Here is a 63007-nt window from a genome sequence, read left to right as displayed (position 1 = left end):
GCACTACCCTGTGCCGGTCCCTGGAGGCCTGGCCTTGCCTTATCCCTGAGAACATCGCACACCACCTCCACTTACAGGTGGGCCAGCCAGGAAGTCTCTGTGACCCTGACGGGTGACAGCATGGGTGACACGCCCAGCAGCGGGGCTGGCCTGTCTCCTCCATGCCCCGCCCCGGGGTGGGGGGCAGGCTCTGGGATCCCCCTCCTCGGCCCCCAGACCTACAAGTTGGGGTCTCACAGTTACACCCCAGGCTGAGAGGAGCCATCAGCTAATGGACCCCTGGCTCCAGGTGGGCAGGAACCGGTCACCAAGGCCTCCCGTGATGAGTGGGGAGGGCCGCCCGGGAGCTGGTGGGGGCAGCTGGTTTGTCCTGCAGGAACCCAGGCCGGGCGGTGACGGCTGGGGGCTGAGTGGGGCTGCAGGAGGAGCAGACCTCTGCTCACCTTCAGAGAACAGAAAGTCTGAGCGCTGACTCTATTCCATTCCACAGGGAAAGGCAGGACCCCTCCCCCACAGCTGAGGACAGATGGTACAAAAAGATAGCCATCCCACTTATGAATATAGATGGAGGTGGGAGGATTAGCATAAGCAATGAAAAAGAAGAGTGAAAAGCCACCTCTTATTGAGGATCATATGCTTGAACACCAGACAATCTAAAAGACTCTAGTAAAAACTACTGGAGTGAATAAAATAATCTGGTGAATAGTCAGGAAGAGAAGAATATAGAATAATCCATCATTTTTTCTACTCCGATAATGAGCCTCTAGAAATGAGCAATCTATTCCATTCCCTACAGTGACAAACAAACAAACAAACAAACAAACAACCTTAAGAAGCCCACTAAGGAGGGTACAGTATCTATATGAAGAAAGCTATAAAATCTTATAGAGCTATATAAAGCAAGACCTGAACAAAAGAAAGGAGCACCATGCAGAGCCCAAGAAGGTCTTTTCAATGGCTAAAATAATCTTAAAATTTATATGTAAGAATAAATGCCCAATAACAGGCAAGAAAAGACTGAAAAAGAGCAAGGGAGGATTTGCCATCCCAAACCTCTAAAGCTACTAATCTGATTAAATATGGTATTAATCTAGGAATAAATAAATAGGCCCATGCACCAGAATAGAAATGCTAGAAACAGTCACATTTTCCAGCAGAATTTCATTCATGACAGAAGAGGAAGGTAAATTCAGTGGGAAAGGATGGGTTATCTACTAACCATGTGCTGGCACAATAGATAACCATCTCTAAGAAAAACTTACATAGTGTGTCAACGTTAGAGCCAGATTGATTAAGTAATAAATGCAGAAACCAAAAGAACTGGAAAAAACACATATGTAATCAGCACACATGTAATCTAGGGTCAAGAAGAACATCGTACCTCAATCCAGGTACCCTAAAGCTATACGAGAAAGGTAGATATATTTGACTTTGTAGGAATATTAAATTTTGTGTGGAAAAAGAAGCCATAAACAAACTATAAAAATGATAAATTTGGAAAAATACATATTTGTAAAGCAGACGATAGACAAATGATGAATACCTATAATAGACTGAAGGCTGTTGGAAACTGACAAGAAAAAGATTTTTAGGAACCAGTAGAAAGATGGACAAAGGATATAAATAAGCAATTCACAGAAGAGCAATTCATTGACAATCTGTTGGGAAACAGGAGAAGACGTTCAAAGTCACGAGCCATCAGGGAAATGCCAATTAAAGCACCACTGACACAGGGCTCCACCCTCAGGCTGCCAGACACTGAAAATGGGCCTAGTGGTCCTGGGAGTATAAGGGATCAGGGACCCTTGTATGCTGATGGCAGAAATGAGAATCATTACAACACCTTGGAAAGCAGTCTGAAAACTTCAGATGCAGTTAAAAAGACAAGTGGACATAAATCCCCTGATGGAGAATTTCTGCCATAAAAATAAAAGCTCCATTGCAGGAAATATATGTTCACAGCTATCCAGTGCAGCATTCTTTGTCGTGGCACAAGAAAAAAGCTATGGTAAGTGAAGTGAATGCCGATATAGGTAAATGGTTGTCATTATTAATGCTCTCAACAGTTACGTACTGAACTATGTGCCTGACACTGTTAAGATACCATGGCAATAAACAAATTGAAACTCTAGCCCTTATGGAAGTTTATTCTTGTAAAGGAGACAGAAGATAAGCAAATATATATACTTAAAATGTTAGGTAGTGGAAAATACCTAAGACCACAAATAATTCAGGAGATAAAAGGAACTTAAGAAAGCAGTTCCATCTAAAATAACATCTAAAAGAATTAAATACTTAGGAATAAATCTAACCTACTTGGTGAAAGCCATGTATGCTGAAAATTACAAAACACTGCTGAAAGAAATTAAAGAAAAATGAAATAAATGGGAAGACACCCCGTGTTCATGGACAGGAAGACTCAACACTGTTAAGATGTCAACACTGCCCAAAGGGATCTACAGATTCAGCACAATCTCTGTGAAAAGTCCAACAGCCTTTTCCCACAGAAGTAGAAAAGCCAATTCTCAAATTCATATGGAATTGCAAGGGGCCCCAAATAGCCAAAACAGTCTTGAAAAAGAATAAAGTTGGAGGACCCACACTTCCTGATTTCAAAACTTACCACAAAGCTACAGTAATTAAAACAGTATAGTACTGGCATAGGACAGATATATACACCAATGGAAGAGCACAGAGAGCCGAGAAACAAACCCTCACATGTATGGTCAAGTGATTTTTCGCAAAGGTGTCCAGACCCTTTAACTGGGGAAAGGACAGTCTTTTCAACAAATGGTGCTGGGAGGTTTGGATATCTACATGCAAATGAATGAGGTAGGACCCTTACCATACACCGTACACAAAAATTAACTCAGAATGTATCAAAGACCTAAATGTAAGAGCTAGAGCTATAAATCTCTAAGAAGAAAACGTAGAGATAAATATCCATGACCTTAGATTAGCCAGAGTTTTCTTAAATAGGACACCAAAAGCACAAGCCACAAAAGAAAAAATAGATAAATTTAACTTTTCAAAAAATTTAAAACTTCTGTGCTTCAAAGGACGCTATCAAGAAAGTTAAAAGACAACCCAAAAATGAGAGAAAATATCTGTAAATCTTATATCTGGTAAGTTTAATAACCAGAATATATAAAGAACTCTTACAACTCGGCAATAATAAAATGACAAGAAACCTAATTAAAACATGAGCGAAGGATCTGAATAGACATTTTTCCAGTGAAGACACACAAATGGCCAATGAGCAATGCTTCACAGGTGCAGAGGAGAAATGTTCTGGAATTAGGTCTTGGTGATGGGTGATGCTTGCACAACTCTGAATATACTGAAAACCACTGAATTATATACACTTTAAATGGGTGAATTTTATGGTCTGTGAATTATGTCTCAGTTCAAAGTTCTTAAAAAGAAAGAGACTGAAGAGGCGTCACAGATATTGTGTTATAGCTAATATTCTACAGGCATTTTTCAACAGAGATCTGCGCCTGTCATTGTAAATTACACTGAATTAGATGTCAACAAAAAATAAAGGAATAAAACATAATAACAGCAAAAGGATGCTCCCAATGCAGGGGACCCAGGTTCGATCCCTGGTCAGGGAACTATATCCTGCATGCCGCAACTAAAGATCCCGCATGCTGCAAGGAAGATCCCGCGTGCCGAAACTAAGACCTGGTGCAGTCAAATAAATAAATAAATATTAAAAACAAATAGTAACCTATGAAAGGGAAAATTTTAAAACCAAACCTATGATCAACAGGAAATTAGAACTATTGGGTTGGCCAAAACGTTTGTTCGGTTTTTTCCATAACATGTAATGGAAAAACCCGAATGAACATTTTGGCCAACCCATACAACAAAATAAAGATGTGGTAAGAAAAAGAGTTAGGGTAGAGTTACCTTTTAAAACACAGAAAGCTTGGAAATTACTTTAGCACCTTATTGGAACCTGTATCCAGATAAAGATCAAGTCTCAAAGGGAAAACAGATGAAGACTAAGCAAAAAAGTGAGAGTCGACATTTGAGGAAAGATTACTCCATTTATGGGGAGCTCTTAAAATTGGGGGCTAGAGAAATATACCAACATGGCAGGTAAGGTAGAAGCATAAGGGACTCCAGGTGTGAGAATCGCAAGATCACGAAAGAATAAGTGACAAAATGGCTGTGGTTAAGAAGAAATGTGAAGGAAACATCCACTGTAAATGGCCTTTCAATGCAAACATAAAATCCTACATTGAACTGTGATCAAAGCACAGGAAAGTCTCCATCTAACTGACAAATCAGTTTTAAGCAAGCGAAAGGCCTGCAAGTTTTTTCCAAAACATGTGAGGAAGCTTGATAAGGAACTTATGGAGTTTAAGGTCAATAGATATAATTTGGTTTCAAATATGAGGAGCTCATCGAAATGACTCAGATGATCAGGAATACACTGTCTCGAGCTGTATGAGCCTTGCATTGCACACCTAGAAATTGGAGGGTCTGCTGTTTGAAAGTCTATTTCCCAAACCTTATGAAAACCAGATTGCTTTTTTTTTTTTTTTTTTTGCGGTACGCGGGCCTCTTCCCGTTGCAGAGCACAGCCTCCAGACGCGCAGGCTCAGCGGCCATGGCTCACGGGCCCAGCCGTCAGCCGCTCCGTGGCATGTAGGATCTTCCGGGGCACGAACCCGCGTCTCCTGCATCGGCAGGCGGACTCTCAACCACTGCGCCACCAGGGAAGCCCCAGGTTGCATTTTTAAGTGGAATACTGTTTGCATTTCCAATCCCTGGGAGGTCAGGACACTTGTTTCTCTCCAGTCTGTTTTGCCTATTAGGCTGTGAGCTTCTGGAGACCCAGGATTTTTTTTTTTTTTTAAAGGAAATGTCTTTTTTTTTTTTTTAAGATGTTGGGGGTAGGAGTTTATTCATTTTATTTATTTACTTTTGCTGTGTTGGGTCTTTGTTTCTGTGCGAGGGCTTTCTCTAGTTGTGGCAAGCGGGGGCCACTCTTCATCGCGGTGCGCGGGCCTCTCACTGTCACGGCCTCTCTTGTTGCGGAGCACAGGCTCCAGATGCGCAGGTTCAGTAGTTGTGGCTCACGGACCTAGTTGCTCCGCGGCATGTGGGATCCTCCCAGACCAGGGCTCGAACCCGTGTCCCCTGCATTGGCAGGCAGGCTCTCAACCACTGCGCCACCAGGGAAGCCCTAAACATTTTTAAAAACCAACATGAACACTTTATCCTGGGAGCGGCCGAGGCCGGGAGGGACTCCGGGAGGGGCCAAGGAAAGCGATGGAGGCGGCGGCGGCGTTGGGCACCCGGGGGCGCTGCCCTAGCCCTGTGGCCACTGAGGCCGGGTCACCCCCTCTGCAGCCCCTGACCTGGCCCCGCTCACCTACCCGCCATCCCTCTTTCTCTCCAAACTCACCGGGGCCCTGGGGCCCTGAACTCTCCTGCGGCCTCCCCGGGTCCCCAGCCCGCTCGCTCCTGCGCAGGTAGGGGGCGGAGATCCGCGCGGTCCCCGCCCCGCCGTCCAGGCCACCGCGCCACGCCCCCCTCCCCCCGCCCCCTCTCGGAGGACCCGACCCCGAGAGAAGCTGCGGGCAGTTTCCCCCCCACGAGGGATTCCCACCGCACCTGGGACCACCCGAGACAGGGCCTGGGGCACGCGGAGGCGCAGGCGGGTCCAGAGACCCCAGAGGGAGCGGCTTTGGTTATGGCTTCGGAGAGAATCGAGCAGATGGGGGAGCCCGGGGCGCCGGTGTGTCCCCACACCACCAGGCCTCAGCCCCGGGCTGCCCGGGCTCCCGGCGGGCAGAAGAGGAGGAAGGGGCACAGGGCAGGCTGGGTGTGGGCACCGGAGCTGCCTTGAGGACACCACCCCGCCCCCTCCCCAGGCACACGAGACCGTTGCCGGGTCCCCACCCGCACCTGGCCGGGGGCTAGCTCTCCGGGTGCCCCCTGGCGCTCCTCCAGCCCTGCCTCCACCCACCGGCGGGCTGGGGTGGGCGGCCGGCCCGAGGATTCACCACAGGCCCGTGCTGGCCGCTCCCAAACCCTGGTCACCACCCAGGCCTCTCTCTGCCCCTCGGGTTCCATCGAAGTGCCAGCGCTGAGGTGCCCCCGGTGTCCTCTATCCTTCTCCGTCCAGCTGCTACCCAGCCCCGGGCACCCTCCTTCCCTCCCTCCCTCCACCGACCGCCAAGGCCTTCAGCACTCGTGGGGGCGTCCAGGACAGCCCCCGCCTCAACTCGCCCAACCATTCTCCGCTGAGTGCACAGAGCAGCCCTCCCGCGCGCAAACCCGACCGGGTCGCGCCTGCTTAAATCCCCCGTGCTCCCCCATTTCTCCTAGGACCCCCCCACAGTTTAGCCCCCGTTCACCCCGCTCCTCTCTGGTCACCTGCAGCCCCAGGACTGCTGCTGCGCCCGGGTCAGGCGGGACCGAGTGTCCGGGCTGCCGGTGTCTTGTCAGGTGCGGCCCCCGCCCCCGCCGCCGCCCCCGCGACGCCCCGCCCCTTCCCGGAGAACTGGGCGCAGCCTTCCAGCTCGCCACCCTGTGAGCGCCCCCCGCCCCCGCGGACCCTCGCCGCCCTCTCCCACCCCTCTGGCCCAGCGCGGGTGGACCCCGGGCGCCTCGGGTCTCCACCCCCGGATCCTGCGACGCCCCCGTCCCCGCGGGGCGGTAACCCAGATTCCACCGGCGTCAGCTGTGTTCAAAGGGCTGCGTTTGCTCACGGTTCTGCGCTCCGAGGGCCGCGGGTTAGGGGTTTCCGCGGAGAAGCGCGTTAGCGGCAGGGAAAGAGGGGAGGCCCGCGAGGGGTGCTATGGCGGAGCGACGCCGCCAGGTGGCGCGCTGGTTGCGGGAACCAGGCGGGGCTGCCTCTAGAAGCGCCGCGGAATGCTAACAGCGCCCCCGGATGCTGAGAGCCCTCCCTCCGGGATGCTGAGGGCGCCTGATCGCCGCAGGAAAGGGGCCTCTCCATGCGGACACCTGGTTCCAGGCTGGCGCTCCTCTGCGCAGAGCAAGAGCGCAGGGCTGGCCACTCTGTGGCCTGAGGATGACTTGGGACGCACCGCCCAACTTTCTCAGTCCTCACAGCTTCCCCAATAGACCAAATCTTTCACTCAGGAGCCCTCATTCGGAAACTTTAAAGCCCTCAGTTTACCCTGCAGGGCTTGGCTGAGTGAGACCTCGGGGCGGCGCCCGCCTTGGCCTGAGCGTAAGAACCGAGATCCTCCAGCCTCGCCAACCCCCGCGCCCAGCCCTCCCTCCAGCATCCCCCCTGTACTGCTGTCCTGCTCTATCGCAGCGGCCCTCTCGCTGTCCCCTGCTCCTTCCGTCTTTGCCCTGTGTGCTGTCCACACGGCAGCTGATGCAGTCAGAATCCAAGTCCGATCCTGTCACTCAGCGGATTGAACCCTCCAGAGGCTCCCACTCAAAGTAAAAATCGAAATCCCTACGATGGCCGCGAGGCCTCTGTGCCCTTCCCTGACCCCCTCCTCTCCCCCCCTCAGCTCCAGACACACTGGCATCCTTGCTGCACCCGCAACACCCCAACAATCTCTGCCTGTATCTTTCCCGCCTCTGCTCAAACGTCCCCGGTCAGCCAGCCAGCCCTGCACCTCCCACCAATATGCTAATCTGGCATCCCAAATATTTACTTTTCTATCTGCTTATTGGACCACGGGATTCTGCCACCTGCCTTCATGACTCCCACCCAGAAGGGCTCTGGGGGCATTCTAGAATCACCTGGAGTCCCCAGGTGAGCTTCCCCAGGAAAGCCCAGACCATGCCCCAGAGTATACCTGCACCTCTGCCTTATCTGTGCCTCACCTCTGCCCCCAACCTGGCCCAGGCAAAAGCTGCCCCCCTCCTGCCTTCTCAGCCCATCAACAGGTCACTGAGTCAGGCATGAGCAGAGGGTAGGGGGGAGCAGACAGGGTAGCAAAGTAATCCACTGGAGGATGTGACCCAGGTTTCTGAACCTCCCAGAGCTCTCAGGCGGCATCCCCGCTGATCCTCCGTCCACCCAGTCCTCTTCCTGTCCATCCATCCATCCCAAACACCCATCCAGCCAATCTTCCACCTGTATCGGTTCTTCTGAGGCATCTCAGCTCGTTAGGGTGTGATGAGCTGTCTCTGTCAATCCCTGTGCGCTGTGCAATCCCCCCTTTCCCTCCCATAATTACATCTCAGGCTCAGGCAGGGTCCACAACATTCAGGCATCAAAACAGCCCAGTTAGTTTAACATACGCATCTCATACCCAATTTCAGCCCCGCTTCCCTCCCTAATCCCTCACTGCTGGCCACACCTGTGACTCACCGATCTGAATTAGGGTGGCGTGGGGCCAGCTCACTTGCTCTAGAACCTGGGCTGAGGAGGAGCGCAATGGATCTGCCTCTGGGACGGGCCTTTACCTCCCTCTCCTGGGCTTTGGTCCTTCTTGTTTGGGGGCGAGGAGGTGTGGTGGGGAGGCGAGGGCCATCGCAGCGGGGACACGTCCCTGCTCTTGCTCCCGCCCGGTCTTATTATCCCGACAACTTGATGTCTCCGCAGTAGTGGGGGGTCATTTGTGGTTGTCCTGGGGCAGTAGTCAGCTTCAGCCGGACCCCTCCGTTGCTGAGCCCCCAGAGGGCAGCTGTGTGTCCCATGGGCCCCAGCAGCAGTCCTTGGCTCCAGGCCCTTCTCCAAGGTGGCAGCCCCCAGCCAGCTGACCGCCTGGGTGTCTCATTTCCTGGCCTCCCTTTAACCCCTCACTGGAGCCTCTACCCTGCTCTGTGCCCTGGGAGGCTGGCCCCTGTGGACTGCACCAATGCGGGCTCCCACACCAGCCGGTTCTGGCTGGTTCAGCCCGAGGGGTACACGAGCAAGTGACCGGGGAGGGAATTCTCTGGTAGTTTAGGTAATCTCTCTGAGCTTCTGCCCAGCGTTAGTGCCAGGTCTCTGGCAGCAGCCACGCCCCTTCATGACAACAGCCCCTGGGCAGCCCTCCTCCATGGGCCCAGATCCTCGTGGGCTCTGGAAACATTAGCTGCTACCCTTATCCTTTCAGCTCGAAAGATGGTGATGGTTTCCTGACTTTGAGAGGCTCCAGTGCCTCACCACCTCCCCTTTGTTTCCCAAGGCACGCCCACACCTCCATAAATAGCACCTTTTGTAAGGTTTCTGCATTCAAACTGTCTGGGATGAAGACAGCTTCCTGACTGATCCTGTAACCAGTGCTGGTTACAGGAGTGTCCCCAGGAAAGAGGCCTTCCAAATGGATCTCGGGACTGGTGAAAGTGCGGGCTCCCATGAAGTGGCTGTGGGGCGCCGAGACTCCATGCCTGCAGTGACCTCAGTTATGCAGGTCATTGCCAGAGGTGGGTAAGATGCAGCTGCCTTTCTGGAGAAACGGGCCTGGCCTCCTGACCATCCCTCAATAACGTCCCTGGGGTGGACAGTCACCTACTTCCCTGCCTCACCACTGTCACTGCCGTCCCAGCACACCCCAGGGGATCACGGCAGATGTGGTCCAGGAGGAGCTAATGGGACACCAAGTGAGTTATCAGGGCTCCCTAATTCACATCGGCAGGCACTCCGGAATCATTCTGTCCATGAAAGGATGAGACCAAAGGGGTGAGGCCAGGGAGGGTGGAATGCGAGACTGGGTGGGGCCCCATGGGTGCTCATGTGGGTGCAGGCAGGCAGGACTGGGATTTGCCGTTGCAGCTGAGTTGCTGTGAGAAGCACTAAGGGTTTGCTTTGTTGTTGGTTGAAGCAGAACCAGGCTGGGGATTCAAGACCCTCACCCAGCTCCCCCACGTGCGTCAGGCCACAGACCCCAAGCTCCCTGATTGGAAGGGAGGCCGGGTCCCTCTGAGGAAGGATGCTGCTGTGAGGTCACATGTGTCTGCCTCAAACCTTTCTCCAGGCCTGTCCCAGAGGACCGTGGCCACCAACCACGTGAGCTGGGGAAGGAGAACAGCCACATCCTCTGGGAGTGGCCACATACTGGCTCTGAACTAGCCCCTTGGGCCTCCAAGTGCCACCATGTCAGAGGGGAGGCTTAGGGAGGTCAAGTGATAGAAAAAGTTTGACCCAAGTGAGGCCAGTGGTCCGTGGACTGTCCCGGTCATTTCCCCGCTCCCGGATGTATTGGACTTAGACAGACGTGGCACGGGAGTGATTTCCATGTTGGCTCACTGACCTATGGAATAAGAGCTAAGAAACTAGTGTAAGGGAGACTCATTTCTTCTCACAACACTCTGGACCCCAGGTGTGGGGGTTTTCCCACACCAAGCACCCTTTCAGTTCTCAGCGGACACCCACTGGGTGTCCTATAGTTCAACTCAATTCTGAAACTATCTGCCTGGAAATAGCACAGATCCCACAGGTTAAGGGCTCAGTCCCACAAGGCTGCCCCTTACCATGCCAGTCACAAGTCCACGTTGTCACCTGTGCTTCTGACTCAAAGGCTTTAAGTCGGGGGTCCCATGATGCCCTCCTCAGGTTCAATAATTTGTAGAATGGCTCACAAAGCTCAGGGAAATGCTTATGTATATTTACCAGTTTACTGTAAAGGATACAGGAGAAGAGCCAGATGAAGAGGTCCATAGGGTGAGGTCCAGAAGTGTCTTGGGCACAGGAGTTCCCATCCCCATGGAACTGGGGTGCGCCACCCTCCTGGCACCTGGATGTGTTCCCAACCCAGAAGTCCATCGCATCTTATTGTTGGAGAGTTTGCATAGAGCTTAATCTGAAGCACCCCTCCCCCTTCCCAGGAGGTCTGTGGGTGGGGCTGAGCGTTCCAACCCTCTGCCACTGGGCCTTTCTGGTGACCGGCCCCATCCTGAAGCCATCTAGGGGCCTCAACCCAAATCACCTCATTAGCATAAATCCAGCTGTTATCAAAAAAGGCTCCTAATGAAGAACAAAAGACACTTCTATCGCTCAGAAAACTCCAAGGGATTTAGGAGTTCTGGGCCGGGAACGGGGACAAAGACCAAATCCACTTTTTATTATCCCACGGGTAGAAAGGGCCAAGCAGAATGTCCGAGGCTGCACTCCAACCGCGCCAAAACTGTAATGCAAACCCACAGTATATCCCTGAGGGAAATGAAATTAATGTCACCGTGAAAGTCTTGAAAAACACAGGGGTGGTGATTCTTTGAATAATGGTCCCTCCAAAGAGGTCCATGTCCTAATCTCTGAAACCCTGGAACCTGAGGATATGGGACCTTACATGGTAAAAGGGACTTTGCAGCGGTGATTAAAGCAAGGATCTTAAAATGGGGAGACACTTCTGGGTTATCCAGGTGATCCATAGTAATCACAAGGGTCCTTACAAAAGGGAGGAAGGGGGCTTCCCTGGTGGCTCAGTGGTTGGGAGTCCGCCTGCTGATGCAGGGGACATGGGTTTGTGCCCCGGTCCGGGAAGATCCCACATGCCGCGGAGCAGCTGGGCCCGTGAGCCATGGCCGCTGGGCCTGCGCGTCCGGAGCCTGTGCTCCACAACAGGAGAGGCCACAACAGTGAGAGGCCCGCGTACCGCAAAAAAAAAAAAAAAAAAAAAAAAAAAAAAAAAAATGGGAGGAGGGGAGGTCAGAGTGAAAGGGACCAGAGGTTAGGTGGTGCCTTGAGGATGGAAAAAGGGCCTTGAGCCAGAGGATGCAGGTGCCTCGAAAAGTTGGGAAAGACAAGGGGCGGATCTTCCCCTCAGCGGCTGCGGAAGGAATACAGCCCTGCCGACACCTCGATGTTAGACTTCTGCCCACCAGAACCGTGAGAGAATAAACGTGGGTTACTTGAAGCCCTTGATCACCACAAACTAACACACATCCCATTCGGTGTGCTTATTCCCCCTCTGCATTTGCAGGTTGGGCGTGAAGAACCACGGGATATTGTGATAATTTTAATCAGCTGGCGATACCTGCAGCTTTTCCAGATGTTGTGTCTTCATGGAGCAACCACTGCGCCCTTTGCACCCAGCGAACGGCTAGTGACCTGTCTGGTGTTTTGTTTTTCTTTCCCCTCAATCCCGACTAGCCTAGAAAATCAGAAGCCGTCTGCTTTCACTTGGCAGGGGTATCAGTAAACCCTGCTGGTCTCCTCATGGCAACGTCGCCCCCCCCACCTGTCACGGCGTGGCTCCCGGGGAACTGGGTCACACTGACATCCCACAATTGATACATTGCCCTGCGCCCCTGCATTGACTGTATAACACTAACTGGATCCGGTATCAGGAGGTGGTAAGGACACCAGATGCCTTGGGAAGACGTGTGTCAGAGGCTGGGAGGTGAGCCTCGTGGAAGTACAGGTGGTGATATTTCCAGGGGCTGGTGATCTGGAGCGTGGTGGTCAGCCCTCCCTGCAAAGTGAAAGATGAGTCGCTATAATTTGTGTCGCTCACCTCGGAAAATGGGGCACCGTGCTTGGCCAGCCGCGCCTGGCGGCTTCAGGATCTTAGTTCCCAGACCAGGGATGGAACCCGTGCCCCCTGCAGTGGAAGCGTGGAGTCCTAACCACTGGACCGCCAGGGAAGTCCCATGGCGAGTCATTTTGGATTTTGGAGGCAGCACGTACCCTGTTTGGATGTGTTTCCCCAACGTATTTACTGAGTAACACACGTGGGCTTCCAGGTTTGGGTGGAGCTCAGAGCAGGAGAGAGAGCTCTTGCCTGGGGCCAGGCGTGGTCCAGGCTGTCCTGCCATCTGGGGCTTATGACTCCTTTGGGGTTAGCGCTGCTGAGGGGCCCGCAGAAGGTGGAGTTCTGTGGGGAACCTCTGGCGGCTCTAACAGGAGCATCACAGGGAAGACCCCGAGATGTCTGGAGCGAGGTCGTGCTCCCTTCGGCTCATAGTTCTCCGTGCGAGAGGCAGGTCCTGGTGAGCTGCTGGGCCCGGGAGATGAGACCGCGGGCCATGGGGTGACTGCCCGCGCTGCCCCCGCTGACCGTCCATCCCCACAAATGGAAAACTGAGCATGCCTCGCAGCAGGCCCATCCCTAACTGAAGACGGTGGACGTGAGCCCAGGCCCCCCAGATCCAGAAGGCAGAGTGTTTGCCTGACACAGCTGCACCTCCTGAGACACTGAGGCCGCTGCTCAGCCTCCTCCCTCAGAGTGTGTCTGTGGCCTCACGCGGCGCCCAGCTGACGGGTTAACAGAAGAGAGAAGAAGGGAACGAGCTGACGTGGGGTCTGAGCGGGCAGCCGTCCCCACAGCGCCGCAGCCCCCCAGGGAGGCCCCGGAGGACAGTGGTGAAGCCATTACCAGACAGGTCACAAGGACGGCCTGGGGCACGACTGCCCTGGTTCACGAGGTGGGGCTCACGGGTGGGGTGGCAGGCGGCACGGAGGGTCCGCGAGGGGTGTTCTAAGGAACCGCTTGAAATGGGCAGAGCCTGACGACACCTGTGTTCTGTGGAAACGCCCCCAGAAGCATCTCCTGCCCAGGAGACGCTCGAAGATCAGGTCAACAGAATGGCCCCTTCTGCGGTGTCGGTCACCTCCTCACCCGCGCACAGCGGGCTCAGGGCAGCAGGCATGGTGGCTGCAGCCTCCACGCCCGGCCGGCCCCCGCCACACCCCTCCAGCGGCCCTCACTGCCAGGTGCCTGTCTCATCAGCAGAGAGAGGGTCTGAGCCACTGATGGGGCTCCATCCCCAGGGGCCGCCTAGCTTCATGGAAGCAGGGAGAGTGCCGCGGGCCCTCCCGTCGGGGAGGGGTCAGGGCTGGTTGTGCCCAAGGATTGTGTGTTTCCTACCTGGACAGCTCCTGCCAGCGCTGCCATTGCGGATTTGCAGGGTGCCTCATTCGCTATCCTGGTGGGGAGGACTGAACATCTGTGTCCCCCACATCCAGATGTTGAACTCTCACCCCCAAGGTGATGCATTAGAGAGGTGATTAGGCCTGGAGGGCGGAGCCCCCAGGAGTGGGATTAGTGCCCTCAGAAAAGAGCTCCCGCAGGGCTCCCTGGCTCCCCCCACCACCTGAGGGCACAGCAAGAAGTCGTGGCCCAGGAGGCAGGTTCTGCCCTGCCAGCACCTTGATGTGGGACTTCCAGCCTTGAACTGCGAGACATCAGTTCCTGTTCTCTGTAAGCCCCGCAGTCTATGGCGTTTTGTTACAGCAGCCCAAATGGACTAAGACACTTGCATTCTACAAAGGGCCTTTCTCATCAAGGGATTCATTTCAGAGGAAGGACGTGTGGCAGTGGCCTTGTGTCCACGAACTTCTCTGGGCTCGTCCCACACCCCTCACCCTGACACAGGTGGCCTGGCCTCCTGGGGGCCCAGTGATGCTGCCCAGTGATGCTGAGATGTGTCCAGCAGGACGGGGTACAGTCTCACACCAGGGACCAATGCATGACGTGTCTGGGAACCACGGGGTAGAGGCAGCACGACCACTTACTGTGACGTCTAATAATCTAGCGGAGGATCTTTTCCTTCCGTCCTGGCCACGCGGGATCCACAGGACTGGAGGTCCTGGTCCCCAGTCGTCCAGGGAACGTGGACTGTTCCTGCACATGGCGCAGAGACTGCCCTGGGCCGCTGGCGTCCTCCTGCTACGGGACCAGCGGCTGGAGAAGGGGCTAGTGTGCCAGCCAGGGGGTCAGTCCTCTTCGCCAGGGAGACGTGGGGTGGGAGAGCGCCCCACGTCAGGGACCCAGGGCCTAGGGGGCCACATGACAGCCTCCCGGGTGGTGGTAAAGGGCCGTAGAAAACTGTGGCACCCAGAGAGAACCACTGAGGACTCGGAGCTTCACGAATGAGGGTTCGGGTCCCACCATCTGGTAAAAACCCCAGCCAGCTAAGTGCTGGCAGAGAGAGAGAAGCACGTGGCACCGGGGGAGAGGAAGGAGGCTGTGATGGGGTGAATTGTGCCCCCAATTCACAGGCTGCAGTGCTGACCCCGGCACCTCAGCATGTAGCCTTGCTTGGGAATAGGGTCCCTGCAGATGAGATGGGTTAAGACAAGGTCCCACTGGAGCGGGTGGCCGTCATCCCACGTGACTGTGTCCTCACAAAAGGGGACATCAGACAAAGACACACACAGGGAGAAGCCACGTGAAGACTGAGGCAGAGACCAGGGTGGTGCTTCTACAAGCCAAGGAAAACCAGAGATGCCACAACCACCAGAAGCTCAGAGGGGTGCACAGGACAGAGTCTCCCACGCAGCCTCAGAAGGAACCAGCCCTGCCGACGGCTTGACCTCAAACTTCTGGCCTCCGGGACCGCGAGAGAAAAAAACCGTAGCTGTAAGCCACCCAGTTTATGGCACTTTGTTACGACAGGCCTAGCGACCCAACACAGAGCCTGTGGCCAACGGTGGCCTCACGACCAGCTTCTGAAGTGTGGGCAGCAGTGGACAGTGCAGCCCTCGGGCCCGGAAGCTGCGGCCCGTCCGGGGCCGCTCACTAGAGTTGCCTGCAGCCGGGGGCTGTGTCCCTCACAGCCCATCCTCCTTCCTGCCCGACCAGGCACTGGTACCTGGGCCCAGAACTCCGGCCCAGACGGCCCGAGCTGCTCCCCCGGTTGCCAGGCCCTTCTTTGGGTCTGGCCCAGGGCGGGGGGTGCTCTGGTGTGTGCAGGCGGTGACAGGATGGGGTGCTGACACCCTTCTTGGGGGACCTCAGGGTGCAGGTTGGGACAAGGCGAGCACACACGCAGTGGGACCTCCCACCTGTGCCTGGTCCTGCGCTCAGCAAACCCTAGGGCTGAGCCTGGCGGCACGCAGGCTTTAAGGTTAATCTGCTCTTTCTTTTGACGCCCTCTTTCCCCCACTTCCCAAGGAGCAGGCAGTGGAGGCCAGCACTCAGCTGAGGGTTCAGTTGCGCGTGTGGCCTCGCTGGCCTTGCCTGGTGACTTCGCTTCCTCCTGTTCGGTGGGGGGACTTCAGCCCGGCAAGGAGCGGGAACGGCCACACAGGGCTGGGCCTTGCTGGGGTTCTGTCCCTCCCTCCCGCCCCCCGACCGCCACGTGCTGCCTGCTGCCCGCCTGGCTCCCTGGCCGCTGGATTCCTGTGGCTGTGGCCAGTGGGCCTGATGAGCACACGTTTCTGAGCTCTTCTTTAAGAAAAAAGTCTTTTTAATATATATATAAAGAATATATAAAGATACAGTTATAGCTATTGTGTGTCCCCCAAATTAAAAAAATTCATTGTTGGAGCCCTAACTCTGAGCACCTCTGAATGTGACTGCTTTTGGAAATAGGGTCTTTACACAGGTAATCAAGTTAAAATGGGGTCACTAAGGTGGGCCCTGCTCCAGTCTGACTGGTGTCCTTTATTTTTTTCTTTTTTGGCCACATCCCGTGCCTTGTGGGGTCTTAGTTTCCCAACCAGGGATGGAACCCGGGCCCTCAGCAGTGAAAACGCAGAGTCCTAACCACTGGATGGCCAGGGAAGTCCCAAGGCTGGTGTCCTTATAGGAGGAGGAGGTGAGGACACAGACACACACAGAGGGACGCGACCACGTGAGGACCCAGCGAGGAGACGGTCGTCTGCACGCCTTGGAGAGAGGCCTCAGGAGACGCCATGCCTGCTGACACCTTGAGCTCAGACTTCCAGCCTCTGGAACAGGGAGGCAATGGATTTCTGTTGTTTAAACCACCTAGTCTGTGGCACTTTGTTTTGGCAGCCCAAGCGCATATAGATATACATAGTATATAATGTATATATCTATATGTACATATACACACACATATATATCTTTCATATATACTTATATTCATTTTTTATACAGCTTTTACAAATTTTCAAAAACAATGTGACAATGAGAATGCATTTCTGGGGTCCCTCCCAAAGCCGTGGAAGGGCTGGTGGGGGTGAGGCCCCTGAGGCTGGAAGCCCACTGCCCTCAGAGCACAGCAGCCCAGCTTCTCTGGCTCCTTCACGGAGGGGCCCCCCACCCCGCCCTACACCCCTATGAACAGCACCCCGCCTGCCGCCTCTGCAACTGAACCTGCAGAGTGAGCTGTTTTCTGCGACCCCCGGGGCCCCCCGTGGCCAGGCCCACCTCCCACCCGTTGGGTGCCCTCTGCTCTAAGGGGCCTCTCGCTCTCAGAAATACTCCGGGGAGTGGGCACTGTGTCCCGGAGTGAGGCCCGCCTTCAGGGCGGGTAAACCCAGCCCCTGCGGCTGGCTCTGTTCCGATGGGGTGGGTGCCGGAGGACTCCGCCGCTGGAGTGAGATGCCCGTCTGTCGGGCAGGCACTTTGGACTGTGGAGCCCTCGCCAGGCCCTTGCCTTGCTCCAGGGCTGACAGGAAGCAGGGGCGCTGCCTCTGCCTGGACACTGCGCGGCTCCCCCCAGTCCTCTCCGGGCTCAGGCAGGACAGGTCAGGGGTGGGGGCGCGTGGCAGGAGGCCGGCGGCCCTGGCTGGCAGCTCTCAGCGGAACTTGCTTTGAAAGCGCAGGGCGGGAAGTCTGGGGCAGCTGCTCCAGTTCTCCTCAGGGTGCGGGGGCCTCACCGCTAACAGCAGACCCCACCACTCATACCCGGTTACACGTCCATCCGCGGCCCCCGCTCCACTCACCCGGTCACTGTTGCTCGGACGATGGGCTGGGGTCCTTACCTGCTGTATGCGTGTCCTAGGGCTGCTGTAACAAAGCACCACAAATCGGGGGGCTTAACAGAAGTTTATTCTCTCACACTCTGGAGGCCAGAAGTCCAACATCAAGGTGTGGGCAGCGTCGTGCTCCCTCTGAAGGCTCTAGAGGAGGGTCCTCCCCGCCTCCTCCAGCTTCTGGGGACGCTGTCAGCCTGGCCTTCCAGGGCTCGAAGCCGCAGCCCCTCCATGTCTGCCTCTGCCGTCACATGGCCTTCTCCCTTGGGGGTCTGTGCCCAAATTTCCCTCATCTTATAAGGACGCCAGCATATCGGATTGAGGCCCACCGTAATAACGTCTTCGGAACTTGACTACATCTGTAAAGACCCTATTTCCAAATAAGGTCCCGTTCGCAGGTACCGGGGATTCGGACTTCAGCACAGCATGTGGGGAGACACAATCCAACCCGTAACAGCTGTGGATAAAGGAACCCACTCTAGCTTGTTTAAGCAGATATGGATTTATAAGGGGCTGTGAGAGGGCTCGAGGATCTAGCTAAGCTTCCAGGAACAGTACCCAAAACCCCTGCCAGGACTGGTCTGGGTTCAGGCTCTGCTGCCCCCACCACGCCCAGAGCTGCTGTGTCGGCAGCAGCAAGACGCTGACACCACCCCCGGCCCCAGAAACAAGCTGCCTTTGCTGGGACCAGTCCAGCGAAACGGTCGCCTCAGCAGCCCGCTGGGGTCCTGGTGCAGCCGCCCTCTCCCAGGTCACGTCAGACATCTGCCCCTAGTGGTGAGGGAGGCTGACCAACGTAATCCTTCTAGATTCTAAGCGGGAGAGAAAGAACTCACGATGTGGGAACTACCAAATTGCAGAGAGGATATTCAGAAGATGCTGGGCGGTCGCAATGCCAGACGTCCGCCACAGTCATAACGCCACGCTCTTCTCCCCTTCTCTCTTCCACAATAGACACCGGAAAAGCTTAGTGCCCACTCCCCGAGCTGTGCTGCAGTAACGCTGGTCATGTGACACAGTTCTGGCCAGTGAGATGTCACCGCCGGAAGCGGAATTTTGTTTCCATGATAAAAGAGACAGACATCCCTTCCACTATCCTTTCCCCTCTTTGTCCAGCCTGGGACATGGATGCGGTGTCTGGAGCTGTGGCAACCCTCTGTGAGCACAAGGGAAGCCTGGTATGATTGCAGAGATGCTGGTCTGACATGACTGGGCTGCTGAACTAACGCAGACTTGCCCGTCTCCAGGATTCTTGTTATGGGAGAAAAATAAACCCCTACTGGTTCAAACCACTGCACTTGTCATAATCTCTGCTACTTGAAGCTAAAAGTGCTTCTAACTGATATACTAGCCATCCATTCATCCCACAATCCATCCATGTAGCTGTGAAAATTAATAAGGGGAAGCCTCTCTCAAATGGAATCAGGAGGCCAGAAAGAGGAGCTCACACACATGTGCCACTCAATACATGTACCACATCAACACAGATTCGGACAGGAAGAGCGGTACCTTCAGCCCCAGCAGGAAGTGACACTGCTTTACCACCAGCAGAGGAAGGAAGATTTTCTCCTCGCCTGGCAACAGCTCAGCCAATGAGAGACAGTCACAATTTGGCCAATGAAAACCCACCATACTCTGACCTCCCAGTTTCCTCCAACAGACTTTTTTTTTTTCCTAACAGCACGCCCCCAACTTCCCCTTCTCTAGAAAAAGAGTGTCCTCTTCTTTGCCTTGCCAGACTTTCGTGTGGTTTGCCATAGTTGCAAGTCCTGAATTTCAATTCTTTACTGCTCCAGAATAAACTTGTTTTGCTGGTAAAGATAACTGGCTATTTTATTGTTTTTGGTTAACATAGCCAACCATCCATCCATCCACCTAGAGTTAACAATGGTTTTAAGGAAATGAGGGACATCTGCTTAAATTTACTTGAGAGACTTGGAGGAAAGGAGACAGGAGGCATAGAAACCAACCGGAAGTTAGAAGTGGGCATGGAGTACGAGCTCATGCCAGGGAAGTCCTCTGTAGCAAGTTGTTTACTTTTAGAGGTAAGATTAGGGAAACGGAAAGTTTAGAAGAATTCCTAGATTTGTACAAAACCAAGCTCTCCAATGGGGATACCACTTGCACTATAGCCCTCTAAAGTAGTGGAGGTTTTTCTCCTATAGCTCACTTATCTCAGGTTTTGGAGATGGGTCAGAATTCCCCTCCATCCCATTGAGGCCTCTAACATTCTTCTGCCTCCTGGAGAGAAATCCACGCTCCATCGCAGCTTCCTGCAAGCTGGTTCCATCACCCAAGCCCCCTGGTGAGCTCTCGGTGAGCCCAGCTGGGGACAAAACCAAGATGTCTCCCCAAAGCCGGGCCCAGTCAGGCCGTGGAAGGGTTCCCATTTGGAGACCTGGACTTGGAAGTAAGAAATGCAGACTGCCTTGCTGAGGGTCAGGACACAGCTGCCTGCCCCTGTGCCCCAGGGCTGAGCAAGGACCAGCAGGACCATAGGGTCGCTACTCATCTGTAGGGTTGGAGCTGCACACGGGAAGCAGGAGGGCTCAACAGGAGGTGCGAGGCCTGAACAAAGCCCTAGACTCAGCAGACCCCATCCGTGGGTAAGCTTTCGGTCTCTCCTCCAGTCACCCAGGACAGGCATTGGCCTGTCCCTTTCTGTCCTGCTGTCCCACGGGATGGCCGCAGCGTGCGTAGGGATGACCCATCTACCATGCCCCCTTATTCACGCCTCCAACATGAAGTCACCGTGCCGGACACTGATGGACAGGCCGGACAAGGCCGGCCACCGCCCGGTCAGTCGGTCAGCGAACGACTGAGCCTTCACTCCTGCAGCCGCCCACCCTTAGCTTGCAGGACGTGCCGGGCACGGCGGAAGCCCAGCGGACGGTGGCGCTCACACCACACACTGCGGCACTCGGCACCGTGGGTGGGCCATTAACAACACGTGACGCACCGCGCACCACCGCCGGCCGGAACCCGCCGGCCAGCGGCTCGCGTTTCCGGGGGAACTTCCCGGTGCGACCCGCGCGCCGTCCCACGTGACGCGCGAGCGCGCAGTGGGAGGGAGCGAGCATGCGCGGCCTGCGCCGGTCACTTCCGGGTGGGCTGCGGTCGGGGGTTCCCGGTCGCTGCCTCCCGGGGCCCTCCAGGCCCCCTGCCCGCCCCGCCCGCCCGCCCCGCCCGCCCCGCCCGCGCCCTGCTGTTCTCATTTGGACGTGTCAGGGCGGCTTCTCCAGCCGCCCGCCTTTCGTCGCCACCCGTCTGGCCGCAGGGTCAACTCGGGGAGGGGGGCGTGGCGAGTTGTCCCCTCTCGAACCTCCGCAGGTGGCATCAGAGGACAGGCAGGTCGTTCGTAATAGAGAGTGAGGAGGCAGCGGGTAACGTGGGACCTGGGGTCGAGAAGGAGCGGGGCCCGCGGGCCCTCGAACCCCAGGCCTCAGCCCCCGGACCCCGGATCCCAGACCCTGGACCCCAGACCCCCGGTCCCGAATCCCAGTCTTCGGACCCTGGATCCCAGACCGTGGACCCCAGCCCCCACCCCGGCCACCCCGTGAGCCGCTGCTAGGCCAGCCATCCCCGCCAGAAAAAACCCCAGCCCGGCAGGAAAGCACCCAGCACGCTTGGGACCTGGGCCTGGGCTGTGACGCCAGGCCTCAGAGAGGAAAGGCTCCGGACGATGCTGGGAAATGAGGTCAGAGGGAGGGCAGGGGCTGGGTCACTCGGGGAGGAAGGAGATAGAATGTCTTTGCCAGTGCGATGAGGAACCAGCGGGGGATTCTAAGCCACGGGGGGGATTGTGTGGAGGATGTTTGCGCTTGGAGTAGGGTGTTGGCAGTGGAGGAGAGAGATTGGACCTCTGTTCTGCAGACAGGCTTCAGAACTCGCTGTGGGCCGGGGGGAGTGAGGCAGAGGAGGGACCCAGGGGTGACATCCAGGCTCTCAGCTTGAACAGCAGGCTCGCTGATGCCCTCATTTACCGAACGGGGGCACCCGGGTGAAGAGTGGGTTTGTGGGGGGAAGTCCAGGTTTCACTTTGTGTTCCTGGAAGGCACTCGGGAGTTGTGTGGGTGTTGCATGTGTGGCTGGGCTCAGAGGGGAGCTCGTGACAGGCAGCGTCAGTTTAGGAGGCCCCAGCAAGACATGGCATCCCGCGGGATGGGAAAGGGTGAGATTCCCATGGGAGGGGGTACTAACCGTGTCGGGGCGGGGGTGGTACCTGGGAGAGCTGCTGAGGAGAGCCAGCACGTGCAGAGGGGGGGGTGGGGTGGAGAGCAGCCAGGGGGGTAGCAAGAGAACTGGGAGATGCTGGGGAGGAGGAGATGCTGCTCAGAGCAGCTGAGCCACATGCTGCTGAGAATTTGGTACAGAGCACAGGGACAGCAGGGCCTCTGACTTGGTGACCTGGGGTTTCGGTGGCGTGTCGGGAGAGAAGCTGTTTGGAGAGGGTTTTACAGAATAAAGAGCAGCTCTTCTCCCTGAACTAGGTGAGCTGACTTGAGGGTTCAGTGGAAAACGAACAGGCAAAAATAGCCCCATCCCCCCAAAAAAACAGAAAAGAAGAGAAATTGGAGCCGCTCGCCCCGCCAGATATCAGAACACGTGACGAGGCCCATTCAGTCCAGCCCTGGAGCCCGGCTGCGGGGACTGGGAGAGCAGCGGGAGGGGACAGACCTGGATGCACGTGGGGGTTTGTGGAGGGGCCGCTCTCCAGTCAGCGAAGGGGAAGGTGGACACTGCGGTGAAGTGTTGCTCAGGTGAAGAGTGAGAAAGTGAGATCCTCAGCTTGAGCACGTGCACCGTTAACAAGAAAATACTGATCAAAGATACAGATGTAGAAGAAGTGAAACCGTAAAAATGCTAGAAAGGACTGGGTGAATTCCTTATCCTTGGAGTAGAAATGCCTTTGGGAAAGTGGGCAGAGGGGCTGAGCACAGGGAAGCAGGGAACCTCACATGTTACAAGAGAAATGCAAATAAAATGAGTCCGAGAGGCTGTTTTTCACCTGTCAGATATTTTTAAATCCCAAAGTTTGATACCACACTGGGCTGGCAAGGTGGTAGGGAAGCAGGTGCAGGGGGTGAAGGTAGGTGCGACCTCCACGGAGGCAGTTTGGCCCCTGATGGGATCACAGGTGCTTTTACCCACTGGGAATGTACTCCGAATACCCCCTGTGCGGAAGGGTGCACGATCAAGGTTATTAGCGGAAGCACTGCTTGTAACACGGAAAGCTTGGAGACCACCCAGGTGTCCATCTCTAGGAGACCAAATAATACAATAGCACAGCCCCGCCAGGGGACACCGAGCAGCCACTGACAAATAAAAGGGTCAAGGAAATTTTTATGTGCTGACCCGGGAAGGTCTCTGGTCTTTTTTTAAGTGAGAAAAGAAAAAAAAAAAAGCAACGTGCAGAACAGCATACATAGTATGCCACTTTTGGGGGGTGATAATGGGGGGAAAGAATATTTGCCTGTATTTGCAAAAGGAAACAATGGAGTATACGCAAGAAGTGAGTGAAGGTGGTAACGCAAAGATGGGGGTGTACAGAGCGGGCAGGGAACGTATAAGTCAGAGGGGGCATTCAATGTGTGTCTTTTAATGACAAAGAATAAAGATTAAAGCATAATACTTAGGGGAAAAAAAGAAATAGAAGGTACACAGAGCTAACCAGTCATGTGAAAAATCTCGCTGGGAACAGCAGAAAAGAGGAAGGAGATGGGGGTTAGAGGAAGACGTTTACGTTTTAATTAACATTCGATCTGGGAACTGATGACTGGTAACGTGATCCAAAACTTTAAAAGGTCCCCCACTTCCCACGCCAGCCACCAATTTCCCTCCCCATAAGTGACCAAAATATCCAACTTCGCTATTTCTTTAGTGTTTTTCCAGAGAGATTTTATACCTATGTGAATTACATTCATGTGCATAGAATGTGCCCTGTTTTTACACGGGGAGGCTGGCATGCCACCACGCCCTGCACTTCCTAGCTTCACTTCACAGTGTGAAGATCACCCTGCCCCACACAGGGCACCTCCACTTCCACGGCTGTAGAGTATTCCATTCAATGTGTGGACTGTGGTGTCACTTAGCTGGTCCCCTGCCCCTGGATATTTAAGCCTTTTCCAGTGTTTTGCTACATTGAACAACGCTCTGATAAATACTCTTATACATAAGTCGTTGGGCACATATGTGAGCCTATCTGTAGAATAGCTTCCTAGAACTTCTGGGTCCAAGCATCCATTGCCATTGTGACGTGGACAGCAGTTGTCAAGTCGCCCTCCACATCGGACACGTGCCAGCTTGCACCCTGCCTGTCATGCCCACAGCCTCCCCAAGAAAGGGTGGTACCAGGCTGTTATCTTCGGCAGGCGGATGCAAAATGTATCTGTGTATTTTTTTTAACTCTGAACATGTATTACGAGGGACTTCGCTGGTGGCGCAGTGGTTAAGAATCCGCCTGCCAATGCAGGGGACACAGTTTCAAGCCCTGGTCCGGGAAGATACCACATGCCGCGGAGCAAATAAGCCCGTGTGCCACAACTACTAAGCCTGCGCTCTAGAGCCCATAAGCCACAACTACTGAGCCTGCATGCTGCAACTACTGAAGCCTGCACACCTATAGCCCGTGCTCCGCAATAGGAGAAGCCACCGCAATGAGAAGCCCGCGCACCACAAGGAAGAGTAGCCCCCACTCACAACTAGAGAAAGCCCATGCACAGCAATGAAGACCCAATGCAGCCAAAAATAAAATAAATAAAAAATTAAAAAAACAAATGTATTATGGAAACTTTCAAATACACAAGTGTCTTTTAAGTACAATAAACTCCCTGTACCCGTCGACCAGTTTCAGCGACCACCCTCCTTCCGCCATTCTAGTTGTGTCTAGACCTTCACCTGCTCTTGTCCTCCTGCAACTGTTTTAGTCTCGACAGTACATGCGTTGAAATGCACAAAGCTTAATTGTAACCCCTGACAAACGCTACACCTGCACAGCACACCCCCAATAAGCTCTATAAGTGTCCGTCACCCCAGAAGGTCGCTTACATCCTGCCCAGTCAGTCCTTCCCCTCCACCCAGACCCCCTTGGACAGCTGTTCCTCCCCTCAAGCTTCTTGCCGTCAGTGTGCATGGCCGGCCGCCTTCTCCCCTCCGAACGGTGACGTTCACCCACATTGTGCCTTACTCGCTGGTCCCCTTTGGGTCTGTTCTATGCCGTGGTGTGAGTGCGCTGCCATCACACTCACAGACATTTGGGCTGTTTCTAGTTTCCAGGTAATAGGGAAAAGCCACTGTGAACGTTGGAGTCGGGTCCCTTTGTGCTCATGGGTGTCCGCTCTCCTGGGCTGCGCCCTGGAGCGGAGCTGACCTTGGTGAGAAACGCGATTCCTTTTGCACGCAGTGTGGGAGCGTTCCAGTGGCTCCAAGTCCCCACCCATGCTTGGTGGTGTCGGTCGATGAATTTCAGGATGGGTGTGTGGTGACGGCTCGCTGTGGTTTTATTTCACACTCTTCCACGTGCCTCTCAGCCATTTATGTGTGTAACTTCTCTTGGGACGTGTCTCTAGACCCTGCGGCCACAAACGCACACGTCTGGCTGGTTGCAGCTTCTGTTTTTCAAGGATGGGCTCCTGTCCAGCTTCTGCCTGCTTCACTCGCTCTCCAGTGCCTTCAAAGTGTTATTTAAAACATGTATTTTTGTCCAGCATTTCTGACTGTCGTCTGTGGGGGTGGGCGGCAGTCCAGCCATGCTCCGCCAGCATCGCAGATGCTGTGAGATTCATTTGCATGTCTCTCTGTTATGACACCTTTATGAAGGAGGTCAGGCAGAGCCATCAGGCCTGCCTTTTCCGTGGACTCCACAGTGAAGGGAATGTTTACAGCCGTCCAGGTTCTGGTTTTGCCCGGGAGTTTGACAGAAAAAGAGGGCCAGTGACTCAAGGTCTGGGCAGGGGCGGAGACGTGGGGAGAAGATGGCAAGGTCAGTGGGTTCACAACCACGCGGCTGAAGAATTATCACTGAGAAGCTTGATCAGGTCGACGGGAGCAAGGGAGGCTGAAGTTCAGATCCCAGAGCAGATGCCGTCGCTGGTGGTGACGGAGCCAGGAGTGGGACTGAGGGGGGGTGGAATAGGCCTGGGAGCCCAGGGCAGGGCGGGCACTGCGCTTCCCGCACAGGGTTGCATCTCGGAGGCCTTGGCAATTGGAGGGGGAGATGGCGGAGGGGAGACAGGCAGAGGTCCCAGAGGGGCAAGGAAGGGAGGGGCTTTACCTGGACGGCACGAGCCTCCAGAGGGCTGGGGTCTTGTGAAGGGCGATGGGGACACATGTGCTTCCCTTCCTGGCCCGGCTGGTGGGGGCTGAGGGGAGAAAAGGCTCGTCCATGCCCCCTGAAGGAAAGCAGAGTCTGTGCGGGATGGTCAGGTGGGACCAGGCGAGGGGCCTCCCTGGGGTGGAGGAGTCTGCCCTGCGATGGGACGGGGGTGACGGTGGCCCCTGTAGGGGTGTGGGCAGAATGCTGTCGGGCCTGCAGGCTCCTGAGGAGGGTGGTGTCCCCACAGCTGTGGCTCTGAGTGCCAGGCGGCCCACAGCCCATGGGCCGGAGGGCAAATGTGGAAACATCAACAAACGTCGCTGACAAAAAAGCTGCGGTGGCTCGTCTGGATCTTGGCAGAGCCAGGCTGGGGTCTGGGCCTCCCGGCTCCTAGGCCAGGGTCCTGCGGCCTCCATGCCCTCCTGAAACCCCAAAGGTGCGGGTTGGACTTTGTCCCCCAACTTCACATGTTGAAGCCCTGACCCCCAGGACCTCCAGAACGTTACTGCATTTGGAGATGGGGTCTTTACAAAGGTAATCAAGTTAAACTGGGGTCACTAGGGTGGGCCCTAATCCAGTCTGGCTCACGACCTTATAAGAGGAGGAGATGAGGTCAGAGACACGCACAGAGGGACGCGGCCACGTGAGGACACGGGAGGAGACGGCGTCTACACGGCACGGAGACAAGCCTCAGGAGAAGCCAGCCCTGCACCTCCTGGATCTGGGATTCCAGCCTCCAGGGTGTCAGATGTCTGTTGTCTAAGGCCCTGCCTGTGGTGCTGTGTGATGGCAGCCCTAGCAAACAACCACCAGTGAAGAAACCAATGGCAAGCTGTGATAATATGATTTATAATAAGAAATACAGGGAGTTCCCTGGCTGTCCAGTGGCTAGGACTCTGCACTTTCACTGCTGAGGGCCCGGGTTCAATCCCTGGTTGGGAAACTAAGATCCCCCAAGCCACGCAGCGAGCGCAGCCAGGAAAAAAAAAAGAAATACATATTTGGTCTTCATCCCTATTTCTGGCACAGAGCTCCTAAAACCCTCGGCATTTCCTAAGTGAAGAGAGTGGTCAAGGTGTCTTCTGTTGTATGAATGAGGTGGCTTTGGAAGCACCTGAAGGTGGGGACTGGTTACCAGGAGAACCAGCCACGTGATGACAGGGGTGGAACTGTCAGTCCCCACCCACCCCACCCCCCATCCCTGACCTCTGGGGAGGGGAGAGGGGCTGGAGGTGGAATCAACGATCAATGGCCAGGGACTTCCCCGGTGGTGCAGTGGGTCGGACTCTACGCTCCCAATGCAGGGGGCTCGGGTGAGATCCTTGGTCAGGGAACTAGATCCCAAATGCATGCCACAACTAAGGAGCCTGCGAGCCGCAACTAAGACCCGGTGCAACCAAATAAATAAATATATATAAAAAAAAACAATGGCCAATGTTTTAATCAATCACGCCCACACATGAAGCCTCCATGATACCCCAGAAGGACGAGGTTTGGAGGGCTTCCTGGCTGGTGAGCTCGTGGAGAAGCGGGGAGAGCGGCTCATCCAGGGGGAGCCCGGAAGCTCACACCTTTCCCCACGCCTCGCCCGTCACCTCTTCCATCTGCTCTTCCTGAGTTATGTCCTTTTATAATAAACCGGTAATCTAGTGAGTAAACTTTTCCTGAGTTCTGGAGCCACCCTAGCAAATTAATCAAACCCAACGAGGGATCGTGGGAACCTCTGATCTATAGCCCAAGGGTTAGAAGCACAGGTGACAACCTGGCGTCTCAACTGGGTGGGCGGTCTTGTAGGACTGAACCCTTAACTGTGGGATCCGAGCTTTACCTGGATAGATAGTGTCGGAATGGGGTTGAATTGTAGGACACCCACCTGGTGTTAGAGAATTGCTTGCTGGAGGGGTGCGAACGTCCCCCCCTAACACACACACACACACACACACAGGCACACAGAATGGAATTGGGTCCAGAACCTAACTTTGAAGGCCTCAGCTGTCTGCTCAAGGAGGCAAGGGAACAGGTTTCTCTTTACACAGATTTCTGTTCAAATTGGTGAAAACAAACCCATCTGGGTCCAACTCTGGGAGGCGAGGCCCCGCCCCTGGATTTTGTGACATCCCTCAGGTCACTGACTTCTCTGCAGGGCTACCTGCTAGCCTGGCCGGAGCCGGGGTCAGGGGGCCTGGACGCTGTCAGCCCAGCCGGTTTCCTCTCTGAACGGCCCCCGCCCGGCCCCCACCCTCCTGCCAGCTGTCCTGGACTCCTCGGTCCACGGCGCCCCCCCCTCCAGAGCCCTCTGGGGGCCGGGCAGGGACAGCTGCGGGGGGAGCATGCAGGGTGGCCCAGGAGGCCTGGGGCCCAATGGCGACGCTCCTCCAACTGCCCTCCCATCACACTACGACCCAGCATGGCCAGCACTCCAGGGACTGGCTTGCCTGCTCCGTGGGGCACTGTGGCCAAGCCCTCCACCCTCTGCCTTGGGTGGGCATCGTCAGCAGCAGCGCTGCCCGTGTGCCCGCTGGGCGGTGCCCCAGGCTCCCCTCAGCAGCTGTCTGCCACGCCACGGTGCCTGTTCTACAAGTGAGGACACGGAGGCGGGGGAGAGGAAGGGACCCGGGGACAGGGACCGAGGAGGGCTTCTCTCCGTGCTGGTGTTGGGAGGCCAGGTGGCCTGCGTGGGGTGGGGAAAGCACAGGCATCTTCCTTTCTGAGCGGGGCTGGGGGTGGGGGGTTGGGGAGGGGAGGGGAGGGGACTGAGAAAGTCCTGGAACTTGAGGGCGCAGGAAGAGGGGCGCTGATGCTGCAGCGCCACCGGGAAGACGTCACCGTCTCCGCCACTTCTCGGCTTGTAGATATCGAGCACCGGGCTCTCAGCTTGGAAACTGGCCTAGATGAGGGGTCAGTTTCCGTGGGGACCCGCCACAAAGGCAGTGGTGGAGGTGACCGTGGACGTAGGGGAGGGGAGGTATAGTGACCATGACGATGACAATGGCCGTGCAGGGTCGGGCGTTGAGAAAGGAACCATGCGGCTGAGGTGGGGAGAGGAGTGCCAGGGGACCAGCAGAAGCTGGGAAGCAGGGCTGGAGCCGTGTCCGAAGCCTGTGCATCTGTCCATCTGTTCCCGGGTGTCTGAGGATGAACCTCCCTCAGCAGCAGGGATGAACCCAGGGAGGGGCGAGACCAGGTGTGGGGGGAGCGGGCCGCTGGCTGAGCCCCCGGCGCGGGATGGAGGAAACTGGGGAGGGAGGCCTGTGGCTGGCCAGAGCTGCCCTGGCCTCTCCCTGCCTCAAAGCCGGTGGCTTCCCGGGAGCGCCCCGGCCGTCACAGCCCTGCGCCCGCTCGCACACGACCCCTCGCTCTGACGCCCCTGCAGCGGCGGCCCTCGGCCTGGAGCACCCATCTCCGCGTCCACCTGGAGCGTCCTGAGAGCTCGCCCTGCCGGGGGGCCTTGGGGAGCCCTCTTGCCCCGCAGTTCGACCCTTTGCACCCTCCGTGGGCTCCTCCGTGCTGCCCCGGGCGCCACCTGCCAAGGGGGGCTGCGTCCAGCACCACCGGCGTTCCCAAAGTTTGTGCAAAGAGGGCCTGGCTTTGGGACTGCGGGCCAGATGGGCCCCTCCACGAGTGGCCCAGGGGCCAGGCTGGATGCCCTCCCCCCACCCCAGGAGCGGGGGCGACGGCTTCGGGGGTGGGCGTGTCCGTGCGCAGAGTGCAAACGCGGCTGGGCAGAGCCGCCGGCAGGAGGGGTCCCGGAAGCCCCTCCCTAGTCAGCTCTGACCCTAGGCACCTTTTGACTGCCCTCTTCCCCTGCCCGGCTGGCACGGCAACAGCCTTCTCCGGGGCTCTGAGAAGGCCCGGGCTGAGTCATGGGCCCAACTGGGAACATGACAGGGCCTCCCTGCAGGACAGTGGCTTAGGTCCAGGAGGAAGGCTCCGTAGGAGCCAGGCTGGGCAAGGGAGGGAAGGTGCCAGGCACAGCCTCCCAGAAGCAAGGCCTTGCACTTGGGGTTAGGACTGGGGAGGCCTCGAAGCTTGGCCCAAGAACCAGCAGCCCTTCTGGCACCAGTTCAGCTCGGGGCAACTTCTGGGGACCTCTAGGCAAGCAAGGTCCCCCCTCCCTGCCCTTGGGGTCTGTCTCAGCTCTTCCTGGAGGGTGTTTGGCCAGGACTAGGCTTGGGATACATAAGGCCATCTGCCCATCTGTCCCGGGCCTGGTGAGGAAGGCACAGCTCCCAGGAGGCTCAGGGAAGCACCAGCTTCACGGCCGTCGGTGAAGCAGCGGGGGTGGGGGCGCCCTGGAACACCCATACGCACCCGCCCATCAGCCCGGGCACCAGCTGGGCTGGCTCAGGGATCCTGGAACCACCAAGGGGCCAGGCCCGCCCAGCCACCCAGCCAGCCTGACCCCCCCGCCCCGCCCTCTAGACATCAAGCTGGGCTCCACAGGGTGGGGATGGGGGCAGCAGGCACACAACCCCCTCCCAGGCCTGCCCACTTCTTGTGAGGGCCCATCCCGCCCAGAGGGAGGGAGGGGTACAAATGAGGTGTGGAAGGAGGGGAGAGAGCAGGGGAGCTGGGGTTGCCTCTGGATGCAAGGAGACAGGAAGACCCAGAACCACAGGACTGGGAGCCTCAGCTCTGAGTCCCAGGGCCTGCGGGTGCTCAGAAGGCACCCCAAGCGAGAAGCCACGAGGCCTCTCACCAGGTCCCAACCTGCATCCTGCTCCCCGGGCTGCCCCTCCCCCAATTCAGGGTTAACGGGATACAAATCTGGGGAAAGAGTGTCTGTCACCTGTCCATGGCCCTGCCCCAGTCCACTCCACCCATGAGACACAGCAGGTGGCATCTGGGACAGGGCTCCCAGACTGCCCACCACCCACCTGGGTCCCCCGCAGGACCAGCAGTGCCCCCAATTCCCACACGCAGTCCTGTCCCCAGGAATAATCACGGCCGTCTCCGCCTAGCGTGGGCTTTATTACCACTGTCACTGAGACGATGATGAGAACATGGGAAGACAGCACTGATTTCCAGACCTTCACAGCAGGCGGGCACGTGCACACAAAACCTCCCGCAGAATGCTAAGCATCAACAACTGCGCTCTGGGCACCCAGAGCCACCCCCCAGGGGCAGGACAGCAGTGACAGAGGGGCGGGAGGCTGGGCCACCCGGGAGGACCCCACACAGCAGGGTCCACCCGAAATGCATTTACACACGCCTCTGCTACACGATGGCACATGATTAGCGTCTTAAATATACTTGTGTGTGTATGTTTATCTGTTTTATCTGAACCGCATCAGCTATTAAATGTAAAGCTGACCACTCCTCTGTACATTAACTTCACAGTAACTGTTTGCAAAACACAATGAATCCAGTGTTGATAACTCAGGGCAGGCTTCCTGCCCCAGGAAAATAAATTTCTTCCCCGGTGGAAACTCCTTGGGGAAAACCGGGCCCCATGCTCATCTCCCCGCTGCCTGCTGGGGTGGGCGCGCGGCTGCTGGTCCGGCTCAGGCCCCGCCTTTGCTGGACACAGGTGCCCACACAGGCAGACTCACACTCACACACACACACTCACACACACACACGGAAATCCGATCATGAAGCACATCATGCCAAGCGTGAGGTCCCACCAGCCCTTCCAGAGGTGGAGGGGGGCCAGGACAATCAGAAGCGGAGGTCTCCTTCCCCCAGCTCTCTCTCTGGTCCGCAGGCCAGTTGCCCACACACCGGGAGAGCCGAGGGCTTGTAGGGAGATGGTCCCCGCCTGTCCACCTGCTGCAAAGGCCAATGGTCTTCTCACTCCAGACCAGGCAAACGAATAAATACGACATCAAGTGTTGTCAGGGGCCGAGAAGATCATTTAAACTTGAACTCTGACCTCAGCACCACTTCCAGTCACAGCAGAAAGAGCCCATGCAGTCTGGGGAAACCAGGAGCCCAGGTGGCTCTGCCACCTGCGGGACTCCCAGAAGCTGGGGCAGCCCCACCGCTGCCCACCCCCTTGGGTTCCAGCAGCGAGCCCTGTGGGGTGAGCGGGCAGGCAGGGCGGGGTGCCTCCCACCAAGCACGAATGTGGTGGCCTTTTGCATTTTAGGAGCATCAGCAAAGAGGTCCCCCACCGCCCCTCCTCACGAGATGGCTGCTCTCACCCGGGCCCCGCCGCAGGGAAGGGAAACGCTGCAAACATGGCTCCTGGTAAAGAGAACAGCCTTCGGCCCCCCTGCTCAGGGCTCTGGAAATGACCAGCAGCTCCAAGGAGACCCTGAGCAGGCGAAGTGACCTTCGAGGTAGGCCTACCGCTGACCTGCGGTACTCAAGGCGGGCAGCTGCGTTCCCAGCCCCCTCAGTCCACCCTGGGGAGGCTCCGAGGCGCCCTGGATCCTGTGCTTAGGCAGGAGAGCGGCATGGCCCATCACCCATGGGCAGACGTCTGGCAACCTGCGGAGGCTCCTTCTGTATCTAAAGAGAATCGTTTCCAAGTCCCCACTTTCTCTGCCCCGGGATACGCTGCGGTCAGGGTCGAAGGCTCTGGAGGGCCTATCTGCCACCCCAGCGCCTGTAACTCTGGAGCCTCACAGCTTCTGGCTGGTTCTGCTCCTGCCGCCCTGGGGTCCCTGCTGGGGCCTGCACCCCCGTCACACCAGCTGTGCCCTGCTGGCTCTCACTGTGCCCGGGGCCTCCCCTGCAGGGGCTTCCACTGCCACCCACCAGGAGTAGCCCGTTCCATCAGAGCTCCCTGCCGGGGACTCCCACCGGCAGCATCTGTGAGCGTGCGTCCGTCACCGAGCGTGGTGCCAGGCTCACAGGGCACCCCTGAGCCTGCCGGGGAGCTGGTCAAGAGAGCCCGGTGGAGGGTCAACGGGCCTCCTCGAGCTGGGACACTCCTCGGGACTGGCTGAGGGGATGGAGAGGAGGACGGCGTCTGCTCAGGGCACAGCCGGGAGCAGAAGTGAGTTGGCGGAGGAACAAGGCTGGAGAAGGGCTGTCCGTGGGGCTCCCAGTCGGCCCGAGTCTGAGGCCGCGCTCCCAGGGCAGCAGGGTTCATTCCCCCAGGCGGGCCCAGCCTCAGGGGCTTCACCTGCTGAGCTCCGGCCCCTCACACTCCATCCTCACCCCTGCAGCGAAGGTCACACCAGCAGGGACTTGACCAGGCCACAGTGGAACTTGCGGACGTGGCGGTAGAGGTCCCCTGACTGCGTGAAGCGGCGCTCGCACCAGCGGCAGGCGTGGGGTTTCTCGCGCGTGTGCACCACGGCGTGGCGGCTCAGGTTATGCGAGTATTGGAAGCTCTTGCCGCACTGCACACACGTGTAGGGCTTCTCGCCCGAGTGCGTGCGCTCGTGCCTCTTCAGCGTGTAAGTGCAGGAGAAGGTCTTCCTGCAGAGCGGGCAGGTGGGCGCTGCGCCGTCGGGCGAGAGCCGGGCGCGGCTGCCGTCCCGCTCGCGGAAGTGGGCGCTGAGGTGCAGCTGCAGCATGTGGGCGCTGGGGAACAGCTTGCCGCACAGCGGGCAGAGGCAGAGGCGCCCGCCCGGCCGCAGCACATCTTCAATCGCCCCCCGCTCTGCCTCCAGCTCCAGTTCCCCACTGCCCACTTCGCTGACCGGCAGCGGCTCCAAGTCCCCGGCCAGGCGCTGGGCTGCAGGAACACAGGGCGGCTGCAGGGGGCTGTGGGGGCACCGAGGGCTTCTGCTGTCCCCTTGCTCGGACAGTGAGTCTGATTCGTCCTTCACGATCAGCTGGGCCCCTGGCTGCATCCGGCTGCAAGGGGGTGTCTGGAGGACGCAGGGTGGGCGGATTGGCTCCCGCCTCGGGCCAGGCTTCAGCGACAGGTCCAGGGCCCGGTCTGACTCTCCAGGAGCCTGCCAGGGGGGAGGCCCCCGTGCCAGTGGAGGGTGGGTGGCCTTGACCCCAGCGGGAGGGAGCCTGGCCTTCTGGGCGGCTGGACAGAGTGCAGGGGACCAGGCAGACAAGGGGCCTGGGGGCTGGCCAGGCAGCTCTGCCCCAGGGGCAGGCGTCTCCAGGGGCAGCGCGCGCTCCTTCTCCCGGAGCCTGTTCTTGCAGACCTTGACGATGTCGTACATGTGCAGGTAGCTGGCCGCGGCCAGGACGTCCTCGATGGGCAGGCTGCGCAGGTCCAGGCGGCCTTCGTACATGAAGTCCAGCAGACGGCCGAAGGCAGGCGCCGTGACGATGTCGCCGTTGAGCCGCACCGTGTCGCGGCTGCTCGCGGGCCGGTCCCTGTAGAAGAGATGGAAGTAGACGCTGCACGCGGCCAGCACGGCGCGGTGGGCCGGGAAGCGCGCGTCGCCCACCAGCACGGTGCAGTCGCACAGGAAGCCCAGCTCACGCTGCTGCCTCAGGCGGCCCAGCAGCCGCCCGCCGTGCTCCGGGAACTCCATGCCGCCGCGGTCATCACCTGGGCACAAACGGGACTCCCGTGAGCGCGCCTGGAGACGCCGCGGCCGCCGCTCGCCCCCAGTCGCCCGACCAGCCCCCAGCCCTTCCCGGGTGCGGGCAGCGCGGGGAGAGGGGCGCGGGGCTCCGCGCGCAACTGCCCGCCTGGAGCCGCCCTGGGCACCTGCCCGGAGCAGGAAAAACTCGATCGAAAGTAAACAGGAGCCGCTCCGCCGCGGGGGCGGGTCCCGGGACGCGGGCGGAGGGGGCCGGAGTCGCGCGAACCTGCGCGCGTCCCCGCCTGTAGTGCCCCTCCCCGCCAGGGCGCCTCTGAACTTCACTCCCGGGCGGCCGCCTGCCGCGTCCCCCGACGCCCGAGTCGCCGCGCCGCCGCCACCCCCGGCCCGCGCCCCCGCGCCGCCTCCAGCTGCTGCCCGGCCCGCCAGATGCAGCCGCCGCCGCCGCGGGCCCCATTTATGGCAGCACGGCCGCGGGGAGCGGGCCGGCGGGCGGGGCGGGCAGAGCCGGGCGCCCGCCCCCCGCGCTCACCTCCGCCGCCCTGAGCTCCTCTCCGGCCGCTGCCCGCGCCGCACGCCCTCCCCGGTGCCGCCCCGGCGCGCGCGGAGCTGCGGGCAGCGCGCCCCGGCGGGGAGGGCACGGGGACGGGGAGGGCGCCGGGCGGGGCGCGCTCTAACTTGGCTGGCCGGGCAGCACCCGCCGCTCGCCCCGCCCCGGAGAGAGCGAAACTCGGGGCGGGGGCTGGAGGGGGCGGGCCGAGGCGACTTCCCGGAGCGGCTGAACCGCTGAGGTCACCCACGCCGCCCCTTCCCTGTCCGCCCCGCCCGGCCGGGCCCCGCGCGCCGCCATCTGGGGCGCTGGGGTGGGAGGGGACGCGGGCGCGGCGCGGGGGGGGGGGCGAAGGGGGCTCTCTCGCGATACTTGCCGTCTCGTCCTCAGGGTACCCCCCCCATGGGGTCCCGACTGCGCCCGTCTGTTAAGGGACCCCTTCCGAGGACAAGCTCCTCTCCCGGCCAGCGCTGGAGCAAGTCACCCGAAGGCACAGCCGGGACACGGCCTCCTGCCATCTCGCGGGCGCCTGCCCTGGGATGGAGGAGGGGGAGTGCGGGGCCGTAAATATGGAAAAGATGACACCCCCTTTTCGTTGAAAGCCTCGTTTTGAATTCAAGTTAATTTAGCTGGGACCCTCTTCCAAACACTCAGCCGGGTTCCCGACTTTGGAATCTTGAACAGAGAACTCTCATCTTGTCAGCCCACCCAGCAAAGCCTCTGCTGGGAGCCAGGCGCTGAGTGGTGCATTGGGAAAGCGTTGGGGGCTGGGCACGTCCCAGAAGAAGTGATGCGGGTGAGGGGACCATCGCGGTGATGGAGAGAGAGGAATGGGCACCCAGAGCCCGGAGCCAGCGGGAAAGCGTTCAGGCAGAGGAGACACCTCGGAGGGGCTGGGTTGGCGTCCCCCGGGCTTGGTGACTCCGGTGCAAGGGCGCCGTGAAGGTGTGAGGGGACACCCAGGTCTGCTGCGTGAAGGAAAGAGAGCCCGAGAAACATAGAAACGATTTTGGAGAGGTTGGGGCCCCTGGGATGGGGTGCACTGTTGGTGGGAGTCGTTTCCCAGCCACCCTGGGCGGAGCAGGATGAGGCCCTGCGGACCATTGCTCACCTCTTCACAACTATCCTGTTAGTCAGGTGCTCTGATTATGACACCTGTTTAGGTGGAGGTTCGCTAAGGTGCCCAGGGCCACACAGCAGGCAGTAAGTTGTTGGACCAGGATTCAGATGTGGCAGTGTCCTCAACTCTCACCCGCATAGCCCAGCAGCCGGGGAGGAGTAGAAAGGAGGCCTTGATCAGAAGTGGGGGTGGCATTGGGGGAGGGGCTGGATTACAAAGGCCAGGACCCCACTGGCCAGGTATACCAGGGCAGAGGAAGCAGCAAGAGGTGTGGGGAGCCCTCCAGCCATGCTCCTGGAAGTCTGGGACCCCTGGGAGGAAGGGGTTCCTGGCTGTGAGATGGGGTGGGAGCCCCCAGGGATCCTATTCAAACCCTGGTGGGTTGGGGGCCTGAGGAGTGGCCAGAGGCCCCAGGGCCCACCGCAGTTAGGACCTAAAGCCTGAGGGAAGGAAAGCCACATTCTTATACTAAAATACTATTCCTTATCTATCTGAAATTCAAATTTGACCGGACAGCTTGCATTTTTATTTCCTATATTCAGCAGTCTCAGCTTGGAACCCTGGACTCACACTGTGCTCAGAGCCACAGAGACTGCCCTGGCTCCCGTGGCCCAGGCGCTCTGGGGATCCCTTCCTGAGGAGGGCCAACCTCCTCCTCCACACCCACCCCAGCAGGGGGAGCTGATTTCAAGTCAGCTCAGAGTGAACCCGGAGGGGACTGCCTCCTGGGGTCTTGCCTGCCCCCTCCCAACCTCGGGCATGACCCTTAACCTCTTCAAACCTTAATATTCTCATCTGCAAAATGGGTAGCTTAACTGCCAGGCCCGGCACACAGCAAGACCCCAGGCCCTTTCATGGCCAGTCCTCAGGTTCCACACGTTTCTCCCGGGAGAGCCCTTCCCAGCTCCTCCCCAGTCCTTTCTCTGCGCCAGCATCACCCTCTGGGAGCAGTCCTTCCTGATCACCCCCGCTCAGGTCCCCCTAAACCCACGATCTCCTCTGTGGCCTTAGCCTTCTCCAGAGTGCTTCCCACGTCACGTGACCTTGCCACCACCACCCCCACTCCCCGCTGTATCCTTGCTGCTGAGAAGTTGGTGCGGCACAAAGTGCGGGTGCAGTTGTGTCTCTTGAGTGAAAGCAGGGCAGAGGCATCTGTGCGGGATGTCCACGGGTGCCACCAACCTAATCCCGCCTGCTCCGTCGTGCCCACCTGCCCAGCCCTGGCGCACAGCTCCCCAGCCAGGCTAGGAGTGAGGGCCTGGGGCGGGCAGAGTGCCCTGGCCGGCCCTGCCTGGCTGGTAGGACAGAGGGCTCCTTGGCGCCCCGACAGAGGTTGTGGCGCGTGGAGAGGGATCGAAGCGCAGCAGGGCACGCCGCCAGCAAGACGCTGGGGTTGTGCTGGGTAGGGATGGCTAAAGGACGAGAAACCTCACTGGGAGGAGGGGATGGGGGAGAGAGGCCCCTGCATTTTTCTGGTCGGAAGGTCTTAAGTCTTCCTGGAGTTAAGTCCTCCTTAAGGCCCAGGAGGGGCCATCCCAGGCAGCCCCGAGATGGCACTCGGCAGCTAGCAGCCCCTCGGCCCCCAGATCCCCTCTTTGGCCTGGTACGGTCTCGGGTACAAGGATGACAGGAGGCTGTCGCAGTGGTGGGGGCAGAGCTCCCCTGAACGCAGCCAGCCAGGCGGCCATCTGGCCCAGGAGCTGCCTGGAGGCCCCGCCCTGCAGCTGCTGCCGAGACTAGGCAGCCCGGGCTCCGGCCCCTGAGTCCTGCCCGATGGCCGGCAGCTGCGGAAGGTGACAGGGCCGGAGGATCCTGTGCTTTAGGAGGGGGCAGGTGGCCTTCCTCCCCAGGGGCCGGTGCAGCAGTTTTTGTTGCAAACATCTGTCTAAGGGGCTCCTCCGCAGCCTGAGCCTCAGCCAGGGTGGCCGGTGGGTCTGGGTCCTCTCCTTGACATTCTGTCTGGGGGGGCAGGCAGGAGGTGTTCTAGAGAGGAACTCTGCTTTCCCTCCGGAGGCCAGAGGAGGGCGCTGGCCCTGCCCGAAGAGATGCCCCAGCCATAGGGCAGGCTCACGTAGGCGCTGCACGGAATGGGGTGTGGGGCTCACCGCAGGTCACGGGCCCTTGGTGGGCGCACCAGGCAGGGAGGCCTCCTGGAGATGGGCCAGTGGTGAGGAAGCCTGGAGGTTTTGGACCACCGTGATGACACCTCTGGCCAAGATGCTGTCTTCAAATGGCCAGCAGGCCCGAGGACAGCCTGGGGAGTCGCCACGTTATCCACGAGAGGGCGCCCTCCCGGGGGCCCCCAGTGACCCTCGAGGCCACCGGGCCTCCTCTGCCTTCTCCTCAGCGTTGCCAGTGCAGGATGGGGGGTGGGTGCGGAAACCACTCCTGGGAGAACGGTGGGTGGGTGGGATGGTCCCAGAAGGGGGTGAGCGACAGCCAGGTGCCCCTGCAGCGCGGGCCAGTCGGGCCTCTCCCCTGGCCCCTGGAGGCGGGGCCTGGGGGTGCACATTCAGAGCCCACGCTGCTGGCTGGGGTGGGAGGGCGTGGTGCCAAGGAGAGAGGCCCAGAGCTGGGTGTCCTCTCCCGGAGGAGCGAGTGTCCCCCTGAGCAGGGGAGGCGGTCCTTCCCTCAGGAGCGTCCTTCTCTCGGTCGGCCCCCAGAGGAAGGGATGGAGCCCCAGTGCCGGCTGCGGACGCTGTCCTGGATGCTCAGCTGCTTCTACCGCTGACCCAGAGGAAGTGTCTGTACCCCCCGGGCTGAACTCTGACCCTGGACGAGGAACAAACATGTCCTCCTCCCCCCAAATACATACCAACCCCAGAAAGGTAGCCCACAAGTCTTCCTTTCACAAAAGGCTTATCATCAGCCTGGAGGCCTCGGGGTTGGGGGGAGGGGCAGCTTTTGGAGAAACTTGCGATCAACAGGGCCCAGGGAGGGGTCAGGGTGGGGAGATGTCTGCAGTGTCCTGCTGTCCCCTTAGCTGTCCCCCAGTGGACTGTGAGCGCCTGGGGCCCAATCAGACATTAGGGAGGACCCTGGGCTGCCTCAGCTGTGACGGCTCTTCTCTGGAGTCTGCCCCTCCAGCACCCCCTCTGGGTGTCTGTGCCCGACTCAGGGCGGTCACTCCAGGCCAGGTGTGCTGGATGAAGCGGTGCCAGTTGGACGCCCCTCCACTGGCCCCTGTGGCCCTCTTCTCCCTCTATCACCACATGAAGTCCCCGTCCACTTTCGTAGCTGCCAGGTGTCAGTATCTACCTTCTGGGGAAGGGGGGCTCCTGGCAGACCTCGCACTGCCGGCCACTCCAGGGCCAGACCCACAGTAGGCCTTCAGCACACAGAGAGATGACCGATCGCCCACCTTCCAGCCAGCCTCCTGCACGACCCCCAGGGGACCTGCACTAGTTAGGGTCCTTGGATTGGGTCTTTTAGGACCATTCCGGCCCCTGGAGCCCCCAGCTCCCGAGCTTCAAATACCCACTTGGGGCACATTCTAAAAGTCACACTAACCTACACCCCGACCCCACCCCCGCCCGATGGAGGCAGAAGCCCAGGATTCGTCCCAGAACGGTCCCTTTAACAGGGTCGGGGCAGAACTGGGCCGAGAAGTGCGGGCTCACCGGACAAACTGGGAAACCGAGGCCAGAAAGGACGTGGCCTGGGGACAGGCCCCGCGGCGGAGCGCAGCAGTCCTGCGCGCTCCCGCTCCCCGGCGCCGCGCCCTCGCTCGGCCCGCGGTGGGGGCGCCCCGAGCGGCGGAGGCGGATGTGGGCGGGCGGCCGGGCGGGGCGGGCGCGGGGCGGAGAGAGGGCGGGCCGGCGGGACCAAGCGCGGCGGGCGGGCGGCCGGCCCAGCGCAGCAGCGCAGCCAGCGCAGCCCGGAGGAGCCAGCCGGCGGCCGCGCACGAGCTCCGGGTCCGGCGGCGCGCGAGGCCCGTCCGAGCAGCGCCCGCCGCGGCCTCCAGCCCGGCCCCGGCCGGCCGGCCCGCGGGGATGCGGAGCGGCGGGCGCCGGAGGCCGCGGCCCGGCTAGGCCCGCGCTCGCGCCGGACGCGGCGCCCGGTGAGTCCCCGCCCGCCCGCCGCCCGCCGCCGGGGCCCGGATTTCCTCCCTGCGGCCCGGCCGCTTTGTTCGCGGCCGCCGGGGCCGGGGCCAGGGCCGCGCGCGGCTGGAATGGAGGCGCGGGAGCAGGAAGTGGCCGAGCGCGGCCTGGGCGGGGAGGGCGCGGGCCGCGCCGGCGCTGGCGGTGCGTGCCTCCGGCCCCGGCCTCCCGCATGACCTTGGGGAAGAGGCTCCGCCGGGCGAGACCCGGGCCGGAGCGGAGGGGTGCGGCCGCGCGCGGGGGGCCGGGGCACCGTTGCGGCCAGGGGCTGCCCGGGCGCCCGGCCAGGGGGGCCCCGGCGCACAGTAGGTGCTCAGGGGGCCGAGGAAAAAGCTCGCCCCGGCCCTGGTTGAAGTTTGTGGGTGGGCCCTTGGAAGGGACTTCATTGTCCCATAGACAAAAAGTTGTCCATGGTGGCTGGGTGCCCAGGCCCTCCCACAAAGGACTACAGCCCTCCTGGGCCCTGAGACTTGTTCCTGAGCTGGGTGGGCTCTGGAGGTGCTGCCCACCCAACCCAGAGGCCCGGGGCAGCTGGTGAACTTGGTGGGTGGGATTGGTTCCCGAGTATTGTCGCGGTGGACAGAGTTGGGGCCCTGGGCCTGTGCTCTGTGGCCAGAGGGCCCCCGACATTCACTCCTGGCCCCCTCCCACCTTGTTCAGGCCACCCCTAACTGCTGTGAGCTCTGGTCCAGGTGAAGGGTGGGGTACATTTGTGGGGCTTGGTTCCCTGCCCCCCAGCTGAGCATCCAGTTCATAAACCAGTGTTTTGGACGCAGGGGGAGGGGGCCCTTCAGAGCACAAATTATTATTTTTTTAAGGTTGTGACTTAAATAATAATAGCAGTAATTCACCTTTGTGGTGAAGTCACTCACAGGACAGAAGCAGCGGGAAGCAGAGGTCCCATCCGTGCCGCCCACCCTGTGCCCAGAGGCAGCCCAGGCCTTGGCTGGGTGTGTGTGTTTCTGTGCACATGCACACCACCCTGTGTATGTGCAGATATATTTTTACACACGGGGCCATCGGCAGCTGTCTGACTCTGTCAGCACCAGGCCCTGCTCAGGCCCCAGTGGGGGTAGGGGCACATCCAGAGGTCTTTGAGTCCAGCCCTCTGCCTCCAGGCCACGCCTACTCAAGTGTCACCAGAGCCCCCTGTGCCTGCCAGGTGGGGCTCAGAGCCCTGTCCTTGGTGGTACCTCTTCCACTCTTACTTGCCATCCCTGCCTGTGGGCTTGCTGAGTGTGTTGGGCAAGGAGCGGCTTCCCTGTCCCAGACACAAGGCAGTGAGTGGGTCTTCCTGCCCTTCCAAACTTAGCCCAAGGCAGCCAGTGCAAAGTGGCCTTCTCTGGGTGCTTAGCCCATGCCTCAGGAGGCCAGTAAGGTGGGCTGTGGGAGAGTGTCTAGGTGACTATAGGAAGACCCATGTTGGAGGTACTCAGGGTCTCTGCCCGGCCTGGGTGTCCCCGAGAGGAGTCTTTGCTGGCCTGCCCTCATGAGTGCCCACCTCGAAGGGTAGCAGAGGACTGCTCACGGGGAGGGTGCTCTTTCCCAGGATGCCCGGAACCGGTGATGTGAGAACGGGGTTTTGAGGGATGCCTAGGAGTTCATCCAGCAGGGGAGCAATGGGGTGGGCCACACAGGATCAATGGCCAAAGTGTCTGCTCAAGAGAAGGCTGCTGGTGGGCCTCCAGAGGGCGGGTGCCAGTGCCTCTGAGTTTGCACAGTCCCCCCCCCCCACTTGTTGCCTCCTGAAAGCTGTAATTATGGGTCTGTAACCACCCTGGACTGGGTGCTCCTTACAGACGGGACTCGTCTGTACCTCTCTTTGTCCCCAGTGCCCAGCTCTGAGCCTGGCAAAACCAGAGATGCCCGGTACATGTTGGCCGAATGAATGAACCAGATTCAGACCGGCGGGGGCGCTGTGGTTTAGGAGGGGTTTGGCGTTTCTCTGGGGTGGGTGTGTGTAGGGGGTTTTCATGTCACCCTGGAGGGCTCCGGGCTCTCATTTGCACCAATTGCCTGCACTCCTGCCCCTGCCTTCTTCAAACGTCACGTTTGAATTTCTCTCCTTTCCCAGTCTGGGGCAGGGAAGAGGAGCTCTGGATTCTGCCTGGGAACCCCAGCCTCTGGGCAGGAACACCATGGACAGGGAGAACTGGGCACCCTCACCAGGGGATTGGGGAGGCTGAGTGGTGTGGGCTGAAGCAGTCAGAGGGGCTGCCTGGAAGAGGTGGCCTCCGTTGGGCCGGCAGGTTAGGGAGGCTGGGATATACCAGGAGGGCCTTTTGGGGATGGGAGTGATTTGTACAAAGGTCAGGGTAGGTGGGAATGGGTCAGTAAGGAGGGCAGTGAGCTCTGAGGGCTTGGGGGTCCAAGAGGGGTGGTGGCAGGGGCTTGAAGCCCAGGGGGAGGGGAGGCCTGGGCTCAGGGAGCAGTGTGAGTGCCTTTGTATCAGGTGCCGTGGCAGGAAGGCAGAGCGGGGGCCAGCGGTGGCTCTGGATGCTAAGAGGGGACAGGTCGTGTGGGAAGACGCACCAGGGCTGAGTCCCCAGGTGCTACGGACCTCCTGGGCTCACCTCGAGGTCCGAGGTGTGTCCCCAAGCCCAACACAGCCTCACACTTCCCTCTGCTTCTTCCAGAGGCTGTTGACAGCCCGCTGGGCTCTGGGAGGACCCTGCTAGAGGCGTGTGAGCGAGGTCTGGGCCACGCAGGCCCGCGGGAGCCCCGACACCATGAACGACGTGGCCATCGTGAAGGAGGGCTGGCTGCACAAGCGAGGTCAGTGCCCGCGGGGCCGGCAGGGCTGAGGGTCCCAAGTGGGCCTGTGGCTCCTCAGTGGCCGGGGGCGGCCTGGGCCGTGGCTGCCGTGCGAGCGAGGCCTCCCTGGGCTCCTGGACCGGCCCGGGTGCGCTTTGGGGCCCAGTGTCCCCACGGCCTGGAGGACATGGCCTCGTGGGACCTCCCGGGCGGGGACGTGTGCCCTGGGCCGGCATGCAGCCCGTGAGTGGCTGCCTGGCTGGGGCCGTGGGCGGGAAGAGCCACCCGCTTTCCTGGAAGGCAGTGAGGACGCTGGGGCCAGTCCAAGGCCTGGCGCACTAGCGGCCCGGGGCGCTGCCCGAGGGCTCCTGAGGGCAGGGCAGGGCTGCTTGGCCTGGCTGTAGGCGGGAGGGGGCTCCGTGCCACCCAGTGGCCCGGCTCGGGGCGGGTTTACGCTGGAGCTGCCGAGTCGGCTGGCCTGGAGCCCCCTCAGCCTCCCCTCTGCTCATTCACGTGGCCCTGTGCCCAGGGAGGGGCTCAGTGAGGAGCTGCTGGGACGGCAGCTTTGGGCCTGGGCCCCTCGCCTTCCGGCCCTGCCTGCCCCGCCGCCCTCTGTTGCTTAGCGGCCGGTGGTGGGGGGCTGGACAGGCCTCCTGTCCAGGTGCCGGGGTAAGTCCCCCTCTCCTGCTCCAGGGCGGGGATTGGCCAGTCACCACCTGCTCCCCCAACTTGCTCTTCCTCCAGACCTGTTCCCTCCCAAAGCTCTGGCGATCCCACGCTAGCTAGCCACTAGCCACGCCACTCTTCGTGCACACCCTCTGGTGAGGGTGTCCCCGTCCCCACCTCGGGATCCCACAGGCTGTTGGGAGGGGGAACCTCAGACACAGGTGGAGCACACAGGGAGGCACGGCAAAAGTGGGTGTCACGAGACTGGTTTTGTGGGATGCATAGGAGCCTCCCAGCAGAGCAGGCTGGGAAGCTGCAGGAGCTGCGGTGGACAGCACAGGAGTGATGGATATGAGATCTCAAGGGGCTGCAGAGGGCACGAAGCAGGGGATCAAGGATGTGGTCTGCTGTGTGCTTTTAGAGCTCACTTAGGCGGCTGCAGGGAGGACAGCGCACTGGGCCTCAAGACGGAGGTGAGGTGGCCGCAGGGGCCTGTGGTCCGTGGTGAGCCCCTCCAAGGCATCCTGCACCCACCGGCCTTCCGGATCCCCTCCCCCAATGTTTACCCCTTCCTGACCCCCAGGAGTACCGCTTCTTGTGCCTGGAGCCTCCCACCCCCGCTCCCCGTCAGGTCCTACTCTGTCTGCCTCACCTCATAGCCCTCTTTGGTTTCAAGGATGCCCTCTCTGACCCCCGTCCCTGTCCTCCCCTCTGTGCCTGGTGGCAGCACAAGAACACACGGGGATCGATACCTCTTAATCCTTGGCAAATGTTTGTTAACTGACTGTTCGACTAAGGCCTGATCTAGGAGATGCCTCGGCCTCGGGGCTGCCCGGGCTCCTGTCCCAGTCACTGGGGCATCCACTGGCCAGCCAGGTTCGGGTGGGAGTGCCCCTCTCATGCTGGGTGAATTTTAGAGTGCCACTCTGGGTGTGTGCGCCGGGGGCACGGGGTGTCGGGCCCAGTGGGGCATCCAGGGAGCTGGGTTTTGACCTGATTTGGCTGCCCCATCACTGTCCTTCTCCAAGGGCAAGTCTGTTGACTCCTTGGCTTCCCCATGGGTACAGTGGGTGTGGTGATGGGCAAGGGCCTGGTGGGGTAGGCCCTGGGGTAGAGTGCAGCCAGACTCAGGCCGGGACAGAGGGTCCTACGCGCCCACATGCCTCCACTCTTCTTTCTCCAGCCCACGTGCCAACCCAGGCAGTGTGTGGGGTGGCGATGTGGCACTGGCCCTCTTGTAGCTCGGGAGGGGTCGTGCCGTGTCCCACCTCCACTGCCTGCCCTCGAGGCCCCCCCCCTCCGCTCCCCGTTCCCAGTGACCCCGTGGGAACCTCTGTGTGTTGCAGGCTCATCCCACTGCCCCCACTGCTGTCTTGTTCTCTCTTGTGTCTGTCTCTCGGTCCGTCTTTTACGGATCTGTTCTTTCCCGCAAACGTGGGCTCTTCCTGTGTGCTGGACTTTGGGGTGACTGGGTGAAAGGAACGGGTCATGTGGCCGAGGGGTGGGAAATGGGTGGGCTTGGCTTAGATGTTGGGGGATCGAGGAGGACCCCGATTTGGGGCTGGAGGTGCGTGGCGGTGCCGTTTCCCGAGACTGGGGCCGGCGGACTCGCGTACACTTCCTGGGTGGGGATAGCGTCCTGGCCTTGGTCGTGGGCGGGCGGACGTGCAGGGCGAACCCCGCGTCACAGGCAGGAGGGTGGACGGTTTGAAGATGCGTCTGTGTGCGTGCTCCACTCCCAGAACCGTCCCTCACCTGCAGCGTCACACCCACCTCCCGGCCCTGCCCCCCCTCGCCTCTCAGGACTGGCTGGAAGAGGGAGCCAGGCCTCCTGTGGGGTGGCTCTGGGTAGAGCTGGGGGGGTCCCTGGGCTGGGAGCGGGTGGAGGGCTCCTGCAGCAGTGGTGTGAGGTCCCACCGCCTCCCTGCCCCCTCCCCCAGCCGGGGGTCTGATCCCCAGTGGGGTTGGGGGAGCTCCGACTGTCCTCCAGGTTCTCACAGACCCCTGAGGCCCCCACGCTGCTGCTTCCTGTTACGTAGGTTGGGGGGCTGCTGTGGGATGAGGGCCTGCATTGCCCACCGTGCCGTGTCTGCCCTGCGTCCAGCCCAGGGCCTGCACGTGAGGGGCGAAGGGACCTTCGGGGCTGAGTGGGTGTTGGGAGTTGACCCAACGGCCCGTTGGCCAGGGTCAGGGCAGGACAGACCCCCGGCCGCCAGCTCCTTCTCCCGCCCCTCAGGGACATGGGCTCCCATCTCTGGGGAGGGCCCGGGGCTGCGGCCCTGGTGTCCTGATGCGTGTACCCTGGGCCAGAGCAGCCGAGGGGGCGGAGGAGAGCCCGGGATGGCGGCTGACGCCACAGCTTGAGTCCCAGCCCTGTGCTGCCCTGCGGCACCCAGGCAGGCCCCCTGGCCCTCGGTGTCCCCAGCTGTCCCCAGGAAAGAGGGGTCCAGCTGCTCAAGGCTCAGAAGGTGGTGAGGAGGAGGGCTGAGCCGGGTGGGGCCGCAGGGACTGTGTGCAGATGGCCTGCGAGACGGGTGGACATCCCGAGCTGTGGGTGGGTGTCCCCAGAGGTGGGCAGCCTTCCTGAGTAAAGCGGGACGTTCTGAGTGACAGGCAGGCATCCCGAGTGATGGGCGGACACCCCGAGCGGTGGGCGGCTGGTGGGCGGCTGCCGTTCGGCTCCAGCCGCTGGCGCTGGGGGCCGGTGGGCCTGGTGTGGCTCAGAAAGTCCCTTTCCAAAGCTTTGGTCTATTACGTGCGCTCTGCTGATGTTTGAAGGTTGACAGTTTAAAAACCTTGTCCTCCTTCAGGATGCAGGTCTGGCTGGACTTGGCCTGCGGCCCCCAGTTCTGTCTTTAGGCTGTGTGCGGTGTGCAAGGCCACGGGCCTGCGTCCGTGCAGCTGCTTTGGGACGTGTCCCCAGGGCCCCGCAGTCCCTGCCCACTTGCCCTGGTGCCCGCCGGGCTGTGCACCACCTCGGCTGCAGCCCAGCCCCACGGAGAGCTGCTCCAGCAGAGCCCCACCCGCGGGTCCCACTCTCGGAGCCCGTGGAGGGGGCAGGGTCTGTGGGCGTCCTCCTGGTTGTCTCCAACCCACGGATGGGCCAGCTGGGCCACGTGGGCCGGGAGAAGGGAGGATGCTGGCCGCGGGGTGAAGGAACGGGCTGAGGGTCTGGGTGGGGGTGGGGCACCGGCCTCGGGCACCCCTGGGCTCACGTGGGCCGGCTGCTGGCCTGGCCAGGAGGGTCCAGAAGGGCAGCCACCACGCCGCAGCCCGGCAAGCGGGGGCTGAGGGGCGGGGTGGAGGAGAGCTGGCCTGTGGACAAGGGGTCCCCCGTCCAGGACCCTCCCTGGACGTGGCCCCAAGTGAGGTCTGCCCGATGCGTGCACACGTGGGAGGCTAGCGTCCGTGCGTCGGCTTAACTCCCCCCACCCCAGGAGCTGCGGGCCTGGCGGCGCCCTGTGTTCACGGGGCTCAACACGGGGCTCGGTGGCGCTGGTCCCTGGCGCGTCTTAGGCCTGGCTGTGGCCGCCCCTCCCCCCCCACACACGCAGCCCATTTCTGGCCCAGACCCTCCCCCAGTTCCAGGCCCTTGCCACCCCGCTGCGCCGGTCCCAGGCGTCCTGGTGGGGGGCGGGCTTCTGGACTGTGGTGGCTCCTCCCCCCTACCCTCCCTCGGTCCTGGCCAGGTCCTGCTTCCGGCTGCAGCCCTGGGCTTTACCTGCTCCCTGAGGTGGCTCTAAGCTGGGGAGCCGGTGGTCTCACCTGCTGACACAGACCCCCACCCATCCCCAGTCCTGGGCTTCCCATGGGGCGGGGCCGTAGGGGTGCAGCCCGGCTCCCCTCTAGAGGGGGCGACGGCTCTGCTGAGTGGACAGCAGGGGCCGAGGCCTGCAGGGGCCTGTTGAACCCACTTCTGAGCACACCTGCCTGGGGGCCCGTCGGGGTGAATCGTCTGTGTGCACGGCCCGGCCGCTCTGCCTGGGCAAGGGGCTCACGGGACCGTCAGGGGAGGCAGGCTGCTCCCTTCGCCCCGTTCCCCAGGCTGGAGGTTGGGGCTGTCCTGGGCCCTCCTCCCCCTGCACCTCAGCGTCCCTGGCTCAGGCGAGGGATGCCCAGGTCCCCTCCAGGTCTCGCCGCAGCGGCCGTGGCTTTGGTCCCGGGGGTCCCCTTGGTCCACTGAGGCAGATGCGTGCAGGCGGCCGGCCCAAGGGTGGGAGCAGGTGCTGGGGCCTCTGCTCCGTAGGACGGTGCCTGGGAGGGGGGCCCGTTCCTCGATTGGTGCCCCTGAGCCCGCGGGCGGTGGCACGAGGCTGAGGCTGAGGCCTGCCGGCCTGTGTGGGACCAAGTTTCCTGTTTTGTGAGCCGGTTGAGTTTTCCCTTCAAAACAAACAACGAAAGAGGAAGCTTGGGCGTCCTTGCGCTGGGGGATGAGGGGGTCACCGCTGCCCCGGGCCTGAGGGGCCCTGAGCGGGCTGTGCTCCTGTCCGCTTCCTGGTCCTGTGGTGATGAGGAGGGGGCCTCTACCGGCAGCCCAGCCGCCCCAGGGAGCTGAGTGTGCGCCCTGTACGTGGAGGGGAGGGGGCCCTGCCCACTGCCAGCCCTCAGGAGGGGCCTGGGCCGGGTCGCGTCAGGCCAGTTCCTAGAAGTGCCATGGGAGGGTGGGGGCGGGGGCCCTGGCGCGGCTGGCATCCCCTCTGCCCGGGCGCACCCGGCCAGGCTCGTTGCCAGCGCCCTCCCCGCGGGCCCTCCAGTAACTGGAGCCGGCGGCCGCCTGCCGCCGCTGCACCCGTAGCGGTGGGTGCCCCGGGCCCCCGCCCACTCGTCCCCACGGCTAGGCCCCCAGCCCGGCCCGGACCTGGCCCCAGCAGCTTGGCAGAGGGCCGCGTGCGCACCCGGCCACGCCCACTCGACCACGCCCACCCGGCCACGCCCCTGCTGCCTTTCTTCCTGCGTCACGCGCGACTCCTTAACCATCCGAAATAACGCTCGAGTTTCAGGAATGTTGGCATTGATGGGGGGTTCTCTGGTGCCTCTTCTGCCACCCCTGGGGGCCTTGGGGTGGGGTCTCCTGGGCACTTGGTTTGGGCTCACAGATCCCTGAGCAGGCCCAGGACCACAGACCCCTGGCCCCTAGCCTCCTCCCGGCTGGTTCCGCCGGCCCAGAGGCCTCAGCCGGTTGTTCCTGGCAGGGGTGGGGGCCCCATGCTGGCGCTCTACCCCGGGCTGGGAGGCGGGGTACGCTGCGAGCTGGAGTTTGGGGGCTGTGATGAGTTCGATCCGGGCTGGGGCCAGGGTGGGTGTGGCTGGGAACATGAGGTGAGAGGGCTGGCAGCTGGGAGGATGCAGCTTGCCACCATGTCACCATGTCCCCACCACGTCCCCAGCCAGGTCTTGCTGTCCTCATGGTTGTCGCACCAGTTAGGGAACAATAAAATAAGAGCTGGGCGGCTGGGAGGTGGAAGGCCCTTTCTCTGGAGGGTCCCCCCGACCTGTCCCTCATTCCCTTGCCCCCTCCCCTGTGTAGGTGGTGCTTTTTCCTGGGGGAGGTGGGGTTGGTGCTTGGAGCCCCTCGCCCCTGGGGAGGGCCCTGGCTCACGGAGGCTGGGGGTCACATAGACGCCAGGGTTTTGCTTTGCCTCTTCTGAGGGTCTGCAGGGAGCGGGTCTGGGCAGGGCTGGTGCCCACAGGGCTCTCCTTTCCTGCAGCTGTGTCTGCAGGGAGGGCTCTGCGGCCACCCCACCTGCTCTCCCGGGAGCCCGTGCTGCCCGGCTGTTCACTCCCGCCCCCTCCTTCTCCTCCTTGCCTCCGCCTTCCCCGGGGAGCCCCGGCACCTCCCTTGGTTTCATTGGGTCTATCCTGGGCTCTCAGCACAGGAGTGAGAGGCGTGTCCCTAGGGAAACATTCTGGAAACCTAGAACTTAAGTGCCGTGTGGCTTTGGGCAGACGCTGCCTGAGGGCCTAGGCCAGGACCCGTGGTGGCTGGAGTCCCCTCTGCCAGGGCCTGTGACCCAAGGGGCCAGCAGATGGGGGGAAGCTGGTGGACTGACAGGCCTGGGGGCTGCCTGCTCCGCCTCCCAGGCCCACCCGGCCTGGAAAGTGTAGGGCCCAGATGCCCCTGCAGGCAGAGGTATGGCTGTGGCTGCCCTGAACCCTGGACCCAGCCCAGCTCTTTCCAAGCAGCCCCCCTGAACCCTGCAGTATTGAGGCCAGGTGCACATCAGGCGGAGAGCGCTGGGGAGGCGGGCGGCGGGGCGGGCTGGGGTCAGGGGTGGCCCCTTTTTCTGGCCTGCGCAGCAGGTGATGTGTGGTGCCCAAGGAGGAGGGTTTACAGAGAAGATGGCCAGGAGGGTGGGACGTCCAGGCCCAGGAGATATGCAGGCAGCTGCAGCGAGGGGGGCTGTCGGTCGTAGCTGGTGAGCGGCCCGAAAGCCGGCACCGTCCTGGGGCAGCGGGAAGGGGCAGGGAGACCCCAGAGCCGTCTGCTGCACCTGGACGGTGGGGGGCGGGGGCACAGCGCTGCTCCCTGACTGCATCCCTCCCTCCCACCCTGCCTCCCCACCTTCCTCTTGGGTCTGTGTGCATTGGGCTGAGGCCTTGGGCCCGTGCCTGCTTGATGGCAGAACCAGCGACCTGCGAAGAGTTCTCGGTTTGTGTCGAGGAGTGAGCCCCGCCTGGGCAGCCGGGCCTGGGACTCTGGCCACCATCTGCCTCTCTGTGACCTTGAGAGCCCTCTCCCGTTGGCCTCGGTTTCCCCCAGGAGTGACTGGTCATAACGATCCCACCTTCTCGGCCTGCCAGGCAGCCTGGGGGCGGCCCAGCCGGGCTCGGGGGGCTGTGTCGGGGGAACACCCGTCCTCCACATGTCCCCCCGCTGCTGGGCAGGGAGTGGCCATCTCTCCTCTCCTTTTGTCCACACTGGCCGTTTGTGCCCCCGTGAGGACCCCGAGAGCGCTGCCCTCGGAAAGGTGTCCCCAGGAGCAAGGAGCAGGCGGCGTGGTTCGCCCGACAGACCCGGGCTCTGCCGGAGTGGGGCATGCCCCCTCCCTGGCACCGGTTCTTGGGCTTTCGCTGACTGTCCGTGATCTGGTGTCCTGCCGGTGGGACAGGGACACGGGGACGTGGGGACACGAGATGAGCCAGGCCCGCGCCCGCCCCGCTTCGCTCGCGGCGCCGGAGGGGGTGATGGCGTGAGGCAGCTGTCCATGAGCGATGGATGTGGCGGTGGCGGGGGACCGCGTGGTGGCCGCCGTCAGCTGGCACCCGCTCCCCCGGCCTGCTGGGGCTCGCTTTGCTGTGGAGAAACAGCTCAGCGCCGCCTGGCTCCCTGCCAGCCGCCGCCTGCCACCGCTGCGGCAAAGCGTTTATCCAGCAGTTTCCCCGGGAGCTGGGGACTCAGACCGTTCACGGAGCCCACGGTGTGGCAGCCGGCGGCCTGCGCTTGGGGGCTTGGAGGGGCTGAGGTGCCTGGCAGGGGAGGACTCGGCGGCTGGCAGGCCTGGGACGTGGGGAGCCTGTGCGCCGCGCCCCTGGGGCCCCCAGCGGCTCGGGTCCTGCCCTCCGGGCCTCCTGCCGGGGGTGCCCTGACCCACAGCGCGGCCTGGGACCTGGGCTGGGAGGTGTACAGACACAGGCTGTCAGCCGGCACCCGTCCTGTCCCTGGATCCTGGCTGTGTGGCCCCGTTAGGGTGATTTGGGCTGTGGGAGACGAGTGATGCTGGTGAGGAATCCCCCTTCCTCGGGGGTCTTGCAGCCCCTTTCTGGGGATGAGCTGGGATGGTGGAAGGGCCCTCCTGGTGGACGACACATGGAGACGCCGAGGGGGCCGGGGCTGGGGGCTGGGGTTCCCAGGGGGGCAGGAGGAGGAGGGAAGCCCTGCCTGGGCACAGGAGCCTTGCTGACCTGGGCGCCCCCCCGACCCCCACCCCACCCAGGGCAGTTGCCTCCTCATCTGGAGCCTGGGAGGCAGGTGGGCAGGCCTGGGCATTCGGGGTTCACGGGGCGTGGGTCCCCTTCGCTGGTGGCCGGGTGGGGCTCCAGTGTCTGGGAGGGGTGGGTATGGTGCCGTAGGGCCCCTACCCCGCCCCGGCCCAGGGCTGGGCTTCTGAGAGCCCCCCACCTTGGGGAGGGGCTGAGGATGGACCCTCCAGGTGGGGGGTGGGCACCAGACCACGCGTGCCTCCAAGTGCCCGCCCCCAGCTCCGGTCTCCCGGCCGGGGTGCTGTCCTGCCCTGCGCAGAGGGGAGCTGGGCCAGCTGTGATGTGGGGCTCCAGGGCCCCGGTCTGAAGCGTTCGCTCAGGTGGGATGGGGTGGCTGGGAGCCCTTCTGGAGTCCTGGGCTGGGCTTGGGCGGGAGTGGCAGGGACGAGGGGACCTGACCTGGGCCCAGGTCCAGGCCAGTCCCTGCTGACCCCTGGTGTGGCCGCTGCTGGGAGGCCACCCGGAGGTGGGCGGGCATCTGGCCCCAGAGACCAGGGGACCCCCTCTCCCCCGTTTAGGGAGCGGCATCCGAAGAGCAGACCTGGGCTTTCTCGTCTGTTCCCAGCATGGGCCGTTTGTGTCTGTGCTGCCTTATCCCCCTCGCTGGCCCACAGGTGTTACAGCCGCGAGGACAGAGCCCAGCCGTGGCCAGGCACAGGGCGGCCACCTCCTCCCCTCGCCCCTCCTGTGTCACCCCCGTCCCTGGGCCGGCCGCCCACCGGCATCCTGTCCACACTGAACTCGTTCAGATGCAGGCCACGGCTCAGGTTGCAGCTGGCGGCTCCCAAGGGACCGCCTGGCTGGACGTCTGCAGGCAGGAGTGCCCCAGAGGCTGAAGAAAGGGGTCTGTGGGTCTCAGAGCCTTGGCCCTGGCCTCCCCGGCCCGTCCCCCCGTCCCCCGACCCGCCCAGCGTTCCTGCTCCTCCTGCGGGGTTCTGGATGCTGGCTGCTGAGGGCCAGGGGCCGAGTGAGGCTGCCTCCCTGGCTGTCGCTTCCACCCGTGTGTTGCCCGGCTCCTGTCGCCTGGCCCCCCTTCAGTGCCCTGGGTCTGGGGGCTTGTGGCCCATCCCCCAGACCCCCCCCCATGGGCTCAACAGCGTTGGGGGCTTTGCCCCTCAGCCTCTTTCTGGCCAGTGCCACTCCCGCCACCCACCCCCAGTTCCAGATCCCAGAACCTTCCCGGCCCTGGGGGTGGCCTTGTGGGGTGAAAGCTGGAGGGCAGGTGCTGGGTCACGTGGCTGGGGGCGGGTCCCCCTCCCAGGGCCTCAGCCACAGTGGGGTCCGAGGCCCAGGCTGGTGTGTGCGGGTCCTGCCGAGCGCGGACGCCTCTCCGGGCACACACGTGCCGACTGCCTGCGTGGGGTGCGGCGCTGGGGGGCCGCCGTGCTGGGCACGGTGGGGGCCAGCAGCAGTTGGTGATCAAGATGGATTCTCGGGGCTGCACGGATGAGGCACTCATCACTCTCCCCGCGCACTTAGCGTCCCGGGGAGCGGCAGCTGGCGGGACGGGAGGCACTCCATCAGGGGCCGACAGCTCCAGACTGGAGCGCAGGCGGGTGCCCGGGATGGAGCGGGGTGGGAGTGAACAGCGGGTGCCCGGGATGGAGCGGGGTGGGCCGCATTCAGCCCCGGAGCCAGCTCCGCTCCACCCTGCACAGGGGCGGGGGAGGCTGGGTGGGACCGGTGGCTGGGGGCCGCCCCCCGGGCCCAGGAGGGGAGGCAGCATCCAAGGGTGGCCTCAGCCTCAGCACCTTCCCAGCCCCCGTCCCCAGGGGTTTGGGGGGCTCGGAACTGGGTGGAGGCCCCGCTAAATGCTGTCGGGGTGAGGGCAGGTTACCGGCCGACGCCTGGGTCCTCCCTCGCCCAGTGGTGTCTGGCCCCGTGGAGACCCCTGCCCGAGCTCCCTGGGGAAGGAAGGGAGTGGCTGGAGGCCCCGACTGCCCAGCATCCCCCAGAGGCCCTGGGTCGTGCAGGGTGAGAGCTGGGCGGTGAGGCGGGGGAGGAAGAGCGGACTGAGGCGCGGGCATCTGGGCCTTTGCTCGCCCTCCAGGTGGCTGCGTGTGGGGCTCAGCTCGTAGGGAAAGTCCAGCCCCCTCCCCTCCTGCTGCCCGGTGGCCTTCTGCTGAAGCGGGCGCCTCATTAGTAAGTTCTTTGGTGGTGTTCAAACTCCTGGCTCGGCAAAATGTAAATGAAACGTTTTTTCTGGGTGTCAGTATGAAAAATGGCAGTCGCTGGAACGTCACAGAGGACATCTGCTGTGATTCTTGCGTGTGAGCGCCTGTTCATGGCTGACGCTGCAGAGCTTCAGGGAGAACTTTCCTGGGGACCTGGGTGACCCGTGGCTGGGATGTGGGGGCCCAGGACGGCAGGTCCCAGCCCGAGGACCACACAGCCGCCTCCTGGGTCTGGCTTCACAACAGCACTCGGCCCCTGGACAGAGTGTAGTCACACGGGCAGAGGGGGCTCTGTCGTGAGCACCCACCCTGGGGACGTGCTGCAGGCGGGCTTGTGTCTGCCAGGCAAGCCCCCAGGAGTTGCGCTCTGAGTGTGACACTGGCCCCCCACTGCTGGATGCTGGCTAGGCTCCATCCTCTCGGCAGGGGCCAGCTGCGGTGGGCAGCCCAGTCGCCACGGTCACCACAGTAGCTGCCGCGTCCACCACCTGGCGGCACCCAGGGTGGGTGGGGAAGCCTCTTGGCCCTGAAGGCCCTGGCGGGTGGCTGTAGCTGGTGCCCGCGCTCTGGTTGGAGACCCACTGGTTTGGCACCACCTCCTCCAGGAAGACCCTCTGGATTGGGCCGGCTTCCCATCAGTTGTATCGCTTCCCCCAGGTCCAGGTGCTGACCTGGCCCCCTTTCAGTCACAGGTTCAGGGTTGGCACTTCATCAGAGGTGGTGCTTTCACACAGTGAAACCTATCTTCCCACCCGCCCTGTGCCTGCCCCAGGGGAATCGGGGTCAGTGCCCCGAGTTGGGGCATCCTGGGCGCATCTGTCCCGGCACAACCAGCTGTGACTTACCCCGGGGAGCGGGCTGTGTAGGGGGCCGGGAGCGTGGCCCGGCGGCTGCAGCCCCTCAGCGCCTGCCCGCCCGCGTGTCCTCAGGTGAGTACATCAAAACCTGGCGGCCCCGATACTTCCTCCTGAAGACCGATGGCACCTTCATCGGCTACAAGGAGCGGCCGCAAGACGTGGAGCAGCGTGAGTCGCCCCTCAACAACTTCTCCGTGGCACGTAAGTGTGCTGGCGGCCGCCCGGGGTCGGGATGAGGGCGCCGAGCCGGTGGGCGGGGCGGGGAGAGCCCTCTGGGCCCAGCGGCCACACGTGGGGTCCCCCTGGCCTCTGTGTCTGGGGCCAGCAGCCCTCCGGGGACCAGGCTGGGCCTGCGGCTCCGCGTCACCTCAGGGACCGGTTAGTGGTCGGCTCTGGCTGCCAGGGATCTCCGAGCCAAGCCCGAGGTTGTTCCGGGCGGACTTCTGGAGGCCGGAGGGCATGGCCTGGGGCAGCCGGCCGACCTGGGCCCCTCCTCCAGCGGGGGCCAGACGAGCCCACCAGGGCCTCTTTCCCCAAAGCCCCCGGCAGAGGCAGGAAGAGTGTTCGGGTGGGGGGCAGTCAGCTTCCCGGGGCCTCTGTCGCCCCAGCCCGAGTGCCCACCACGGGTTTTCAGAGGCCCCAGTCCACCGTGGCAGTGCGTTTGTTCCCACCCTCAGCTGGGGTGCCAGGTGGGTGGGTGCAGCACTGCTGGCCTGGGGCGTCTCAGGACGCTGAACAAACTTGCACTTTTTCTAAACCAAGTGCTACTGTGGCCTTGTTACGTACCTGCAGGGGGACAGCGGGTGTCACCCTACCCACAGTGGGGGGCACCCAGGCATGGGGACGGGTGGGTGGGTGGGATGCTGGGCGGGGCAGGCCTTCCGGCCTGGTCCCTGTTCCCGGTGCTCTGCCCAGGCTGGCCCGGGACGTGGGTCTGTTGGGCGAGTTGGTGATGGCTTGTTGTTGACCAGCACATCCCGGGGTCCACCTGGGCTGCTGTCTGGGGTGCACAGTCCCGGCTCCACCCCAGGCTCCTTCATTCACCCCCCACCCTCCGGCTGGCTCTGCCCTCCCTGCCCTCCCTGCCCTCCCTGCCCTCCCTGCCACGTGCCTGGGAGCTCGGGGTTCTCCGGCTGCCCCCCCTGCACCCCCCCCCGCCGCCAGACCGCAGGTTCTGGTCCAGGGTCTCAGGAGGGGGCATAGCACAGGTGGCCGATCCTCGGCTGACGGGGAAGGGTTCCCAGCCTCCGCGCCTGCAGATATTCCGAGGTGGGGGCCGTCCTGCCCAGCCCCCAGTGTGCCTGGCCCCGTGCCGCAGGGCTTCCCGTGGGAGGGGCAGAGGCCGTGCCACAAGGGAGGCTCCCTCGGAGGCGCTTTAGCAGGGCCTGTTTCCTGTGAGCCCTGAACCCCCTCCCAGGCTCCTCAAGTCTCAGCAAAGCAGTAGGTAGAACAGGGACCCGGGGGTGAGGGGAGGCCAAGGAGGCAGACCCCCATCCCCACAGCCTCGTGGCCACATGGGAGCCTCACTGCAGTGTGTCTGGGCTCCCCGCAGGGCCTCCTGGGTCAGGCTGGGGGCTTCCGGGCTTGGGAAGGATGCTCGGCCAGGGGGATGCTGCTTTGCTGGGAGGCTGAGGCCCCTCGGGAGTGTTCCCCAGGCTGAATGCAGGGGAGCACGGGGGGGTCTCTCAGGAGGCGCATGGGAGGTGGGCACCACCCCGAGGGGCTTCCTGAGCAGTGGGTGGGGCTGGGGCCCTGACCCGGGCATTAGGCCAGCAGGGGCTCCAGGCGCAGGAGCAGAGGCGTGGGCAGGGGTGAGCGGCTGTGCAGGGGCCTCTGTGCCAGGGGCTCTTCCTTGGGGATGGGTTCCAGGGTGGAGAGATGAGAAGTCAGGCCTGGGGTGGGTGTCAGGCGCCTGAGCCCTGGGGGCTCCTGGTGGTCTCCGATGGGCTGAGCGAGTGGGAGGGGGCACGTGGGGACCCAGAAAGCTGGCCGCACAGGTTTTCCTCTCTCCCCTGCCCCGTGTAGACACAGGCCGCCCTCCGCATAAGGCTGGGCCCCCAGCCCCCTCCTGGCCCCACGGCCTGGCAGACCATTCCTCGCTCCCTTGTGCTCGGCTGAGCCCGGCCGGGGCCCCTCGCGGTTGCCAGGGCCTAGACGCTGGAATGTCGGAGACCCCTGCGCTGGCCCCGCGGCCCCCTCCCGCCTCATACAGGCTGGGCTGGAATCCAGCCCCTCTCCGGGCCTGGGGCACCTCCACGGTTCCTCGGCTGCAGGTGTGCGTGTTCCAGGTGTGCATGTGCCTGTTTTCACTCCCGTGTGCACCTGGGGGCGTGGGCAGCAGTGCGGGGAGGGCGCAGCCCAAGTGGCCTCTGGGGTGGACAGGCAGCTTCTCCGGAGGGTGAGTCACTACCCCACTCCGTTCTGGGACTGGCCCTGCGCCGAGAGGGGGCAGGCGGAGCGCTGGTCATCGTGAGGTTGGGAAAGTGGTGGGACGTTTCTGCTCGGGAAGGGTGAGCTGCCCTCCCAAACCCCTCACCCTCCGGCTGGTTGAGGGCCATGTCCTGGCTGGCCGGGGGGCTTGGAGACCTAAGGAAGGACCACGGAGGGTTGACCGGCCCCCAGACACCCCCTGAGGGGCGCCGCTGAGCTCTCTGAGCAGGGGTCCCAGCTGGAGTGGGGGTCCCGGCCCCCTTTTACAGGGCGGGAGACCAAGGCTTGGGGAGGGCTGGGCTGTGGCGGGTGGGCCGGGGCGCAGTGCAGACAGATGCTCGCCTGCCCCCAGAATGCCAGCTGATGAAGACGGAGCGGCCGCGGCCAAACACCTTCATCATCCGCTGCCTGCAGTGGACCACGGTCATCGAGCGCACGTTCCATGTAGAGACCCCTGAGGAGCGGTACGAGCTGGAGGACGAGTCCCGGCGCCCCCAGCCCGGGGACCTCGGAGGGGGAGGCCCCAGGCCTGGGTGGGGCTGGGGCCTCACCCGACTGACTGCCCTGCAGGGAGGAGTGGACAACTGCCATCCAGACCGTGGCCGACGGGCTCAAGAGGCAGGAGGAGGAGATGATGGACTTCCGGTCGGGCTCGCCCGGCGAGAACTCAGGGGCCGAGGAGATGGAGGTGGCGCTGGCCAAGCCCAAGCACCGCGTGGTGAGGCCCGGCCCTGCCCTCGGGGCCCTGCAGTCGTGGGTCCCCGCCCCGCCCAGCTCCCGCACAGGAGTGAGGGAGGGACGCCAGGTTCGGGAAGGCCCGGGTGCCGTTGCTCCCACCGTCCCCCCGAACCCCAGGGCTCCAAGTTGGGGCGCACAGCCCCGTGATCTCCCACGAGCCCTGGACCCCCGGACCCCTCGGGCCCCACCTGTGCTCGGCCCTGAGGCTGGCCGCGGCGGCCCTGGCCTCTGGCACCCCTCACCACTGTTGGGCCTTCAGCAGTCACCATTGCTGCCCCCTGACCCTGGTGCCTGCCCGCTATCCTCAGACCATGAATGAGTTTGAGTACCTGAAGCTGCTGGGCAAAGGCACCTTCGGGAAGGTGATCCTGGTGAAGGAGAAGGCCACGGGCCGCTACTACGCCATGAAGATCCTGAAGAAGGAGGTCATTGTGGCCAAGGTAGGGGCCGGGGCTGGGGGCTGGGGCCGGGGGCCGGGGCCGGGGTGTGGGGCCGGGGCTGGGGCCGGGGCAGGGGCCGGGCCAGGCGGGGCGGGCGGCTCAGTGGGCCCTGTTTTCCAGGACGAGGTGGCCCACACGCTCACGGAGAACCGCGTCCTCCAGAACTCCCGGCACCCCTTCCTGACGGTGAGTCCCCTCTGGACCCTGGGGGGACGGCTCGGGCGCCAGGTGTTGGGGTCGCGCGGTCATTCGCACCAACTCCTCTTCCCCTGCGAATCTGGTGGGCTTAGGGCCCCGCGGACGGCGGGCGGGCCTCCAGGAGGGGCGGGTGGAGGTGCGTGGTGCGGGGTCACTGGTGCACAGAGAGGGCGGGAGGCCCGGCCTGCCCTCTGGCCCGCTGAGACCCTGGGAGGCCACGCTCCGCGTGCCCACCCTTCTGCACGTTCTTCCACTGCTTCCCCTTTGAGGCTCACTCCGGGAGGTCCCTGTCCTGGGGGAACCTGGGCCAGGAGGGGTGTATGGAAAATCCCTGGCCTTCTGGAGCAACAAAGAAGTGCCTGGAATTGGTCTGCCAGGCCCAGCCAGCTCCGCCCCCAGAAGGCCAGCAGTCAGGCAGATGGGGCTCAGGACTCAGGCCTTGGGCGACCCGCGGCCGGCCTCCGAGGTCTTGTGCCCGGGACCACCGTGGGCCTGTCCCCTCCGCTCAGCACAAGTGTCCTCGCTCCAGGGGACGGCCTGACCCAAAGCAGGGGCAGAGGAGTGGTCAGACTTGCGGTGATTCTCTTCCTGAGACGTTTTCTTACGAGAAACCTCAGACTTCACGAGCAGACGTCGTGCTTGTTCGTCCAGACGTTACTCGTTACCGTGCCTTTGCCTCATGTGCTTCACTTGGCCCTTTTCCCCTCTGTCTGGCTGGAGGATTGTGAGGAAAAGGCCAGGCTCTGTCGTGCCCTCCACCCTCCAGTGGGTCCCTGTACGGGACGCTAACGTCGCATTCCGCAGATTCCCTGGTCGGTGCGGCCGGCCTGGCCGTGAGGGAGCCGAGAGAGCCGGGGAGGGTCTCCCATCCGTGTTTCTGTGAGCGGGCGGTCACCAGCGGGCCTTTCTTTTTAAGTGAGGCCGCCTGTGGTTTGAGGTGTGAGGGCAGCGGGGCCGGCCCTGCAGGGCCGCCGCCTCACGGCCCCTGGACCTGCAGCTGCTCGTCCTCGGGCGCGGCCGGGGGCAGCGGGGTACCCCCCGCCCTGAACAGGGCGAAGCTCCTGCCCAGCTTGAGGGCCGGGTTTCAGCCCTGCTTCCCTCACAGGCCCTGAAGTACTCCTTCCAGACCCACGACCGCCTGTGCTTCGTCATGGAGTACGCCAACGGAGGCGAGGTAGGGCCCGGGTCCCGGGGGCGGCCCTTTCTGAGCCTCGGGTGTCTGGGTGGCTGCCCTCCCAGCTCCCCGCCTGGTTAGGGTCTCCGCCCCGTGACCCTGGCCCAGGTCGCCGGCCCCGCTCAGGCTCCCCGTCCCGCAGCTCTTCTTCCACCTGTCCCGGGAGCGGGTGTTCCCCGAGGACCGGGCCCGGTTCTACGGCGCCGAGATCGTGTCCGCCCTGGACTACCTGCACTCGGAGAAGAACGTGGTGTACCGGGACCTCAAGGTGGGCGGGGCCGGGGATCGGGGCGGGGCGGGGGCGGGGCGGGGAGGCGGCGGGGAGGCGGGCTGATCCGGAGGCCGCCTCCTGCAGCTGGAGAACCTCATGCTGGACAAGGACGGGCACATCAAGATCACGGACTTCGGGCTGTGCAAGGAGGGCATCAAGGACGGCGCCACCATGAAGACCTTCTGCGGGACGCCCGAGTACCTGGCCCCCGAGGTGCTGGAGGACAATGACTACGGCCGGGCGGTGGACTGGTGGGGGCTGGGCGTGGTCATGTACGAGATGATGTGCGGCCGCCTGCCCTTCTACAACCAGGACCACGAGAAGCTCTTCGAGCTCATCCTCATGGAGGAGATCCGCTTCCCACGCACGCTCAGCCCTGAGGCCAAGTCCCTGCTCTCAGGGCTGCTCAAGAAGGACCCCAAGCAGCGGTGAGCCCTGCCCTGGGCTGCCCCCCAGCCACCTGTCCCCCGAAACCCCCAGGGAACGACCGTGCTGGTGGCCGTGTGTGACGTCCTCGGCCTGGGCTGGCCCGGGCAGAGGGCCTGCTCACACCTGCTCAGGAAGAGCCGGCTCTGCCGGCAGCTCCTGCCCACCCAGCACCCTGCACCTGCTTCAGCTGCCTGGCGGCCGACCTCAGCCTGTGGGAGGAGGGGTCCGAACCCTGGGCCCAGCAGGTGGCGACCCCGTCACTGTGGCCTCCGTCTCCCCGCAGGCTCGGTGGGGGCTCCGAGGACGCCAAGGAGATCATGCAGCACCGCTTCTTCGCCAGCATCGTGTGGCAGGATGTGTATGAGAAGAAGGTGCGTGGGGCCTGTGCACACCCCTCCCCCCTGCACACACCCGCTCACACACCTCACACACATACCTGCTTACACACCCACAAACACGCGTGAGGAGGCCTCCGAGGAGCGAGGCAGCTGCTTCCTGCGTGTGTGCCTCTGCCCTTTGCCCTCTGAGGGACCTGGGAGCCCCAGGCCCTGGCCCATGCTGGTGGGGTGGCCAGCAGGCTCAGGAAGGTTGTCCCTAGGCTTGTTGGGTGCCTGTCCCCAAGCATGCTTCCACCCCACCCCTCCCCTGCAGGCCACACACGGCCGGCTGAGCCTCTGTCCCTGTGAGACGGGGCTCTCCCACCCTGTCCGCTCCGGCCAGGGTCCTGCCACCTCCTGGGCCTGCCCTCCAAGGGCTCGAGTCCCAGCCCCGACCGAAGAGCCCCCCTGCTAGTTGCTGCTAGTTCCCAGGCAGCCCTGCCCTGGGGCCAGGGGTCGGGGGAGTGGGGGTCCTTCCCCCTGCCAGCCTGTCCCTCTGCAGTTGCCCTTGCATCCTGCGTCGTGGTGAGTCCTCTCTGGCCTGACGCTGCTGGGCCACTCTGCCATCCGGGGGCCGCGAGTGAGGCCGGTGGCTCCGCAGGTGGATCCCTGAAGGGCGAGGCCCCAGAGGGGACGTGGGTAGAGGAAGGCCTGGCCCCAGCCTTGGCTCCTGGGTGGGGAGTTGGGTCCAGGTTCAGGTCCAGGTTCAGGTGTGCCGGGCCGTGCAGGGCGAGGCCTGTAACGCAGCCCCCTTCCTGCAGCTCAGCCCACCCTTCAAGCCTCAGGTCACGTCCGAGACGGACACCAGGTATTTTGACGAGGAGTTCACAGCCCAGATGATCACCATCACGCCGCCCGACCAAGGTGAGGGGTGGTCCTCCCTGCCGACCCCTTTCTCCTTTCCAGGCAACAGAACTCCGTGCTCAGCATTTTACTGGGAAGGCTCCCTCAAGGGTGGCCATCAGGGCGGGGGGGCCCCGGGATCGTGGGATGGGGGCTCGCTGAGGCTGGACGTGGAGTCTGGGAGGCGAGCCCTGGGGCCGGCCTCGCTTTCCTGGTGCCCGGGAGCTGAACCGCCCCTCCCGCCCACAGATGACAGCATGGAGGGCGTGGACAGCGAGCGGAGGCCTCACTTCCCCCAGTTCTCCTACTCGGCCAGCGGCACTGCCTGAGGGGCCAGCCGGCGGCGCTTGGGACGCCGCCGTGGGCAGCCACGTGCTCCGGACGAGGGCTTGGAAGATTCGGGAGGAAGCCTCGCATGGATGATCTGTATTTAATGTTTCTTATTTCTGGATGCGTTTGGGCGGAACCATGCTGTCCTCCGACATGGATGGGAAGACGCCTCGTGCTGTGGGCAGGGCTGCCCGCCTTGGGGGCGGTGTCCTCTTGGCCAGCCAGGTCGGGAGGAAGACATCCTGCGGTTTTTCTTAATTTATTCATCCAGTTCTCCAGACGTGGCCTCGGCCTTGGGAACGATTAGATTCACGTAGGAAAACGTTGAGGACTTCTGCAGCCAAGTGCAATCGGGCCCGGGTGGGCCCTGCCCGCGGCCCCTCCGTCCCTCTCGCCGGCTGTCCCTGGCTGCCCCCGTCTCGGCCCGGCCCAGGGGCCCCAGAAGCCACCTGGCCGTGGTGTGCTGGCCCGGCCCCCTCTTGCTCGGGGTGGGGCACGCAGCAGCCCCAGCACTGAGGCTGGAGGAGGGTGGCCCCTGCAATGGGGCTGGGCCGGGGCTCGCCGGCGAGATAGAAGAGCCAGGTGACATCTGTTGCCGTGTATTATGCTGTTCCCGTGCATACTGGGGTTTCTAATCTCAGGAGAGAGCCCTTACTCCGCCCCCTTCCCCATTGGGACCGTCTCACCCAATGGCTTCCCCTGGTAGCACCTGTCCTTATAGAAGCTTCACTCTCCTGCTGTCGCCCTGGCCCCACCTGACACCTTTCGGAGGGACCGTCGCTGCACCCTCTGTGTCTCCCGGCCGGACGCTGCGCTGCACCGTGGCGTTTTTTATACTCAACTTTAGTATTTTTACTATTACGAGACTTTCCCTCCAAATTCTTCAATAAAAATTGCTTTTCAACTCTGTGGCTTGTTTTGCTGGGTGGCAGGTGAAGGAGCACGTGGCCGGTCCGCTTGAGTGGAGCACCCTGTCCTTCCTGCCCGGCCTATGCCCGGGGTTGGCCTGCCCGGAGGCCCCAGGGATGACCTTTGAGGGACGATGTCCCCCCACCCCACTCCGGCGGGACTCACTGGAGGGGGATGCCCTGGCCGTCCGTGTCTCCACCTGGCTTCACCCCAGCCCCACGCCCCAAGGAAGCCACCCGGACTGCACAGCCGTCTGCCTACCAGCTCTGTCCATGCAGTGCCGCAGACCCTGACCACCAGGAAGGACCAGCCACCCTGCAGGGCCCAGAGCTGGCCAAGGCCGAGACTCGGGTCACTGCCAGGCTCTGGGCCCTGGGGCCTGAGGAGGCCCGAGAGAGCGGCC

General features: G+C 61.9%; 2 protein-coding genes across 4 annotated transcripts; one reads left to right on the top strand and one right to left on the bottom strand.

Moving 5' to 3' along the window:
- Nucleotides 1-30808: 30808 nt before the first annotated feature.
- ZBTB42 (zinc finger and BTB domain containing 42) lies at nucleotides 30809-36598 on the bottom strand. 2 transcript variants are annotated; one of them, XM_082617664.1, is made up of 2 exons: nucleotides 34797-36598; nucleotides 30809-34269 (listed from the first exon to the last, which is right to left on the bottom strand). In XM_082617664.1, the coding sequence occupies exon 2, from the start codon at nucleotides 34250-34252 to the stop codon at nucleotides 32981-32983; it is 1272 nt and encodes a 423-aa protein (XP_082473790.1). In that variant the 5' UTR covers nucleotides 34253-34269; nucleotides 34797-36598; the 3' UTR covers nucleotides 30809-32980. The 2 variants fall into 2 exon arrangements, with proteins under 2 accessions (XP_082473790.1, XP_082473791.1); XM_082617665.1 differs by having other exon boundaries at nucleotides 30809-34091.
- A 3190-nt stretch (nucleotides 36599-39788) lies between these two features.
- AKT1 (AKT serine/threonine kinase 1) lies at nucleotides 39789-62599 on the top strand. 2 transcript variants are annotated; one of them, XM_082617039.1, is made up of 14 exons: nucleotides 39789-39994; nucleotides 42671-42809; nucleotides 54538-54666; nucleotides 57248-57359; nucleotides 57466-57613; nucleotides 57942-58073; nucleotides 58194-58259; nucleotides 59377-59445; nucleotides 59588-59713; nucleotides 59801-59929; nucleotides 60029-60144; nucleotides 60429-60516; nucleotides 61284-61386; nucleotides 61615-62599. In XM_082617039.1, exons 2-14 carry the CDS (start codon nucleotides 42764-42766, stop codon nucleotides 61692-61694), a joined length of 1344 nt encoding a protein of 447 aa, XP_082473165.1. In that variant the 5' UTR covers nucleotides 39789-39994; nucleotides 42671-42763; the 3' UTR covers nucleotides 61695-62599. The 2 variants fall into 2 exon arrangements, with proteins under 2 accessions (XP_082473165.1, XP_082473164.1); XM_082617038.1 differs by having other exon boundaries at nucleotides 39790-39994; nucleotides 59801-60144.
- The last annotated feature ends 408 nt before the right edge of the window (nucleotides 62600-63007 follow it).

The sequence above is a fragment of the Mesoplodon mirus genome, assembly GCF_964341445.2.
Source record: "Mesoplodon mirus genome assembly, chromosome: 4".
Lineage (NCBI taxonomy): Eukaryota > Metazoa > Chordata > Mammalia > Artiodactyla > Ziphiidae > Mesoplodon > Mesoplodon mirus.
The sequence above is the reverse complement of the archived record's forward strand: the minus strand, read 5'-3'. Positions and strand labels throughout refer to the sequence as shown.

What these genes read in the sequence shown, in the direction of transcription:
- ZBTB42 (XM_082617664.1), bottom strand. Translation starts at nt 34,252, where the DNA reads ATGGAGTTCCCGGAGCACGGCGGGCGGCTGCTGGGCCGCCTGAGGCAG.
- AKT1 (XM_082617038.1), top strand. Translation starts at nt 42,764, where the DNA reads ATGAACGACGTGGCCATCGTGAAGGAGGGCTGGCTGCACAAGCGAG. An exon ending in CCCGGCACCCCTTCCTGACG is followed by an intron (nt 58,260 to 59,376) that starts GTGAGTCCCCTC and finishes CTTCCCTCACAG; the next exon opens with GCCCTGAAGTACTCCTTCCA. An exon ending in CATCACGCCGCCCGACCAAG is followed by an intron (nt 61,387 to 61,614) that starts GTGAGGGGTGGT and finishes TCCCGCCCACAG; the next exon opens with ATGACAGCATGGAGGGCGTG.